The sequence below is a fragment of the Numenius arquata genome, chromosome 2 (assembly GCF_964106895.1).
Source record: "Numenius arquata chromosome 2, bNumArq3.hap1.1, whole genome shotgun sequence".
In the NCBI taxonomy this organism is placed as follows: domain Eukaryota; kingdom Metazoa; phylum Chordata; class Aves; order Charadriiformes; family Scolopacidae; genus Numenius; species Numenius arquata.
The window spans coordinates 45,467,624-45,539,712 of record NC_133577.1 but is presented as its reverse complement, the minus strand read 5'-3'; the positions used below and the strand labels follow the sequence as shown (position 1 = coordinate 45,539,712).

At 38.6% G+C, this 72,089-nt stretch overlaps 1 protein-coding gene across 2 annotated transcripts; it reads right to left on the bottom strand.

Annotated features, from left to right (window-relative positions):
- Positions 1-32,045: 32,045 nt before the first annotated feature.
- LYPLAL1 (lysophospholipase like 1) lies at positions 32,046-60,494 on the bottom strand. Of its 2 annotated transcripts, XM_074168476.1 has the most exons (6): positions 60,380-60,494; positions 58,591-58,648; positions 56,121-56,220; positions 45,330-45,499; positions 33,857-33,972; positions 32,111-33,240 (listed from the first exon to the last, which is right to left on the bottom strand). In XM_074168476.1, the coding sequence occupies exons 3-6, from the start codon at positions 56,165-56,167 to the stop codon at positions 33,001-33,003; spliced, it is 573 nt and encodes a 190-aa protein (XP_074024577.1). In that variant the 5' UTR covers positions 56,168-56,220; positions 58,591-58,648; positions 60,380-60,494; the 3' UTR covers positions 32,111-33,000. The 2 variants fall into 2 exon arrangements, with proteins under 2 accessions (XP_074024575.1, XP_074024577.1); XM_074168474.1 differs by lacking the exon at positions 58,591-58,648 and having other exon boundaries at positions 32,046-33,240.
- Positions 60,495-72,089: the final 11,595 nt, after the last annotated feature.

Sequence of the window (72,089 nt, the reverse complement as noted above, 5' to 3'; positions counted from 1 at the left end):
CCTGCCCAAACTGGAATCCTGATCCCTCTGTTTGGGAAGCCTCAGCCAGCTATAATGCAGCTGACAGGGTTGAAGTCACATGTGAGGACACAGAAATTATTTCCCCCAAAGTTCCCACATACTTGGATCTTGTTGCCTTTATAGCATCACAGCTCTCATCCCCTAGTCCTGCGGCAGGTCTGCTGACCCACCAGTAGCTGTAATTGCAAGCACTTTGTCAGGCAGTGTCACTGCTCCACTCCTCCATGGTATACTTCAAGTTAAAGATAGACATCCATTCTGGATGGCTCTGCTTGAGCACCTGCGTGTGAGTGGGCAGGTGCTTTTGCAGGACATCACTGACACTGGCACAGCTCCTTGAGCATGAGCTCGCACGTCTCTGGGGTCAGAGCATCTCATCACAGTGCGTGCATGCTCTGCAAGTAAAGAACCAGGGATTCTGGCCCTAAACATTCAAATGGCATGAAAATGATTGTAATATAAACTGATATCTTCCAATGTGTGCTTTTCACTTTTTCATGCATCTGCAGATCAAATAGATGTGCAGGAGAGGGGCTTTCTTGATCTGCTGGTGCAGATTTTTTTTTAAATTTATTTGCTTAGGAGAGGTGAAATCTGATTCAAAGATGCATTTGCCATTAGTAAGTGCTTGGCACTGGTATTTAAAACAGCTCTTTTCTATCTGTGGCAGCTTTTACCTTTGCTTAAGCCTCACAAACCCAAGATTTACAAGCTAATGAACGCTAACCGACAATATGTAGATGATAACCTGTGCACTGGCTGTTTGGTGTAGATAACTAAGGCTTGTGAGTTTACTCTCAAACTGACTGCCTAAGCCTGGATATCTGCTGAGATACTTTATCCTTTTATGAGGGTGAATCCAGAGTGCACTGAGTAATGCATAATAAAATTAGCTTGAGGAGGGAAAAAAAGAGAGCAAAAAGATAAGCACAGTAAAATAAGCTCAAATGACTTCACTGTTCAGTAATGACTCCTACCAAATAACTGCATTGTAGTTTTATCTTTCCAACCAAGATTGTGTTAATGCTCTAAAATTAAATCTCTTGTGAAAGTTATCTGGAATTTCTCAAACAAGTTTTAAAGGGGTTTATTTTTTCATTGGAGGTCATGCCTCAAGAATTTGTAGGAATTCCGCCTGGAAAGTAATAATCAGTGGAAACTGGCAGTCAAAGCTAATTTATATTACTCTTCCAGATAAAAATTCCTTCCATCTTAGACCTGCATTTCAAAAAAGATGATTATCACTCTTGAGAGAATACATCAGTGAAAAAAGAGAAGGAATGACTTAAGAGACGTCTCTCCTGCATCTGTAGATTTGGGGTTTTATGATGGATTTTTTATAATCCTTCCTTCTTAAACGTGTGAAGGACAGACAAAAGGGCAGGAAAGGGAGAAGGAGAGGAATGTACAAGGAGCAACCACAGCAAATTTAAGAAATCAGCTGCCAGGTAATTTCCCAGGGATTTCAGAATAAGTGACTTCAAAGCAGGATGACACTTCATCAAACAGATGCTAGAGCCTATTCCTTCTTTTTGTTCTGCTCGTGGTGTTATACTGTGTCTGTCACTGTATCTGGCTTTCTGTCAACATTTGGTTTAGTAGGTGACTGCTGCAACAGGAAAAATAAAGCCATCTCTCTTTAACTCAGCTTAAAGAAGTTTCCATCCCTGCCTGCTGGTGGGCCAGCTGTCACTCACTGGCTCTCAAACACCACCAGGCAGAGGCTGAAATGGCAAAGCTCCTAATGCGTTTACAGAAGGGACCCTGGATCCATCTGTCCCTGTGTGGGAAAGGGATTCAAAGGAGTATGCACTTGCAAGGTCAGAAAAGCAGAAGGTGGTACAAAATCAAGATGAGGGCATCTTTGGCAGTGACATCTTAGGTGGCTGTCATTTACCTTTTTCATGTGCTGGCAGATACTGCTTGCCTTCAAAGTCCCACGTACTAAACTGTCAAAAGCAGTATTAGTGAGACCTGGTGTTTGATTCTGTGGTGCTGGTCTTCTGCAGGGCAGCATGGAGTGATGGGCAGAGCAGTCTCTGCTTGGTTTGTCATCAGTCTTGTAACTGAAGCACTAATCAACCCCCAGCAGCACTGGTTCACATGATCTGCTTGTAGAAAACCATGTTAAACAACCGCATGTAAAGGCAGAGTGAGGTTGTTTGTTAATTGGATCTCAGTCTGAGACGCTGCCAAATGCTACACAGCCCATATACACATTACAAAACAATATGTTTTTGCTGTTCTCCTGCACAGTCATGCTAGATTAGATATTTTCCTGTTCAAGCACAAAGCAGAACATTTGCAAATATTGGAAGCCTTCTATTTATTACAAATTCAACCTCTTTGTTGTAATGTTTCAACAAGTTCTTTTAACTTAAATCTGTCAGTGTCACACACACGTGTATGTCTGTATTTATTTTTTCCACAGAATTCCAAATCATAATTTTGCTGTAAGCCCATCAATAACCCCATACACTTCAGAGAGTAGGTAATCCTTTAGGAGTGGAAACAGAAGACAGATTTGCTTCCAATGGTGAGCTCATTCCTAGGTCACCATTGAAAGCAGAGAGAGAAACATGCTCCAAAATAAACAACAGTTTGAACTTGAAAGCATATTTCTTTTAGGGTGCCCAGCTTTGCATGAAGGAATTCCTACAAATTCTCCTTAACTGTTCCAGGGGCTATTTTGGTTTCCCAGGTCATTAGTGTGCATTTCCAGAGAGCACTGTGACAATGTACTGACTCTGATACATTTTGAAGAGGAGGGTTTAAAAGAAATACATAACCAGATCCCTCACAGGCTCACTTGGAGGGGGGAACAGAGGGGTGGACACAAAACCAGTTATGAACAATGCAAATAAAGATCTTGACTTAGTGAGCAAGACAAACCTGAGTGAGTGCCAGGCAGTTTAACTCTTCCTAACCTAGAGTTTTGCAGCAACTATTGGCTAGCAGATGACTCTGTACATTTGCATCTGTAGGCTCTTGGAATCCTTCTCCAATTAAGCAAATATAATTCAGGTAGGCTGCATTAAAGTGATTAATGAAAACTTCAAATTGGTTACCCTTAAATAAAGCAAGAAAAAGCACTCACTTGTGAAGGTCACACATATGAGGAACATCATGTTTTGTAGTACCAGGTGAAGACCTTCTGGTGGGACTCCTTACCAGACTGAGGGCCTTCTGTAGCAAAGGAAATCTCAGACATAAAAAAAAAAAAAAAATAGGCTATTTTCCAATGACATGACTTTCATTCAAAGGGATATACCTGCCTTCTGGAAACCCAGGTCAGTGACATGGGTTGCCTCTGATGTTAAGGCAGATAGCTGATAATTGGAAACCATGGGAGAAAACCCCTCTGTCATGGGGTGAAGTGTGAAGTGTTTGGTTTATGCAGAAGCAGAACAAATAGTTGGATGAGCTTGGATGTACCCAGTGGAGGACTCTAATGCAGAAAACAGACAGACTCATCTGCAAGGAACAGTCAAACCTATCCTTGATAAGGGGAGTTAGGTAGGAATCAGGATTCATCCCTGGACAAGTACATAGACATTGACTGCAGTGGGGTGATAATCCTTTCTCTGAAGAGATAGAGGATGGGAAGGAATCGACAGACCTATTAACCGAGTGAAAGGATTTTCACTTGTGTATTTAGATGTTTGAAAGTTAGGGCCCTCTGATGTTGTTGGGAAACAGGCAGTCTTTAATTTTTCTTTAGAGGTGGATGCCAAATTTTGGGAGAGCTATTTTCAGAAAAAAGCTGAGGTTTAATATGATAGTGTTCCACTAATTTGTCATGGCTTTATGAAACTGGTCTTGCTGATTTTTTTTTTCCAAGTTGATATATTTCTTTTCTGCATTTTTGAATTAAAACATTTTAGTATTTGATAAGCAAAGTTGCTTTTCATTTAAAATACCACTTACATTTATTAAAATGAAAAAATGTGAATTTGAAACAATGGAAAAAGAAAAGGCCAACAAATAAGCAAAGTTATTCATGTATTTGTTTCAGAGACCTTAATCTTGTTACCACCCTGACTCATGCTCAGATTTGTCCTGCTTAGGCAAAAGTATGCTTATGGGGTTGAAAGCTGTGTCTACTGGGGGCCTCCTTCCTCTCTCCCTCCCAAATGGAGGCACAGGAAATGTCTTAAACGTATTTTGTCTCATCCATCCATATGCCTTAGAGATAAGGGGTGGCCTCCATCCAGCTCATCCAGTGATCTGCTCTCGAAGGTCTTTTAAAATATGCTGTCAAATAAACAGATTATTTAACTGCTGCTAATCAAATCAAATAACCAATAGCTATCTTAAAAAAGACAAGACTTCCTCACACAGTAATTTCTTCATTCCCAGCTCTCTAGCTATACCTACCATCAGTATCTAGGCCTTTGTAACAATCACCTCTTATTCTCTTTGTAAGGATAATTGCAGTGATAAAGATTATTTAACAGAGTAGTACAGCTATGGGGAAGAAGTAAACCCTAAACATCCATAGACATTGAACTTAATAGGTAAGCCAAAGCTGCTGGGAACAGAATTTGTTTGAGCAGAAGGCATCTCCTGCCTACCCCTAGACACAGTCATAATCTGAGAGGTATTAGAGGGGATCTGCTGAGACCATCCAGATGCATTTCCTGCAAAGGATGGCTTTGTAAGTAATTCCTTGGCTTGTTACTCTCCTGGTAGAGACACCCTGAACTGCTGGAAAGAGAATGGCTTGTCTTTGCACTCACTGCCAGGAAGGAGAGATGTGGCACTGGTAGTGTGGCAGTCTGCTCTTTCCTGAATGACTTGCCACCTTGTCCTTGCCCCTTTGCCTCAGGGTGTACTTTGCCACCGTGACTCCCCATTACCGTTGGTCTCAATATTTTTTTTATTTTTTATATTTATCCCTCAGTTTAAACTGCAGGCAGTCTCCTTTGAATCATTCTGATCAAGGGAGCAAAAACCTGTCATAATAGGACTGAACAAAGACACTTTGAATTTCCCAGTGTACGGTAATTTTGTGGGTTTAGTACCAGTTGCCATTCTAAGAGGTTAAATGAAGAGTCCATTCATGACTAGTGATCTTTGGAGGTTCTTTGTAGATCCTGTGACTGTGGGCTTGGGATCTGGGCTTCAACCTGAGCTCTCACTGCCCATGCTGCCTGTGTATGTCTGATGTGTAGGCTGGTAGGAGCGGACAGGCAAAGCAGCTCCTGAGGTAGGCAAATACAAATGCAGTTTTGGGACTTGTTTGAAACCGATTTTCACTACCACATGCTTTGAGTCATCATAAAGGGGATTTAAGAAGTTTGGTATGGCTAACAAACAACACAGACAGGATCTTGGTGAACATTCAAAAGCCCTTTTTAAGTCTGTTTCTGAGAAGACAGGATGCTTTTTTGCTTTTACATCCTCCTTTCTTCATTCTCTGCTCTGACTACTGCAAAAATACACTGAACTCCTAACTCTCCCTTCTTCTGCTGGCCTCCTGCCCTCCAGAGCAACTTTGACATTTGTACCTGCCTTTCAGCAGAAAGCTGGAGATTCAGCTGAACAACCTGTATTCTGTATTTATTTACTACCAAAGTGCTCTCAGCATGGTCTCCACTCAGGATGAGGGGAGAGATGTTCACCCTGGAACCTCTGGCCAAGGTTTTTATGGGTGATATAATCCAGTCGCAGATCCTGATTTATGGAAGAGAACCAGGCTGTGATGAGCAAATTACAGCTCCCACCAGATATTCCAACTTTTGCTTTCAGGCAGGAGCTTTTAGGGCTTGATTTGTACTTTCCTGAAAGTGGAAGTATTTCCTTCTTGGGGAATGGAGAGAAAGAGAGGTCTTTTCTTTTGTATTAAAATTTTTTGAAAGAGGATAGTAGGACAAAGAGAAGTCATTATAGTTCAGTTCTGTTTTTTTCTGTCCTTAATCATTTCCCACCAGCCTGTTCTTTCCATTCCTCGTTTCTGCCTGCTCCTGCCCTATTCCTGAACTGTTACTGGCTGAACCAGAAAGTGAATCAGGAACAACATCCCTCTGAATCAACTGGTGAAATTTTTTATAAAAAAACCTGAACACATCTGGGAAGTTATGGCACTGAAATATGATAATAAGGTGATGATTATGTTCCAATTTCATTCTGAATACTGGTGATGCTTAAGGGGAGGCAGATCCTGTTTTAACAATTTCTGAAACCTCAGATTGTTTTCATCATTGGTTTCTGTCTAGGTTCAGGACCAAAAATGCCATTACAGCATTTAAAAACTAACTTCAAGGTATTTTAGGCAAGGAAAGTTACCAAGTAATTATGATATATTATTTCCATCTCAATTACACATATAGGCTCAGTTGATTATATAAGTTCTCCAGTTCTCGGAGACCCCTTCCAGAAGGCACTTCTGGAAGACCTGACATAAAAGGAGTTTTAAAGGGATATCAGACTGCATGGCTTATAAAATGGACACTTCAAATTAGCAGGGATAAGAGATTAAAAATGAGAACATTTTTTAAGATTAAAAAATCTTGTAGGTTTACCTAGAAAAAAATTCCTGAGGACTGCTCCTCAGTAATTCTGGCATCTACAATATCTTAATGAATTAATATTTTCCTATATAAATGTAAAAATGTATTTAATTAAACAGTTTTTTTTTCTGAAAGACAGAATTGGTAATGTGCTATTAAAAACAAACAAACAAACCCAAAACAAAATAGCAGAACCCAAGAGCTTGCTATTTCCCAACTAGCAAGCTAATCTAACACTCTGTATTTCAAAGTTTCATCTTAGCTGTTGTGTCACAGGGAGGTCAATATCTGGATTTACTAATGGATAGTAAACATAGGTTCTTGAATGAAATATTGTTTCCGATAAGAAGTGATGGCATGTTTTTAAAATTTCTATGTAGGAAGAAGTAAAATGATTGCTGCACCACTTAAAAATAAGCGATATGGTATTTTGGAAAACGATCACTTGATTTGGGCAATTTATCAAATAACTATGGTGGTAGGCACTGCCTAATGTTAGTACATGGAGCTGTAATAAGGCTCCTGGTTTAAATTTCTAATTCTTCCAGTGACTCATGGACAAGTCACTTAGTGTTTTTATTCTCAGGAAACTTTGTAAAACCTCCCTTGATAATAGCAGCACTGGTAGCCAAGTTACTGGTATTTCCCAAGAGGAGATGCAGCATCTGTATCATATTTTCCTTGTCTGCAAATTATTGATAATACAGACTACCTCACGCAAATGTTGTGAAACTCAACAGATTAATAGTTGTATAAAAAAAAAGAGCAAACCGATTTTGAGCAAAGGTCAGATGAAAGCTACTGCACATGAGGTGGAAGGTCCTATTTACATTTTAACATTACTGCTTTATGATCAGTATTAAAGTTATATATATGTCTCCTCTCACAACTGAAGACTCTATAAGGAGTTCAAATTGATGAAGTCGTATTAAATACAGCTTAGCTATCCTCTTTAATCAAATGGAAAGGTCTGCAATGAATAGTTAAACCGAGACATACAGATTGCCTTGCAGACTAGACAAACGCTCAGGAAATGACTAGTCGGACATTCGTGGTCACAGAAACTGGCAACCGGGAGAGAAGTCAGCGGGCAAACCTTCTGGGTTACGGATGACTGGCTGCGGTTGCTTCAAGTTGTTTTCCCTTGCACTCACCACTTTCAAAATACCCTGTGGCAAGCAAGCAATAAATAAATAAATAAAATTTAGATTCAGAGCCTTTACAATAAATTCCAACCCTTAATCCAGTCCCACGACAGTAGGAATTCATTCACATAGTTGGGGGCTGAATATCTTAAAAGGTCACCCTGTGTTTCTGTAATATCTTGAGAAAGAACATGAAATTCCAGTTTCTGTATAAAGAATGCATTTTGTTGTTTTTCGTTAATCCTTCCTTTGTCAACATTGTACCTGTTCACAGTAAACTAAGTCCTTTCAGCCACTATCCTTAAAAAGCACAGCTGAGAAGATAGGGCAAACCAAAGTAAATGAACGCTTTTTTTAAACTCTTCTTTTCATTGTTAGATAATTCATGGTGCTGTATTACCCTGAGCAGTTTTCAGCCTTTACGTTTTGAGAGTACTCCATGAGGTTGATGTTTTACAGTATGTATCACCTAAGTGGATTTTTCTTTACCAGCAGTATTTTAGAATTAAAATCCTGCCAAGTCTGTCAGATTTGAATGAAAGTCATGTTCCTTTTTTTTTTTATCAGACTTTGTGACAGCTACAACGCTTGTTTGCAGCATTAAATACATGCTTGTAGCAAACATGTTTTGTGCCAAAGTGAGGTATGTCTTCTGAGGAAGGTGGCAAGTATCTGGCTTTCTGGTCACACAGGAAATTAATGCTACATTTTCATGGAAATATAGTGTCTGATGGGAACTAGATTTTGAATATATTAAATTTCAAAGGTCTTCAAATTGTTTTCTAAAGATGCAGACATGTCTGAGTAGTATTTTCAAAATTGTCTAACCATACATGAATTATTTCTCTAAAAGAAAGTTTAATTAGGATTCTACTATTTCTGTCTCTTTCAGTGATTAAACACAAAATTAAATCCACGAAATCTGGATAAACTGGCTCTCCACATAAAAGATCTCAAAATGTTTTGTAATAAGCAAAATACCCTGGATCTCTGCCTCAATCAAAACTTCCTGCCTTCTATGGACTCAGGGAGAAACTGAGCTGAAAACAATTTTCACCTTTACTTTATTTATTTGAAATTGACTGTGTTAAAATCCTTTTTTTTTTTTTTTAAAAAAAAGACAGTAACTCTTAGTTACTGTGTCTCAGTGTCTCAGAAATCTATTGTGATTTCAGTCCCTAGGGCCTAAGGGAATTCGAAAAGTGAGATGTGGTGCTTTATTATTTTTTTTTTATGTCAAGTCATTGAATTAAACACATGGGTGCCTGTCTTAAAACATTATGTTTTTTTTTTTTAAAGAGATTTAATCAGGGAAGAAGATTTATGGCAATAACCTAACTGGATATACTACATGCTTTATTGTCTCTCCTTTGTCATTGTCTCACTCCTCCTTAGAGCTTAAGGAACACTTTGTAGTGCTTTGTCAAAATCCCAGCTATTCAAAGGCAGCTATATACTATTCACCGAGGGACTCCGGATCTGTTATGTATGAAGCTACTAATGAGCTGATATATGCGCCCTGACATGGTCTTCAGCTGAGCAGCAATGGGGACTCAAGCCTGCTTTGTTCCCTTGACTGGAGGTTTTTTCAGAAAGGAGGCAGGCACATAATGGAGACACTAATCTACTGTACTTCTGATCTCCACTGAATGACTTTATTGCTATAGACAAAAAGCTGTGCCTATTAATCCTTGCCTGTGTCCAAATAACGCTTGGCTTCAGCTAAATTTGCTTTGAAGGGTGTTAATTAGCATTTTGCAGAGAACTGAATTTGTGATCCTGCCATTTATCCAATGAAGAAAGTGGATTAGGATTGCTAGACAGAATGCACCTGCAATACTAGATAGAAATTACCGTCATCCACAAGGCAAATTTAACTTTAGTTATCATAATCGGAGTAGAAAGTTTTAATGTCACAGTCTCAAAAAATTAGAATCTCTAACAAAGCTAGATCATGCAAATATCCTTGACTCCTTATTTTTCTTTTATTTCACCTTACTAAAAAACGAGAACACTTGGCCAACATCACAGGTTCTTGGTGAGATAACAAACATGCACAAGGAACACAAAAACTTAAGAGGAAAAAGAGACAGTTCTACCATATTTTTTTTTCTTCTTTCAACAAATAGTTTTGTTTCTTGTTCTCTTATTCAAATATTTTACAGTCAAAATCTTTGAAGTGCAGGGATTTTGTTAATTTTTGTTTAATCAAAGAAGAATAAAGGTACATACAAAAAGCAACGAGAACATTGAGCAAAGCGATAGCCACCGGCATCACTGTTAGGATGCTGCTATTGTTTTTGTGCTCCTTGTACCATGGGGCCACAGGCTGGGGAGGGACCTCCAGGGCTCTTTGGGCCCCTCAATAACTGCATTATACAAGCTCCTTTCGTAACTAAACACGCTCCAACTGAAAGTAGGTCAGTTTTTCATCTATTTCTCCTGACTACAAGACTGTTCCAGACCCTGTACTTAAGCCTCCTCTGAAAGCTTCACTTATTCACAAATTGTTCAAGCTCATTTGTTCATGGGCCAAAAGTATCCTTTAGTTTAACTAATTCTTTCCTTTCCCCCTAATTCCCATGACTGGCTCACATAGGTCAGTCACCTTTCTCATTTTTCTGTGCTGGACAACCAGGTGTTTACCCTCCCTTCACAGGAGACACATGCTTTAATTTAGTTAATCTTTCCAGAGCACAGATGACCAGAACTGTGTAGTGTAGTTTTGACGCTACGTCACCAGCACCCTTCACAATGGTGGTGTTCCTTCTCTTATCGAAATCTAGTAAAGCAAGAAAGGTTGAAAACTTCCCCAAAAAGTTAAAGGATATCAACCGGTTTCTTACATTCTAGGGAATTTTAGACCTGTGAATCCCTACTTTATTGAAAGATATTTGTGTAAGATGAAACTGGCATGGTCCTAATCAGACCTGTATTTAACTGGTTAACTACTTCTACCCTAAACAATTTAATACTTATTTTCAGTCTTACCCATTATCGAGCTGGGGCCAGGATTTGGAAGGCAAGTTTTGCTTACTGATTCTGCAATGCTCCAACAGCAGCATTGTTTGGAACAAGTTCAGGGATTCATCTGAACTAAAGCAGTTGCACAGTAATAGTGAAAAATCCATTCTGCATCCAGCTCTCTTCCTAGGTCAGCAGCTGAACTTCAGAAAAAAAAAAAAAAGGGTTAAAAGCCCAACAGATTCCAAGCAAGCATTAGTATCTTTCTATAATTCAAATAAAAAATAATATTCAAAAAAATAATCCAAGTTCAAATTGGATTCAAGTTCAAAATAATCCAAGTTCAATATTTTGTTTACGCAAAGAGCAAGGAGCATTGCTTCATACTTTGAAGTTTTTAAGACATGATTTTGCTGTAAGAGCTGAGGTGAATTTTTAACTGAACCTTGATAGTGAGTTAGTCATGAAAAGAGGCCAGCGATTTAAAACAGAATGTAAAAATAATCTGCACTTCAAAAAGTGCCAGAAAAACAAAGGAACATTTTCCTTTTTTCTGAAAGGAAATCCTGTATTAAAAAATTTTCATAGTGAAGTACTTGGATGTGTTCTAAATCATTTCTGACCTCTTTGGGATCAAAAGCATGTGCAAAAAATCCAGTTGGTCTCCTATAACGAGGGTAGGGCAAAGCAACCAAACTTCAAGGTAATGGAATTCTGCACCTGACTTCAGGCAAGCACTTCACTCCTGTTCCAAGATCTCTGCAGTTGGAGAAGTTTGCAAATGTGGTTACAAAGCACCTGAGACAGCTTCTTCTGCAGGCAGCCTGCGCAGCTGGGGTGTTACCCAGACAGCATGGGAAAAGCACTTATATTTTGATCAGTGAACTGACTGCTCAGGGTCTGGATATGGCTGTTCTTCAAAGACCATAAACGTTAATGAGCAAATTCTGTTCTGTGCCAAGAGACCTAGCACAGTTTCTCTCACGATTTGGTTAATTCTGGGTCTTGAAATAAACTATAAAAATATTTGGAGGGGTCTCATTAGAAACTAGCTAGAATATCATCTGGAAGACAATTTGTTCTGTTATTTCTTTCGGAAAAAATATACATATTGTCACTAATTTAAATATATACCCTTAAATGCTGCAATAAATGCTTTGTTAACACTTTTCTAATGGCTGTAGGATAAAAAAAGCTAACCCGTTAAAAAAAAAAAAATAATCCAAATTTTCTATTTGGCTCTCTGGTGCTCATGAACACAGGTTTTGTGAAAACTGCTTGGTCAGTATGTAAGTCAGGTTTCATTGGTGTCTGAATGAACAAATGGACTATGAACACTCTTTTACAAGTGTACAAATATAAAATAAACACAGGCATGACTTGTAATTGCAGTTATTACTATGCAAAAGAGGTTTTAAACATCTTTATTGGTCCTGGTTTATCTTCATCAGATAGTTGTCTCAGATGTCTAATGAAACTGTTTCAGAGGAAGCTTGAAAATAGATCGAATTATATTTCTTGATAATTTGTAACTTCTTTTTTCTTTTTAAAGCCTCTTGTGCGTTGTTCCCTTCTTCCCTAATTTACTGCATCAAAGCCTCAGGAGCCATGGATTTCTACTCTGCTGTTTAGACCTCTATTGTTTTCCTAGAGAGAGGCATTTCAACACAGGAAACTTTTCTTAAGTTTCAAAACTTCACATCTCCAACTAAGATACTGAAATAGCTGCTAAAGATTCCTTTGTGACTTCCACTTGCCCTTGAGGAAAGCAAAAAGCACAGACTTCCCATCATAAACTTTAACACAAAACAGACTATCACAAACCGAAATCCAAGAGAAATGAAAGTCAAAATCAAACATGACTAAGTCCATGTCTGAACCCTCGCTTTGATTAAATAAGGTGATAAAAGGACACATACCAAATTAAAGTAAGCCTTCTCTGGCTGTTTTTAAAATGCAGGCCCTAATTATCCCTGGAATGAGAGAAAACTAATGTGATGCTGTCCTGGGTTGAGTGACACAAGACTAACTTTTCTTGTAATGCTGGGGAAAACTGCACTTTTAGAAGACGCTAGTGTCTGAATTTGCAAAAATATTTACTTTATAGCCAGCCAGGCTATGTGGGCTTCATAGGTTTCAGTGGTTTTGAGCCTTGCCAGGTGTAGGGATGAGGAGGAGCAAGGCCTGGGCATTTTACCCAGGCTGGCCAACAGGATTATTTCATACCATGAACATCACATTCAATATAAATTAGAAAAGTTTGCTGTGTAGTTCTCTCTCCCTTGACTGTGGCCCTTGCCCAATCCTTGAACTCCTTGCCCCGGTGCCGGACTCCTGAGGACTTCCTTTCCCCTCGAATCCATTGCACTCACCGTGTCTGATGTCTGTTGTCCACTGCTGGGAGTGCACAGCTTCCTACTGATAGAATTGGCTGAGTATAATTCCTGTATATTGTATATTAGTATCAGGATTAATACTGGTTCTTTAGTATTATTGTTAATTATTTAGTCTTATTCTATTAGATTTATTTATATTTCAACCCTTGTTTTTCCTTGCTTTCCCCGATTTCCCTTTCCAGGTGGGCAGGGCTCATTGGGTGATATAATAATTGTCTAAAAGACAATAAATTGTTATCGGTTTTCTCAAACTGTAAAAGATGCACGTTCAGTAAGATGAAGATCCTGACCACCACCATATGGTCCACAGTGATGTTTCTATGATGTCAATGCTTTCTTTTAAATACATATGTTGCACCATAACTAAATGATAGAAGGGAGCATGACTAGCTAACCTAAAAGATCTTGCTCCACAGAATTTACTGCTTTTAAAGTTTATAAGTGGATGAGTGTGTTTTGGTTTAAAACTAGTAAAACTATTCAATAGTTGAAAATTAAAATTGGTTTTCATCAAGCAATGAAGAAAACGTCGAACTATGAGAGTTACCCCTCTAGTGCTAACTGCTGGTAAAAGATTTCAGTGCTGTAGATCTATTGGTAACATGGCTGTTGCATTTAATTAATTTTAAGTTCTGATTTTTTTCTTTGCTAGGGAAGTCCTACACTTAAACCATGCCTTTGGCTTACCAATGTAAGACCGATGTCAAAGGCTGATGACAAAAAGAACAAACAATTGCTTCATGCTGACCCAAAGCTATAAAAAAAATGAGATTCCAGCAGTAAGCAAATGATGCAACTAGAGAGAATGCACATAAATTTATAGTGCATTTATAGTGATTGTTTTGTGAATAAATTGAAGGACTTCCTTTCCTAAGGCAACACCCTCTCTAAATAACATTAATTTTAATGCTTTCTCTCATTACACATTTTACTTTGCAAAATAAGTTTCATTTTTTCTCCGTCCTAATATATAAATAAAATCCCAAAACTAATGAGTCCATTGCTATGTATAACCTCATTGCCCCATTTACTGATAGGCACCAGTGGCAGCACTTTCACACAACTGGGCTAGCAGCTAGTGTTTAGGGGCTGGCAGCAACTTTGAAGGCTTCACCCTTTATGTGACAACAGGTCGCTAACTATATGATTTTTTTTTTTTCTTCATTCTTGCAAACTAAGAAAGCTAGCTGTCTTCTGGAACGGTGTAGTATCCATAGATGTTGCACAGCTCGACCTCTAACTGAATGCAGAAAAAACCTTAATTGTTTCTTTGTTGATTCACCCCAGAGACCTCAAAGACTGCGTAGCTCCATTTTGGAAAACTGGGGCATTTATACTTTCTGTTTTTCTACAATTCTCCAAAAAATGTAATACATCTGTGGTATAGTTTTCTAACTCTCTTATTAGAAATATTTTTTAGTCAATTTATCCTTAAGATGCTGTTTGGTAACTTGCACCCCTTATGTGTAAATCTGTTTCAAAACCAGAGCCCTTAACAGTCACATAATTTTGTTTTTTGTATTGCCCTATTCTAATTTATAATAATGCTGATGGTGCCACTAAGTGTCAGAAGAAGCTGACTATAGTTTAACAGCTGCGAGCTTATTATGAACTCATTTCCTGAAGCAATGAGCTAGAAACTATGTTTTTTCTGCATCATACCAAATAGTTACAGAAGCATGCTAAGATACAATGGCAAATCAAATTATTGTTTTTGAGGGAACATGTGGGTTTGAAAGACAAATCTATGCAGGGCCTGGAAAGCAATGTGTGCAATCAGCTAGTTCCAAGGGCAACACAAGTTTATTTAGTCTATAGCAGATATTTCTGATATTTCTGAAAAACAAAATTAAGGTGATTTCTATTATGAGCACAGAGATCCATCCAGACTTGTTGAAATCCTGAGAGGTTTTTATTTCCTTGGTGAAACTAATTGAAGCTACACTAAGCACACAAATCAACAACTGTCTATTACACCCAGGCTTTTCAAGAAGAATTCAAATGACTTCAAAGCTTCCAAATATTAACATAAGAAATACTCAGAACTAATCAAAGAGAAAAAGGAGCTGATGGAGATGTCAGCATCCTCTGAAGTATCACAGGATATATAACATCAGAGGGGACCGGTTTATCAGGGACTTCTGCTGAGGATCCACTTCCGGCACTTGTTTTCTGTTTCTTCTCTCGCTTTTTGCTCTCTGTTGACAAGAATGACTACTCAAGCCATGGTTTCCCTTCACTGGCCTTTGTGGTAAGTCATCCTGGCTTTCTTATTTTTCCACACTGTCAAACCACCCCCAATTCTTTATTTTTTCTCAGCCTTCATACTGAGGGCTCCACTGTCCGCTCCATTATGCAGAATCGCAGCCTCTGAGACAGATTACTGCCCTTTTTCCCATGCAGCACACCCATCTTTATTGCAACAAATTTCAAAATGTGTTCCTTTCTTTTCATCTTTAAATCATAAACTTTGCCCTTCTCTTATCAAAATAGCATTTGGCTTTTTGCTACCCAAATTCATTCCTGTCTCAGTGTCTTGAATACTACTGTTTACTGGGAATAACCACAGTAGACATAATTAACTGACATCCCAGTCAGAATCTGGGTCATCAAACTCTCAGATGACAAAAAGATGAGTCTTGTCTGATGGAGCTCAAGTCTAAGAGTTTGGCAAATGACATAAGGTAGTAAAAACTGGAGAGTAAGTGGACACAAGCGATTAGATTGTGATGCTATATTAGGTAGTAGTAATCCAAGAATCAACATTTCTGACATGCAAAGACAAATCATGCAATTAAATCCTACCCAGAAATTGATGAATTAGGAAACTTTTATGGGAAATTCTACTGGAGAAGTTACTAGAGTGTCCCAGAGAAAGCTGGGCATATCAGCAGAGAAGCTGCAATCATCAGCAGGGCTGAAATGGGAAATTATGACCCTAAACCACATTAAATAAGGAAGCCTAGACACAGACCAAGATCATTGTTTGGTCCTGAATAAATACAACAATCACACACAAAAATAAAGGGGGTTGTTTCAAAGTATCTTGCTGCCACATGACTATGCCTACAGGTAGATTACTTTAAAGCCACAAGGTCATGCTTTGGAGAGCATAAAGGCAATAAAAGATAGAGAGAAAACACTGCCAGCCTGTTCCACTGGTGTCCTAAGCTGTCAACAAGTACGCTACAAACACACAAATCATATGGATACCACATTTTATATACTGCTTTTTGCTGTCTAAGGGAAAAGTGAAATCACAATGAGGCTCCCCACCATGAATGAAGGGTATTGAAGTAGCCTGAAAGTGACTTGGTAGTGCCACATGACATCATAGGATAGCTAGAGATGGATTTCATGTTGATGCAAACCACTGTTTAATTTCAGGAGTATAGGTATCAAACAGCTCTAAGACTTGCTCCGTGGACGTTAAAAGAAATGTTTACTTTTTCAAGCAATTACTTAACTTTCCCAATTATCCAGAAAAATTACCTCATTGTAGCACATAAATGTGCTTTAGAGGCCCTGTATGTAAGTTATAAAAAATCATAGCTTTTAAAAATAGATATGCAACAGGATTGAGATCCTTGAGCCCATGACACACGCAGTATGTATGCAGTGAGAGTAAAGGGATCTTTTCTACTGTTGTTACCACCCAAGCCCCACTGAACATTTGGAAAAATAAGAATATCTTCCAAAGTGATTATAATGGTATTTACCTTATTTGCAGGTAACCAGCCAATAAAGATTAAGCTTTCACACTGTGTGAAAAACAAGCCTTTACTTCCAACCTCCTCCTACAACCCTTAAATAGTTCTTTCTATCTACTTTGTGCTGCCACTTTGCTCTGTGTTACTTTACGATCAGATAGATAAGGTTGTGGGATGGGACTTTATTGGATGCAAAAAACCTGAGCTATTGCATTTCTTAGCCTCTAAACTGAACACAAACAAATAACCTGGAGCTTTTATTAATTTCATTTACCTTTAAAACTCTTTGCAGGAGGCGTTTAGTCATTCCTCACTGCAGGTTTAGTAGGAGGATGGCAGCTGTAATATTCTTTAGTAAAAACGTATTTTGGGGTCTCATACATGGTTTCAAAGGTTTGACAGAACTTCTGTATTTACCATCAGCACAAACACAATTTGGAAGTATCTTTCTTGGACAAGAGACTTGTGATAGAAACTATTATAAAGCTGAGTAAATGCCTTCCGAAAATGAAAGGAACCTATCTGTGTGAGCTGCTATAAGGTCAGGAATTGGCAGACATTTCCTAAGAATTATTTTTGTCTTTACTTGCAACCCTCCATCTCCCATTCAACTGTGTCTTTCCTTGTAAACCCTTCAGATTTAGTCTGTGCAAATTAGAAAAGAGCCGGCAAAGGCTGCAAGAAAACCAGTGATGCCAGCTACAAACTGCTTCTCATGCTCTTCAGCAGCCTAAAATAGCTACGTAGGCACATGAATGTGCAATACACATGCGTGAAAAAAATGAATTATGCGTCAGCTTGCTAAATATCTATAGGATTCAGATCAGTCCTGTAGGTATTCATTCTTCCATGAGACATTGCATATATTTTCCCAATTAAAATAATACAGTGGAGACTGAAGGGATAAACTCATGGGTGGCACTGAAAAGTATGATGCAAACACAAGCTTTCCCTACTGTCGCCTTCTAATGCTTCTCATAAAATATTAAAAGCAAAAATTATCATCAAAAGAAGTTTGCATCCAAGGTTTTGAGAGAGCTGGTTAATATGCACAGTTGTCTCAATAAATCGTTACATGTGTTTGCAGTGAATTCGTAAATCACTGTGTGAGGCATTGAAATAACTGGCACTACTGTTTTGGCTCAGTTACCAGTTTTACATCAGGGACTTATTTTCCAGTTTTTTCCTCTAAGTTGCTGTAATCATGTGCTACAGTTGAATCTAAATTGAATGGAATGCACAATAAATATGCTCCCTCACTGAGATCATGCAAGCACTATAAAATGTAAAAGAAAATAGTGGAAGGCATTGAAGTGCTTCACACTGTGAGCTTTTATAAACCAAGAAGAGCAAAAACAGCAGAAAAGCAAAATTTGTCAGATTTATCTGCTCCTTTTGGCTTAATAACAGAGACTATGTTTGCTTGTCTTGTGATGACATCTATGGCGCAGGAAAAAGCCTACCTGAGCAGAAAAGACATCCCAGCTCAGAGTCTTCTTTCATCCACTCACAGATGCAACCCAACTGTGTATTTTTTTTTCCAGAATCTTACATCTGAAATGATGACCCTTATGCAAAAGGAGTCACTGGAGCGAGCAGACACAGACTTGCAAAGTAAGCAACGTGTTTGGAGCCGAAAGACTCATTCTGTACCTCAATCCTGTCTGTCACAGCTTTGTTATTGCTTGATCTTATGCCATGTAAAACCCACAGATCTTCAGAAAGCAAAATAGCTACAAATGCCAGAAGGGACATTAGCATCTCTCAGTCTCTTCCAAATGTAAACAGCTACAAATCAAAAGCTGATCTTACAAAGTTCCCTTATCAGTGTTTAAAAACAATCAGGATCCTATAACTCAAGGCTGTCTGCTTTTGGTTGTGTTAACAACAAAAGCACTGAGCAGGACACAGAAGATTGAGCTGGACTAACCCAGAGTACACAAGACCTGGTTTCTGATCCCAAATCTGCCTCCTGGCTTCCTGGACAACAAAGGCTGCACAACAGATGCTCCACAATGAGCGCTGTGGAGCACCAGTTACCGTGTCTCTGGTTGTTATTTATCTGGTCAAGTTAAACTGTTTCACAGGGCAGATGATCTTTTTGGTAAGCTTTACAGTAAAGCTAATGCAAAGTGACAAGACTTTGATTGATATACAGGTGACATATTAGCAAAAGGCCAGTACTTCACATTTCTTGCCTTCCAGAACTATGCTTCAGCTGAAGAAAACAAAAAGAGTTAGTAGTAAGTGTAAATCACCTTAGCTTTTCATAATGCTACATAATTTTCTGAGGGCAGTTTTCCAAAACATCCTATGTGACAACTCCACGCTCACGATTTTTAAAATGCAAAATGCTGTACATTAAGTGACTGAAAATGTATAAATTTAAGTTTGTATATATTTAATATACACACACAAACACACTTGGAGTATGCGACTGATACTTCTCAATTCATATTAAGAAACATTACAGTTGTTCTCTGCTTTGCAATGGAAAAATACTCTTTTTTGATGTTTTGAAAAACAGGAGCTAAAATTCCCAAAAGTGATCAGGGGCTGGAACACCTCTCCTATGAGGACAGGCTGAGAGAATTGGGGTTGTTCAGCCTGGAGAAGAGAAGGCTCTGGGGAGACCTTATTGCAGCCTTTCAGTACTTAAATGGGGCTTCTAAGAAAGATGGGGACAAACTTTTTAGCAGGACTTGTCGCAATAGGACAGGGGGTAATGCCTTTAAACTAAAGGAGGGTAGATTTAGACCAGATATAAGGAAGAATTTTTTTTTACAATGAGGGTGATAAAACTCTGGAGCAGGTTGCCCAGATAGGTGGTAGATGCCTCATCCCTGGAAACATTCAAGGTCAGGTTGGTCAGGGCTCTGAGCAACCTGATCTAGTTGAAGATGTCCCTGCTCATAGCAGTGGGGTTGGACTAGATGACCTTTTAAGGCCTCATCCAACTCAAACTATTCTATGATTCTACCTTAAGGCTAATTTTCAGGCACCTGTCTCCTGTATCTTGTGTTAGAATCACTCCCAGTACAGCCCAAAGAAATTTACCTGCTGCCTACGGAGAACTCCAGAAACAGCAAGCATATCCACAAGCCAAAGTCTTTCAATGACCTTGACAGCCTGTGGAGCATGGGGGCCAAACGAGTGGAGTAGCAACTCTTGCCCTAAGGACTGAAGTAGCTAAACAGATCATTTACACTGAAGTAATTTAGAAAATGGCTATAAATAACCCACATGTTGATCTCTGGCTTCCTGCAGCCTGCACTAGTAAGAGAAATGACTCCAGGAATAATTCCAGAAAAAAGCCCTGTCCACTTGCTGACTTCCATTCTGCCTTTTGCTTTCACATCCACTTTCAGATAAAATTGCTCCTGTTGGAATACCCTAGCATATTGCAATGCTATGAAAAATCACATTGCTGCTCTATTTCTCCTGCCTTGAGAAAGGAGAACAATCTTGGTATTCTCTTCTTAGAGTGCCTTTGCCTCCATTTTGTCAATGGGTTTGGATGGTGTCTGGAAGAACACTTCTATTCTGCAGAACAACATTGTAGGAACCTTTATCATTTCACATGTTTTGCGAGTCCCGTAACACTCGTTCCAGCCCCATTTGATTTAATTTTTTTCCATAAATTTTCACTGTAACTTTCCTCAAGCCAGCATTACATTTCCTAGCACCCTCTGCCCCAGTAAGTAATGCTTTGTTCGAGTATCTCCATTGGTAAATCTACCGATTGAATGAAACGAACTGCCTAGTCAATAGGAAAAAGTCCAATGGCAACACAGGAAGTCAGGAAACACTGGGCAGATCCAGCAGAAATTACTGGGGGGAAAATCAAATGCCTGTATGGAAAGTGTTGTAATTTAGTTTTATTCCAGGTCTAAAAGTGGAAAAACTTAAAGCTTCGTACTACTTTACAGCGGCGCCGTTCAGGGTCTGCCAATGTTTCCATTATGAACTGCAATTTTCAGGGGTTTATAACTCAGCCATAAAAATTTGCTTTGGGATGAAACTAGAAATAAAAGCTCCCCACCCAAAAACTAGTTTTACCCCCCCCTCCCCTTTTTTTTTTTTTCTTTTTGAAGGAGAGAGTTAAATTGAATTTGCTTATTTTTAAGACGGGTCAGTTTAAAAAGGAAAAAGATATTTTTTGTCACTTTTTGTACTATTACAAAATATAGTTAATCTTAGAAGGGTCTGGGGTTATAGCGAATGACATACAAAACACATGTCAGTATCATTAAGCTGCAAGAGGGCAGAGGTTTTTTTTGGTTTGCATTAAAAATGTGAACACCATTCCTAAGAGACAGGCAGTCGTTATTCTGTGCAACTTTGCAATGGCAAGGTCTCATCCAGATTACTCTACCCAATTTGAGCATCACATGTTAAAAAGGAGTAAACCACAGAAAAACAATAAAAATTATAAAGACCTACAAAACATAACATAAGGAAAGACTGAAGAGCTTATATTTTACCTAGGAACAGAATATCAAAGGATAAGTGGCAACAGTTTCCCAATTCAAAAAAACCTCCAAAACTGTAAGGAGAATGGTGATCAGACGCTTTTCAGGTTCAATTCATAAAGCGTATGAAAAAAAGAAGTTTATCTGCAAGAATGAAGTTTTAAGTTACATGCCTGTAAATTCACGTCAGTGAAGTCATGCAGTGGAATCACCCTCATCTTGGTCTGGTCATATTACTTAGCAAATATTTCTCTTGAGTTCGGATGATTATTTTGAAGTCGGTGGTGAAACCCAGCACTCAAATACAGTTTACTCAAACATAGCGCTCAGATATATACCCTGAAGTTGTATGACCAGCTTAAAAAACCCCACATTATCTTTTTTACTCAAGAGAATTTGGAGGGTTTTTTCCCTTTGCTTTGTATTTCTAGAGTTTTAAGAGCATATTTTCAGTTTCCCTGCAACCTTCTAACCTTTACCTAAAGAGTTATTCCCTATATAACCAAAGTGCCAGTTTTGAACATAATTTGGGAATCAATTTTTTCAGTCTTTTGGGAAAGAATTAGGAGTTTATTCTGAGATTATTAGCAAGAAATATTTGCTCGTTTCTAGTCCTTTCTATGGTAGCTTATCACAACAGCTGGGAGTTTACAGTAATTTCAATACAGTGTAAAAACACTGATTTATAATTTAATAGATTATGAAGATTTTCAAAGCTTCTGCCTGTGTTTTACATTTGGCTGAGGGATCAGCTGACAAGGCATTTTATTTTATGCACATCACATAAATTTTAAATATGGCTGATTCTTTCCTAAAGAGAAGCTTATCTCCGAGTGGTGGCTGAGAAACCAATCATAACCTCCTGCCCCTCTCAAAGGCTTCTGACATTTTTTCTACCCCATCTTTGGCCCCTCTAAGTAGTATGTCTTCTCTGAACTTAGGTTATGAGCCCTAGGGTCTTTCCTCTGCAGGTTATTCACCATCTCTGCTGTTCTCCCTTGCCCTCTACAACCACATCTCATTGGATTGCATCTTGCTTGTACCTCTGATATCTGCTACCCAAGTACTGACTATCAACTAAAAACACCATCTTGGCTCAACATATTATATACTGCTTTTGATTAAAAAAAAAATATTAAAAAAAAATGTTGTGCATCTTCATTAATGATATGAAACAAAGGATATAACATCATTTTTCTTTCTAGAAGGTCAAATCCTCCAGGACCGTGTTTCTCATTCATGCCTACTGCTATGACGTCACCTCACTCAGTACACCTCAGTCTGCAACATCAGATCCAAACATACTCAAGACCTAGATGTTTTTCTCTCTGCATCTGGCTTTTGCAAGTTAAGCCCAGCTTACTGCTGACAACGGGTAAGATCATAACCTACTCGCAGCTAGCCAACCTAAGAGCATGGTTACTCATGGTTACTAAGAGCTCACATTACTCTGATGCTGCCCTGACACGATACCCTTTGTCATCCATATGGCAAACGTGCCCCCGTAGGCAGAAGAAATGTCTTGAGCGTTTGGCTCCTGCCCCTTCTACACGGAGTCCAAACCACTGCTCTCACCAAGCAGATATGGAGGGAACTGGGCTCCAATCTGAAAACACCTTAGGAAGGTACTAGATATCTCTTCTCAGATAAGACCAAACAGGGTGTGCGCCTCAAAACCATTTCAGGGCAAAGTCGACCAAATTGGCTTAAGTGATCTGTGACGGTGCAGACTACACTGACAGTTTGGTTTTGCTTTGAAAGGATTCAGGAGTCAATTGCCACTAGAGACAGCCTGAGGCATGAGCCACAGTTTTCTCGTAGAAACATGGGCCTAAATATAAGGTTGCAGACAGACTCACCTGGTAAAAAAAGAGGGAAAGCCTGCATGTCAGCAAACACGATGACTGAGCTTGGATTAACACAGTGAAGTCACACAGAAGGGCACAGATGATCCCCCCGTTCTTGGTCCTGCTCTGGATGGTGCCCCACAGTGCACACTGCTACCGTACACACACTGCTCCACATTGCACCGCAGGAGGACAACACACAAGACTCAATCCCCCCTAGACTGCTTCTTCTCCTCATTATCCCCTTCCCACCAAGATTTTAACAAAATAGACAGCAGATCGTATTAGCTGCACAGAACTCTCATTTTTCAGTCTGGCACCTGAGGTTCCCTAGACCACATCTCATCTTCAGCTAAGAAAATTTCAAGAGAAATAACAAAATTAAGCAATACTATTATAAGCAGTCCTTGGGTGGGTTACAAGTCAAGCTGCTGATGACTGAGTAAGTTTAATCACCTACAGAGCCCTGTAACCTCCCTGAAATAGCCCACAGTGTTATGAAATGGAATTTGTATGCAGAAAGCAAGAAAACAGACCTTTTAATTTACCAGACTTACAACTGTGATTATGACAATAATGGTGGGTCAGAATGTTCCCATTACACCAGCGGATCTATAATTAGCCCGTAACTTTGTTTTTGGGAGAGTAAGAACATCCTTCAGCTTGCCACTGGTTGCTGTATTAACTGCAACACAAGTGCCCTCTCCCATCATGCCACCATTTTATCTACATTTTCCCGACACTTAAAAAAAGAAAAAAAATCACACAGCTGAATTGCCCCTTCAACATCCTCCCCTACTTGAGGTGCTATCCAGGAGAAGCAGCTCCTCAGCTGGCACAGGGTCAAACCTCCAGTTAACTCCACTCATGTCAGGTCTTCAGCTGATGTATATTGGCACGGTTTAACTGGTCCCAAAGGAGCTACACCAATTTACAGAAGGAACTGGCACAGACAACTCCACTCTACTCTGTATAGTATTAACAGGTCCTCCTAATTATTTATTGAAAGAACATTTTATTTTCCTGCTGTATTCTAAAGCCAAGTCTCTACAGGGTGGTCTCAATCCAGTGCCTGGAGCTGGATGTTAAGCTATTTTTGAATGCCTGCAAGTTTTGTGTGCCACTGTCAGGTAACCTTACCAGGTTTGGCCAGCCAGCCAGAAGTTAAACGCATTCAAAGCTCTGAACATGATGCTGGGCACAAATCCGAGAGCACGATTTGTGCCATTTAATTGTCTCAGCAAGCCAAAACACAATTTTGACTAAAAGAGACATCAGCACACGCAGGTATTATACATTAAATCACTGTAACATACTCACTTGTGGTTATACCACTGGAGGCAATTTGACAAAATAAAATGAGGCCCATCCTTCTTAGCACTTCAGCATTTGATTAAGTACAAAGGGAAAGTTTTTGCAGTGAGTTAAATTTAAATGACTCGAAGTAATTACAGCACAGTAATTTTTCAAGCTCACCTTAACGCACTCACTGCTATGGAGGAACACTGTATTAAACTTTCTGACACTTGTATATGTGTTTCACTACAAGACGGGAATGACACTGACGTCAAATACTACTACACACAGCAATAAAACTAAGTACACACACAAGCATTTGGTAGACAAGGATCTACGGTAGTGTAATATATTGTGTTAGCCCATTAAAGTTCTGTGGTTAAAAAAGTGATGGCTGAAGTAGCTTTCCCAATACTGCTTCCTGTCAAAGAACACACACTGTCACAACTAAAAGAAAAAAAAAAAAGGCAGTGTTTTCTGAAAAATTAATTTTTCAGCAATATATATTCCTATAATAATAATTTTAATATTGTAAAAGGCAAGGAATAAAATATTCACCTGTATTTCCCTGTCTTCCATTTATAGCCCCTTTTCCCTTTTATGAATTTCCCCTGGTAAAAAGGAAAGAAGTAGAAGAGAAACTGAGACAAAAATCCTCAAAGCAACGAAGAGCCTTCATGGCTTCTAAAGATAAAACAAAACTCTTTTCCAGACTGAAAGGAAGGGGGAGTGAGCGAAAAAAAGCTTCAGTCAAGCAAATTTTTTTTTGAAAAATAACTAACAAAACAGAAATTGTTGCACTGCATTTTTGTCCCCCTCACCATTACTATCTGTTGTATTTCAAAACCTCATACAATAAGGGCAGCCAGCCTGCAAGTCTGGAAGGGAATTCAGCACATGTTATTGGCGGATGATTTCAACATAGCCACAAGGGGAATGCATTCAAAGATCCATATGTTTGGTTGGCACCAAACCAAGTTCCATTAAATAACACTGTATTCAGCTACACAACAAATTTACTTACCATACATTTCACATGAGAACTAATTTGTTTGATAGGAATATTGCTGATGTTTATATTGGTTTACTGTAATGAAAACAGTATTTTCCAAACTATGAACAAATACATACCAGTAGTTTTACAGTGGCTTAACCAAAGTACTGGTAGTGCTTCAAGAAGGGAATTTATATAATACGTATGTTTCTCAGTGCTGCTCATGCCAAACATAGTAAGAAGGTTCTGCTACAAAGACGGAACTTGCTTGTAACACTGGGAGAGCAGACCTAAGTCTCCTCACAGGCCATGGGAAGAGCTGTGGAGGCCAGCAGGACTACAGGCAATTCCAGGCTTGACAGCTTGCTGTGTCCAAAAACACCTTCAGGAAAACCAAACATGTATGTCCAGTCCTGGTGGAGTGGAGCATGACAGGACACTCTCCCTTCTCATGACACTCTACAGAAATTATGAAGGCACTCACTTACCTGCTCCTTTAGATGAACTTCAAACCCTTAAATTTTAGATGTAAAACCCTTATATAAAATGCAAAATTCACATACTATTGCCTATCTGGTCAACAAAGCTGCCAAATGTTTTCACATACAGAAAAACACTGGCAATTGAGTTGTGCTGTAAAAACAATAGAACATCTTGAGGATTTCACTTAATAATTCCATGCAGTCTGGCATTAATCAATTGGACATCTTCCGAAAAAATATATTTCCTTAGTGGGGAAAAAAAGTAGTTCTTCCAAGAAAGTCACCTTCAGTGTTTCACATGTTTATATTTTTGCTTAGAGAAGCATCCTTTTAGAAAAACAATTGAGAAGGAGCCAAGGATGATTTAATGACGCACTTAATAAAACCCCTGGAAACTGTCATTTTTGTCAGCTTTCGATACACAAAATCTGCCTTGGCACTCGTAATTGTAATATCCATTCTTTTCTTTTCACCAGGACAGATCTGACTTCTGGTTATGAGTCATGCTAAGTTATAAATACAAATGCAAGCATGGGCCACATTGTTTCCAAAAAAATATGTCAACATATTATTAAAAATACTGGTAGTACCATCCCTCATTTTTGATTCAATTTATTACTGAGGAAATTTTAAATTAGTGCATGGCACTCCACATCACCTTTTTATGTGCTGCAGGTGTCCATAGTACAAAAATCTCCTCCTGTAAAGAAAAAACTGCATGGTTCAAAGTATAAATCTGATGTGATGTGTCATGGGATCAAACATTTCTCCACAGGCTGATTGCCCAACAGGAGACAGAACCTACTTCTAAACAAGCTTCCTCTCCCTTCCCAAACTAGTGGGGAAGGAAAGGAGGCAGTCAGACGGGCTCCTGTAAATTCTACCTGGAAAATACTCTGACACATACTGAAGAAGGGGTTCATCCCATTTCCAAACCCTGAGCTCCTCACTGGGCATTTATTTAGCAGATTTAGACTGTAACTTGTTCAGTGGAATCTGAAAAACATTCATTTCTCTGAAAGGTGCAGGATCAAGGCTTAAGTCAAGATGGGTCTATGGATAAAACTGAGTTAAGATTATTGCATATTCAGAAAAATCCTACTGATGATAATGTAATAGTTCTTGCCCAGAAGGTCATCAATCAGCCATTACTATTTCTGCAGTGCAAAGAAAATGAAGGGAAGCTCCATTTTCTTTTAAGTATAAATGAAGTTTGCTGCCAGAACAGTGTATCACATTAACCTGCAAATTATTCTAACTTATACCTCATAAAAAAGTAAACCCAGAAGAGAGACTTTCCTTAGATATAAGCATACCTTAAATGGGCTAGTGATTAACAATTAAAAATCACAGCCATGGAAAGGAAGGATGGTTGAGCATTCATGGAAGTACTAAATCACAGCCTTTACATTTTTGGCATAATACTATGACTAAGGTTCATAATTATTTTGGCTGCCCCCCACAAGACCTTGGCTACATTTAGAACTTCACCCCAAACCCTCCAAACTCAAACAAAACATTCTACATAGATCCATCAGTGGGAACCATAGGCTCTAAGGCAGCAGAGATTGTTCACATGCTTGAATATCAGTATTTGCCTGAAATGCACTCCAGAAAGGATTTTTTTACACCAAGATCAACTATGACAGCAGGTAAACCCTGCAGTCTGATTTAGTTCTCCATATTTTAAAGGCCAAGAATCAGCAAAGTCATGTTTTTATAAATTATCTACTGTATACATGACAGTAACATCTCTTGATGGCTTTTAAAATTCAAACTACAGTTTGATGTGCTTGATGTCTACCAGTATACATTCTAACACCTTTAATTACAGCAAGAGAGCACAAGCAACCAACTAATTCTTCTGTGGTTTTATTATAAGCTTTAGAGTGTTAGACTATTACTCCTTCATGTTGCGTTTAATTTAAAGCAACAAGCACTTTCAAGAACTCTGAGCAACATATCCTCCAACGATAACCATCCCTGTGAACTAGTGGAAATGTTGTAAGTCTATTTTGACTGGTCTATTTTGACTGTCTTCACTATGTTTCAAGGCCTAGGCTACAAAGTCCCATTGGCTTTGTTTTCAGGAATCTAACTTCCTTGTCACTAGCAATTAAGGGTTTTCAACAATAATGTTTAACACTCATTACACAACTGGTTTTGAGAACTTAATAAGGAGCAACCAACTTTTGCTTGCGTTTTCAAAGGAGCATAGAGATTTACGCAATGAACCCAACAAAAGATTTCAGGTGCCTCCTCACCAAAGCAGTGCCTACAGCCCTCATATGCTTAAACAAAGCATGGAATTTCTGTACTTCAAACTTATCTCGGGAACGGCAGGTTAGCTAAGATGGTCAGGCTCACTGCTGTGCCCTGGGGAATAAGGGGCCTTACTAGATCCATGCCACTGGCTCTTTTAAAATTTTATTATTTTTTTTTTACTCTAACTGTTCAGGAAACACAGTGCTCACCCAAGACACAGTGAACAAGCTCATTTCTCACTGCTGCCTGAGAGGGCGCAGGTTGGTATCCCACACTCAAAGGCAATTATTCAAACCAGTGATCAGTAAACTGACACAAGATGCTCTGTCTTCTCTACTTCAACTGCAACAGTTGAACAATGGAGAACAGGCACAACTCTTTTGCAGGTACTCACCTAAACAAGGGAAAATCTGGAATACCTTCTCTGTTCTAATGAATACAGTCTATACTAAAAAGATATTAGATAAATTGACTACATAGCTAACATTTTAAGACCTGGCACACAGGTGAACATGCTCAGATGGGCAGAGGAATTAAATCTAGGTGTCTCAGATCTTTAGCTAACACTAGCCACAAAATGTGTACTAGTATGAAATGGGGGTAGGAAAACCACTGCCTGTTCCTCCTGCCTCTCATTTGTAAACACAAATACTCTCACTCACAGCTTTGTAGCGGAAAAGTACTTGTCTCCCACATGCTGGGCGAGTGCTACTGATCAGCTGGTAACTAAGACATGAACAGGATGCTGTTAAGTCCCATTGCAGTGTATAGAGAAACATTTGAGCAGACAATCTGGTATTGAAAATAGAAGTCCCTTCTGCTGTTTCTTCTAGGTAAGGATATCAAGTTCCCCCAATGGAAAGGGGTTTGGAAAACAAACAAACAAACAAAAGTAGGAAACTACATCAATTGGTAATTCTGTTATTTCCTTTCTCTACAGTGCCTTTAACCAGCTGCATCACAAATCAAGGTTGACTCAAGCTGGAAAACTCATGGAATAGGTTTTTCTTCTAAGACCTTGTAAACAACCTTCACGGCTGTACTAGAATATGTGTCAATTGGGAAGTAAACTCCTATTGCTTTCTTCCATCTATGTTTAACAAATTTCATTCTAACATCGTCCACTAGGTTCCCATTTCTGTATTTTGCCACCTGGATGTCATCTTTATAAATACAAGTTACATTCACCCACTTGGCTCACTTCATGTGTACAGACTTGTTAAATGGCTTTAAAGATGATTTACTAAAAAAGCTAAAGATATAACATGAGAAGAGATTAATTTAAGTACAGAACTTCTTACCTTAATGTCAAAGTTATGTTACCAATGACTTCTGGCTTCCCACATTGATCAGCTGATTTCTACCTTACTCTCATTTGTTCTCTGGCTCTATATGTCTGTACTAGCACATAAATTACTCAGAAGGCACCCAAGTTCACAGCAACAATTTAGTCACAAATTTCAAACACCTGAAATACAAATGTGTAATATCAGAAAATTAGAAAGAAAAAAAAAAAAAAAGAGTCCATAGTATTATGTTTCTGAAGCAGTATGGGCAGTATGGAACACGCTAACTGAGCCCAAGATAATTTTAATTTAAACTAGTTTTCTTTTGCTTACTGAATTGTGTTTTTCACCAAAACAGTACCAAGCTCCAAAGTAACATCAATCTGAACGGATTTACCCACTTAGTTATTTCAGTTACATTTTTAAATGATATTTCAAGTTTGTACTTAAATGCAAAACTCTTCTCAGTTTGAAAGAAAAAAAAACAAACGACGACTTTGAAAGAGTTACAGTAGGAATATAAACAGCATGCCAACTAATTGCTCCTGCCTCCTCTGGATCAGCACAGCACAAAGCTGCCTTCTTTCTAGCTCATATCTTCAGTTCTCAAGAGATACAGATCCATGCTTGGCACTGAAATTTTGCAATTTATTCCTCAATATGATGTACAGGACTGTTATCTTTAAATATGTTTTTTCTCCTTCAATGTGTAAGAGAGAAACAAAAGAAAGCCTATGTACAAGAAAAAACCCCAGAGCCCTGAGTTTGCTCCTCCTACGAGGATGTGGCATCTATCTCCTTAACATCTTCACATGATATGTAAACATCCCTAAAGGTATCAGGAGTGAAAGATTAGGGATGAATGAAAACAGTTGCTAAATCTAGACAGAACTCACAAGACATACCACCAGTTCAGGGCTCTGTATGCCCTGGCACCTGCTGCTGTAGCTCTGTCCCAACAACATGCGACTTGTTATTGAAAAGGGAACTCCTTCTGATCCTTAAAGATTCTACAAAGTCCTTCAAAATTCACCCAGCAATCAAAAGGTACATCCTGGAGCTGTACTGCCATAAGCATTGTTGAATTGCCCTTTCAGCAAATGAATCCCTTCCCCGTGCTCCAGTATCAATTTGAAAATGAGGGTTTTTTTAAGTGTAGTAAAAAGGAGTCAGTCAAAAATCTATCTGGGTAACTTCTGAAACATGCTGTCAAGCAGCTGGGCTAATTTTGACTATTAAAGTTTTTGTTTGACTAGAGATCTAACAGCAGGCCCACTGTCTTCAAGGACTAATATTGCCTCTGGCTGCTTCTCAATACCAACCAGCAGTCCAACTTTTTCTGGGCTAAACTTCAATCTCTTTGTCCAACTTGAGCTAGGCACCAGCTGGGACGCAGAGCCACACCATCCTCAGCAAGTGGGCTAGGCGAGTCACACTGTCATCACTGTAGCTACCTGCAGACTGAAGAAAAACTCAAATTGAGATGTTCTCTAACATCCCCAAAGTGACCCAAAACTCTAGAGATTTTGGACCCCTTTACAGCATGTATCTAACAGATTTTCAATCTTATGTCACAATTAGTTGGCATCTCACTCACAAGCTGAGGAAGACAGAAGAAAACAGATGCGAACTGGGGGCTTCAATGTTTTCTGAGAGTGTCATAAAATGCAGACCTTTGTAATTGCTTCTCAGCCTATATCAAGGGAACAAAACCAAACTCTCTATCTACTGTATTTGCAATTATTGAGACTGCAAAAACAATCAAAAGAACTGGGTTTGGCTTGGTAATAATTTCTATTCCCTCCATGATCTTATTTCTACTGTTTTGTGCTATTCTCTGACCTTGTTAAAAGCCACCTTGCCAGGAGCCCACCACTTTCCCATCTGAATGCCCTTGTCACCAAAATTAATTTCTACCTTGCATTAGTGGTTCAAATAGCCTGATAGGAACTGCAGGAAGAGCAAAAAATGGTGCAAAACTCAAAATCATATACTATTGATAAAATGCTATAACTTCACTTGTCAAGGATTGTAATTAGAGTTGGGCCAAGGCAATGTTAGCTCAGCTGCCTCTGAACACACCTGTTTCAATTTAATTTTCAGTAATTAGGAAGCCTAGGGCACCAGGAAAAAAATGCTTTTCAGTTACCGTTTCAAATAGCTGAGTTTTCAAGTGCCATTTAAAATCCTGTTTTTCAGAACAGACTGCTGACTTGTTAATGCTAGCAAAATGAAATAAAGCAAAATATTTTTAGCAGCAGGAAGTTGTTACTTGCTACTGCCAATTACATGCCTTGTACTTGAACAGTGAAATTTTTTCCCCTTTGCTTATTCTTCAAGATAGGTAAAAGCTGGCTTAGGTCTCGGTGCATGAGGATTCGAGCAGAACTTAGTCCCCTGGAGTTGGCAGACACTTCTGGAGTCATAGCCAATACTGGCTGCAATCTGCTGTGACAGAGCAAACAACAGTGTCCTAGATCCACTCTTCAGAAAAGGGGGAAGGAGAAGATTAAGCAAGAGACTTGGATCTATTGACTTTGGCAAAAGACTGAATACCTTGTCATGCTAATAAAATTACTGGATTTGGGGAGGAGAATATGGGGCAGAGGGGGGAAAACAAAAAAACCCATTAAAATTACATAAGAAGAGATATTTATACTCTGAGTTAATTTATCAAACTGACACAGAGATGAATCATCCACCATTAAAATAATGGGATACAAGTTTTCTTTATATCACAATCATTATTTACAACTCTCAAAAATTCACTGAGGAGTCAAGTATCCTCATCTTTTAATTTAAAATGTGATCTTGCAGGCCAAAGAAAACTGTTAGCAAAAATAAGTTTCTACAGGAAAAATGCCCAAGAAATGATTTCTTCAAAAACAGGATAGATCTTAACAATCATGATGGCACTCTTCCTTTTTTTTTTTTTTTAAACCTACACTATAAACCATAGAGGGCTCAAGCAACTCACATAAAGCTAGATCTCTGAGTAACAAAAAGTAAGAATGGGTAATAACAAGAGCCTGTGGCATAGCTAGACACAGTTGCTTATGACTTTTAAAAATATAACACAAACCTCAGTTAATTCTGAGGTGACGTACAACTCTGCTTTGATGCAGGTTCATTCCCACATGCTGAGAATCCAATCGAAGCTAATACAGCTCCTCTCTGTGAACTAACTTGATGCATGTATTTCTAAAAGCTCATTGTTTTAATGATTGGCCTTTTTCTGCTGTAATACCATTAGAAAGACAACCTTACCACTGAATATTTTTCCATCTCAGAACACACACCAAAAAAAAAAGCTTCCTGAATACTGTTTTCATTATTTACGAATGGTTTTAATATTTATCAGTCATTATTTTCTATAGATCGAAGTGGGTGTGCATTTAAAAACTGGACAAGAAAACAGAAAAAGAAATCCATATGATAAAATGAGTGTTAATCATCAGCACCATCATTTTACCACTTAACTGAACTTTATGGAATATAAGAGTGTCTGCCTGAAGCTTGCTTATATAATGTATATGGGACACCCATGTGCATGCCACGCAGGATCTTAAAACCACAAAAATCAGAAAATATATGAAAGCTGCATCTTCTTTTATTCATTTGTCTTTGCTACTTCAACAGGCAATTTCTTTATAATCCAAGTTTTTAGCTTTTCTATTTCAGTTCTGCTTAACTCATGACTAAGGTTTGGAAAAGTATGAAGTGATGTTGATACTCCCAGTGACTTTAACATCTTGTTGGTCTCTTCACCCCATGAGTAGAGAACTAGTTCATCAGCAGTTCCATGACACTGAAATAATTCTGGAAGAACACTTTCATTTCTTGTCAAAGCCTAGATGGAGAAGAAACATTGTCAGACACATGCACTAAAAATTTTAAAGCAATAGTTACAATTACATGGTGAGAATTTACATAGCATTTCATTTTTTAACCTGCATTTTCGTGGTCATATTGTACTATCTCTACAAAAGCAAACAAGGAAATATTGGAAAAAAACCCTGCACTTCAAATTCCGGTGTGCAAACTCTTGACAAATGATAGTGTTTACTTTAAGGTCTATATCTCTCTCTAAATAAGAGAAATAGAAAAAATTCATGACAGTAGATGGAGCCCATGAGTATTATAATTCATCACAAACTTTCAAAGAATAGTTACACTTATGTTGACTCTCTAACAATTAAAGACAATTTGCAAAGTATTTCATTCGTTAATCTGCCTTCTACACTGACTTTCTTTCAATAATTGTACTGTCTGTGCAAAAAAGCAACCAAACATCATGTAAGGACAGTTTTAAAGCCTCCCTTCCCTACTACTCTGCTTAACTATTTCTAGGAAATGTCATAAGTTTAGAATATTAATCAACTGCCTCAGATGAATAAAAATGCTATACTCAATCATGTTTTTCTTTTATCTAAGCAGTTCTTCTGTAAAGTCTACCACACACTCACCTGGTAAACAGCAGAGTCTTTATTGAGAAAACTAGACAAAGCAAAAACTCCTGGCAGATCTTGATGAAACCTATATGCTAAATGCATTGCCATTCCACCTCCCATCGAAAAGCCTCCTTGAATGCAAAAACAAAAAAAGAAACCAAGACTAAATTTTGCTATGTAACTTTGTAACCCAGAGCCCAATTTATTTTTATCTTCAGACTTATTTCTTTTATATACAATGCAATCAAAAAACATCTTGAGGAACATAAAGGTTACAATGGTCTTAAATCAAAGCATCATTCAATTAAGAAGTTGCATAACTAAAGTATTGCTGATGATCAGAGAGAGGAAAAAAAAAAAATCAACCAAAATGCCATTAATTTAGAAGCCATTTGTGTATGGTCCCTACCAGGTAGTTGAACACTGTGACCAGATATTCTGTGATGTTCACAAAGTAAAACTCTATGAAGAGATAATTCTCACTGCTTTTTTATTCAACTTATTTTTCCCCCTAAGCAACCAGCATTTACATGTAAAATATCTGTAGCACTATTCTACACAATCAGTGAACACTCACCACATTAGACTAGTACACAGATGTTGAATGGTTTTTTGTTGTTATACCTTAGGATATGTAATAAATAGGGAAAAATTGCAGTGTACCCCACCTGAGCTCTAACAGATCTCTTCTGTGTTCAATATGGCTCTTCAGCTGCACTAATTCCTTACACGAGATAATTCCTCAGGGATGACTTTCACCTGACAAATGCTTATTCATTAGGAAAGAAATCCAGGCTACCATATTACTTCACAAGGACACAGCACATAGATTATTATATTGACTGTATGCAGATAATGACTAGGGTGAAGAATGACTGGCTGCTGAAATCTCTTCTAGCACAGAGATGGCAACTAGAAGAAAGGTTACAATTGCAGCTCTACTTAGAGCAGCATTCGCATCCAGAGTACTGGTGATAGAACTGGTTTGTGCCAGGTAGTTAACTGGTGTTAATTAGCTGCAAAATTCTGAGCCCAGACCTTTTCACACATGAGACATGACATTAGGGACTGAAGAAGAAATGCAAAAATAGTAGACAAAATACCAAACCATTTCAGATTGTTATCATTTTAAAGTAATTAAAATGAGATTCCAGAATGGGAACAGTTCTTTTTCAAGGGCTCCTATGTAAGCCCTCTAGGGCTGACTTTTATGCTACACCGAAGTTCAACATGGGTGCTAAACAAAACCCAGCCAGGAAGCAGTGCCCCTGCAGCATTGAAACCGAGCCCAGTGACATCCTGCAACTTTGGTACTTCACTGGATCCTGGAACCACACAGGAAATCTCTGGCATGCACAAGCTCAGAGGCAGAAAATGATGCACTTCATAAATATCAGCTGGGTCATGGTGAGACTGTTCCTAATGGAGAACCCTCTTCCAGCATGTTTATCTGCAAGTCCCAGCAGGTCAGAGGCCCTTCTAGCTCACACTCCATCCCATGTTATGACTGGAAGATTTGGCCGGATCTGTGTAGGAAATTTACCTGAAAATACTAGATGAACCCAGACATGAAGTGTTTTCTTTCTTTCTCCTCCACAACAGTATTACTTACAGAACTTGGATCTTAGGGAGAAAGAGCAAGAAGACACAAGGTGGAAGACTGGAGTCTTGCTTTCCCATTGAATTGTGCTTGATTGAATTAGGGGAGCTGTATCCTCAAACTAGGAGATACACCTGGGATCCCCCTCGCTTTGCATCCAGGGGGCTGATAATACCCTGATATTTATCTTTGGTAAACAAAGCCAGGACCTGCAATTTACCCTATGAATTAATCTTTAACCAGTTCAAAGTGAAAGGCAGTACGTCAAAGTGCCCAGTGGCAGTTCAGAACCAAAGGTAGTTGAGGAAAAGCAGGAATGAATGTGGGCAAACAAGTTCAGAGCACACCTTAAAAACTCACACCACCCACATCACCTGAAATTTTGAATAAACTTGCCTTCACAAAAAATAAAAACATTGAAAATAGTAATGCAAGTCTTTCATCTGCATCACTATTTCCTACCAGATATGTTCTTGTCACATGTAAGAGAATTCTACAGTGAAAAAAAAAACAAACCAACATATCACACAGGTGTCATAGAAATCACAAAAATTCAACACCATTGACCCCACATTCATGGAAAGACAAAGATACAGCCTTCTGAGAAAGTATATAAAATACAACAGCTACACAAACTCACTATGTGAACAACAACATCTTGTGCTAAAGTTTCCTTTATTCTCTTCTGTGGAATCTGATCATTTACTTCGTTTCCTTTTGATCATTCTGAACAATGCTGTCATCCCCAAATCCAAAAGTAACACTTATATTCAAAGAGACCATTTTGCATTTGTTCACAAATAAATACAGATACAGTTTGTCCACATATAAGGTGAAGTCCATTTTAAGGATTTTAGAATACAGGAAAAAAGCTGCATTGAAAACTCATTACTAGTTTGTAAATGATTTAATCTAAAATTTTGTACCCAGTTAGTCACAATCTGGCAACACTATCTGCAATTACTCACCAGCAGTCTTTGACAATGCAGTCACCTTCTGTTTAAAAGAATATTAGGTAATGGTTCTTTTATGTGGCTCATACTACTATGAGAAAATGTAATACAAAGGACTAGTTCTTTGAATTTGGTACCACAACAATATCTAAGTAAATGCCGTACAGTAAATGCTTCAGAAACAACATTTTGAATAAGCATTTGTAGTTGCACACAAATTTTGTCAATTACAAGAAATATTTCACTATAAGCATAAATTTGACATAACACATAAAAGACATGCTCAGTCAAGACCTTTTATAAGAATTCAAGTTTTGGATTAAGGAAAAATTAGAGGCAGGTACAGATATTACACAAGACAAATGTATGAAGCAACAGCCAGAATGTAAGCAAAACATGAATGAAAAGTACAAGTATGCTTATGTACACCAATGATCTCAGCATAAAGAATACGTAAACCCACAGCATCGCTAAGCAGATTGTGTCATGAGTGTTAATCAAGATCAAAAATGACACGGCAACATTTCAACCTTAGATGGGCTGAACAAAGCAAGCCCTTTCCTTGAGACCAATCTACCTTCAACAAGTACAAAGGGTGTGCATAGAAGTTCAGAATTTTCCAATAGGTTTCACAGAAAAAGTACCTTCATTTTCCATTTTCCACTTCATTTCTATTTTTAAAGAGATCTATGAATAATGCTTCAGAACAGTTAAAGTGTGTTGGCGCTACAATGCTCAGGTTAGAGTTCAGGAAAGCACCTATTTGCATTAACTTTCCTGCCTTACAAAGGAGGTTTATGCAGAGGCTAAAAGGTAAGCACATATAAACCAAACTCAATTAAGTAAAGCACTTTTCTTTCAGTTAGAAAGAAACTTCACTCAAGTACGCATTTACGACCTCAAATCTGCTTCTGTGTAGTGCTGGTTTCTAGGCAATACCCCTTTTGCAGAGAGAAGAATGCTGCTTGTAACTTTGCCAGTTGAGAAAGTTCGGCTGAAATCACAGGATCATCACACTTCCAAATTAAAGAATCTGAATCAGAAGGAAACTCCCATGCAATACTTACTAAAACCAAAACATTCTTTGCTGGAGTATCATCCGTAACTATGTTAAGGTAATCCCAGCCATACGGTGATGTAACACAGAGTGAACAGAGACTGAATTTCTCATATGTAATCTAATTCTTGAATAAAATAGAAACCCTCATCACAGCTGCCATTTTTCAGTGATAAAACCTTCTTTCCAGACTTTTTAAATGGCCTTAGGAGCCTTTTAAACATCAAAGCGTTCATATAAAACCTTGAGCTCACTTCTGCTAAAGATCTTGATTTATATTAATTTGCTCCTCATTTGTATCTGTCTGAAATGATAATCTGGTCCTTGATGACACTTTAACATTATATCGAATTCAGGAAACCAAGTATTTACCTACTGTCAAACTTCAGCTTTATTCATTTCTTCGTATTTGGTCTAACAACATTTGGGTTTGTATCTCAGAAAATGACTGACTTTATTATCTAGCACAAAGGTCTCTTTATTTAGTCTCTCTCTTGTGTCCTGTATACATGAGAGAATGCTAAAAACTCTGCCTTCTCCCCCATGCTCCACTTCAGTGCCTGCAATGATCTGAGTTCAGAACACTCTTTAGGTTTTCATTCTTTACAGAAAAAACACGTCTCCAACAAACACAGGTTTGACATTGCTGATTGCTTCCTTAGTCATATAGATCTGACTGCAAAATGCCTTAGTCAATTTGTTATAGATAATGATTATGTACTTAGGAAACAACAATCCAGATCACTTTTTCAGTCTTTCCAGTATAATTTTAATACATGACCAAAGCTGTTTTCCACACTAGAAATCACAGCCATAGGAAACAAATTTTAGTTATTAATCATGTTTAGTGCATGAATTCTGTGATCTGCATGCAGTACAGATCTTCTACTCCTTGCAGAGACAGACCTTGAGCTGTTCTTGCATGAATTTGAGTGGCAGAGGTGGAAACTGCTTTGTTACAGCACAGAACGAAAATCGGAAGAGGAGAAGCTAAGCCCCAGACTTTGATAAGGATTCGGATTTGAGTTTAGGGCGGGTTTTGGGGTGTTTATTTTAACCAGCATTTCTTCACTAGTGTCTCTCTAGTAGTTGTTCTTCATTTTCCCTGTATTTCTTCAGATTTGTCAGTACAGCTTTGGTAACAAAGTGGCTAGAGATGAATGCTACAGTGTACAGTGCCTGTGCCAGAACAGTGCAAGGAGAGACAAGTACTCTAATATTGTATAAGGCTACACCAGCACAGTTAGAAATTGTCTGCCCATTCTGTTATCATCACTATACATCACGTACCCTTGCCTCATTCTCCTTCCATTCTCCCAGCATTTTTCCTTCTCAATTTCTCCTTTCTTTAGATATTTCAACTTAGAGTTACTTTAATTAGTTTGTTATCAGGAATTTTTAACTGAAGTTACGTTTCAGTTTACTTTCCCCTCTCTCTAGGGACTTTCTGTGATTTACCTTCTATTAATGGTAACAGGAAAACCCTGTTCTACACATCATCTGCAAAGAAGCTGACTTTCTGTTTTGACCTTCCTTTTTCATCCATGAATGGAAGCATTATATACATTTAACAGTGTTCATATATGAATATCAGTGAAGAGCACAAATGCCAGTGGAACAGCAAATTCCCTTCTCCACAGAACTCCCTGAACACTGCTCCTGTGTAAGTGCTCAAACATGTACTTTGTCTCAAGTGAATTTTCTCACAGCAGTGATTTTCTCTTTTTACTCTATTCATGAAACTTCACTAAGCACTAACCTTACACACTAGCAGAACTGCAATGAACGGTTTCCACCTTTGATAGCCTTTTTATTCTGTTTGTTACTCAGTAATCGAGAGCCTTTACAAGAACAAAGGCAACTTCCCTTGACTGGTTCAGCCACTTCCTCCTGTTCGGAAAATGAACCAATTTGCTATCCAACTTTCTCAGTAGCCAAAACACATTTTGAAATGAATATTTAAGTGGTACAACTTTTACCGCTTTCTTGTAAAAACAAGTATACAATAGTTTCTAATGTATCAACCCACAGTAAAACCAGAACCAGTTACGGTTTTATTTTCAACTGATGTGGGTAGTAGAGAAGAACCCAGCATGCATACCTAAGGAATCATAATTTTTAGTTAGCACTTGAAGGAAAATAAAATCCATGAGAAGTCTCAAATCAATTTTTAATAAGATGGTACTCTATCAAATATATTGCTTGCTTTCTTTACCTACTGTGTTTTCTTGGTTGTTTCTGAGGATGACAACACAGTTGCTACAACACTTACCTCTCATTTTTACAGCCAGCACAACTGCATGGAAAAAGGAAGAGAATAACCTACTCTTTATGCTAATGGTATTAGCAATTTTGAACTGAATCACAGAAAAGAAACCCAAAAACAGGCGCTCTAAAGCAAAGAACAGTGAAGCACAGGAACAGGTTGCCTTGGAAAGCTGTGAAGCTTCCATTAATTGAGATATTTTAAAACAAGTCAGAAAAGCAATGGTAAGGGTTTGCCTAAATAGAGCTGAACCTGCACTGACACATGAAGATGGATTAGTGAATGCCGTTAAGCCTAACTCTTCTGTGATCTTGTGGGCATGACTGTGAAGAAAGTACAGGTTAATGTGCACGCTGCAGCATGTCTGCATGTGACTCTCAAGCATTCTAGAAGTCCATCCATCTGTTTAATTTTGCACAGAATTCAGGCAATTATTAAAGATGAATAAGCACATGTTTTCAACAGAGTTTCTACCAAGGCTGAAAAGATGAGAATTCCAATCACTTCATAATTCTTTTCTTCCCAAAGCCATTATCTGATGATAATATATGATGACAATATCATGATTAAATTATTTTTGGTTTTATTGCTGTGAGCATTATGTACTCCTAATCCTCACTATCATTTGCTAAACCTGTCATTCACCATGCAGATTGAAACTGAGAATGTGCCACCTTTCAAAAACTCTTGTTTCTAGATACATTAATACGGACATTGTCAAGAGCCAGGAAACAAAGTGAAAAGTGGTGGATCCTACTCTCTGATTAAAATTATTAGCATTTGTACCTCCTACTGAAAGATTTATGAAGGAAACGGAAACATTCATTTGTTAATGTCTCTTGCTCGTGCAACAGGAAATAAAAAGTGTCACAGAAATCCAAAAGAAAAATAAATGGCCAGTTCAGGTGCAAACAAGAGTTTTCTCTGAAGTACAAATGCAATGCAAATTTACACTGATACACTGAAAATTAATAAAATGTTTGTTGGTATTATGGGGGAGATGAACTAACAGCACTGCTTTGAGCCCAGTTATCTCATAGGCATAATTTAGATAAACCACAAAGCCACGTAATGGGTGGTACAGAAAGAGAAATCTCATTTGAATTGCAGTGACAAATGGCAATATAAAACCATTAATTTACTCTGTGAGAGCAAGGTAGTAAGTGCCTCTAAATGAAAGACAACGATTTCCTAATAAAGACAGAAGATACAAGATAATATGAGTGACAGCAAAAGGCTTAGAAGCCAAAGACATAAAATACCAAGACTGTAGGTGAAGTAGTTTGCCCAATGATTTATTGTTGATTTTTTTTATCTTCTCATATTTATAGAATCGTCTTTCTCTGCAATGTCAAAGCCAAGATATTTCCTCTCCATCCCATTCTCACATACACTGAGAGATGCAAATGCTAATATTTACAAGAAGCACACAGCTTTCATGTTACTTCCACCATGGTTCAGTAGCTATGTAAGTCCAGCAATAAACAAAAAGTGGTTGTGTGTCTTGTGTTATTGTTACAATACAAGGGGTCAGGAATCATGTATGTATTTCTTGGCATACAGTCAAATCTACAGGACTGTTATGGAAAGTTTATTTTTGCTGGCTGCTTACACAAGTGACTACAGGTGGCAGAGACCAACATGCTTGGATTAGCATTTCTGCACTACACAAAAAGCGACCTGTAAAAGTAGGAAAGTAGCACTAAATTAAGAGGAAAAAAAAAAAAGAAAACAAAAGGACTGTCTTTCACTGAAGTGTTGTTGACTAAATTGAGCATTATCGAAATGCTCCAAAGCCACTTCTTTCTCCAAAGTGGCCACTTCTTTCAAGAGCTTCTAACATATTCTTGAATAAGATTGTTAAAATCTTTGACAATTTCCACCTAAGCGGAGTTATTTTATAGTGCACAATCACTATGGAAGCAGTTAAAAAAAATAAATCACAAAACCAAACACAAGAAAACAAAAAAAAGCAAACCCACCACCACCTGAAAAACCAACTCAGCTTTAAATGGAAAAAGAAACAATTGTCCCACATTTCAAACTGTGGTTATTTGCTTGTTTAGCTAATTTAGTAATGAATTCAGGCATTTATACAGAAGGAATGCATCCAGTTTTTAGGAAGGGCTGCTGTCAAACTCTAAGTGTCAGAATATGACTAATTTTATCATCCTCTTTTATCTCCAAAGTCAATATAAACCTACTTGCAGGATTATTTGCAAGAATTGCTTTAGCCACAAAGGCCAGTACGAGTAACTCAACAAGAATGTTTGGCTAAAAAGGGAATTATCAAATTCTGGGGATAATTATTTTTGAATAATTATACATTGCAGTCAGTCTCCTTTCCTTCCTCTTCCAAGGTCAGGGGAAATAAACCTTAATAAACCAGAAGTCTACTTCCTTCCAAAGACTTCTGTATTATTAGGAAAGCAACTCACGAAACTGTCAGGAAATGGGAATGGATAGATGAGCTGGGTACTGCTGTGTGCTGGTTGTTACATTGAATGGATATGGAGGTTTTAATAATAATTTACTGGAGGTAAATAAAGTCTTAAGTAATTTAATTCTTTAGCAGTAGATACATAGAGCAGCTGTTAAAAACAAGGCTGCACCAATATTTTTCTTGATAAAGAGGAGTGGCATTGCATAACCAGGACTCCATTCCCAGCTTTAGAGTTCTGCCCTACAAGCACCCACTTGTGGATTTCAGAACTAACTGTGCTACTGAAACAAACAGCGAAGGCTATAATTTCTTTCAGAACAAATGATCTTACTGTACCCACAATATTGAGCCTTGTGGAAAGTCTGAATGGCTCCAGAAGGAGAATCATCCCCCAGAACACCAGGTGTTTGGCTTCTCATTTTCCACTGCTTGAGAGCCTGCTCCTGCTTCCCCTCTCTTCCCACTTGCTCTCCTTTGCACAGTGCTCCCTCAGATCTTGCCTTCTTATCCCACACCTCTGAGCTGTCAGCAGCTACCCACCTTCCTGCTTGCCTAACACCTCTCTCGCCCTCATCTAACAATATCTGACACTCATCCTCAGCCTGTAATTTCTAGTCTGCTATTCCATATAAAACCATAACCTTCAATCTTGTTGCCCTCCTCATACTAATTTTGTTTTCTTTCCACTCATTACAACTCCCACTCATTACAAAATAGACAGTCCCACAACCCAGTTCTCCTTAACCCTTTAACAACTATCTCATTTCGTCTAACTCCCTCTTCATGCAACTGCTCTGCTCTCTTGGCTTCTGTGACCTACCTGAAAAGGCCCCCGCTGCCCTTTACAGACTTCCAAGTCCTTCAGTCTCTTCTCTCAACTATTTTGTCTCTATTTTCCATAATAACATACATACCAGTATTCCCATTATGGATCTGCAACAAAACTCAACATCTCTGAATGCACTGGGGAAATATTCAAAGCAACGTTTCATGGTGATTTCCTCTGCTCTAATAGTCTTATTTTACCCTTCACCTCAAAAAGGCTGCCTCCTCAACTCTATCACACCAGCACTCACAAATGTGCTGTCTGCTCCCTATCCATTACCTCAAACCTTCTCTTCTTGTACCAGATGGATATTCTTGACTTTTTCCAAAAGAAATCTAAAAACATCTTACCGGACTTAGTTCTTAAGACACTCTAAGCAAGTGACCATATCTTCCATTATCTCCTGCATATCAATCTTTCCCAAACTCAGAAAAATTTCAGGCCACCCATTTCTTCTTTTCCAGTGGACATTACAGTTTGGTGCAGACATACTGACTATACCTTGATAACCAAACCTTGGCTTCATATTGTCTTTCAATCAAAAATGTTATAAAGCTGCCAGGTACCTTTAGAGAATTTCTGATTTCCTGTAAGAAACAATGCCAGAAGATGGGCAATTATTTGCACAAAGCTGCATGTAAAACAACTAAGAATGTCACATTATGCTGACTCGGACTGACACTACACCCAACCTTTATGCACAAAAACCTTACAGGACTGCTAACCTTCATTCTCTGATGCATCACACACTGGTTAATCATCAAAACCAGTGCAGAGAAGGCACAAAGTTCTCATGGAAGTACACTTCATTACAAAAATGAATATTTCAAATATTCGAATGCTTTGAATATTTCCCCAGTGCATTCAGAGATGTTGAGTTAAGACACAATTAATTTTCCACTACTGAATTTCTTATGCATCCACATGGTTCCCCTTTTGCACTTTGGTTGCAGCTAATTCAGGGCTGCCTTAGTTTGCTTGTTGCACAGAATTTAGATACAACCGTAAGGATGTACGCACATAGTCTCTGCCACAGAGGCAAGGAAACAGTGCCTTACACTAGAAGCCTGAAATCAAAGCTTTCAAGAGTGAGAAAATAAGTATAATTACCTCTAATTTACAGATGAGGAATGCAAATACACCGAGACGGGGACTTCCAAAGAATCTATGGGCTGATACAATTGGTGCATACCAACTGCCTTATTCTGCTTAGGGCTTGTAAAACAACTTTCATACTCCACAGTCTCACTAGATCTAATTTTGAAGGCTACAGAAAAAGGAGAAAAGCCTAGTAGCAAGTTAGATCTGTACGCAGAATATCTCCCAGGTCACCCTACAGAAAAGCACCTGCGCTTCTTCAGCTGTTTCCAAGCCAGCAGGTATAACACAGGAAAGACAGATGAAAGAGACTGTGCTGACAGCCATCCAAAACAATGCATTCTGCAGCCAGGGCAATGAGCCAGAAAGGGAAAGCAAACAGAGGCCTTCAAAGAGCAACATGGGGCTGGACCAAGAAAACACGTAGGCTGCATGGTAGTGGCTCCACCATACGGGATTTTGTTGGCTTGACTCAGCTGGCCATAAATGTATAAGTTTACACATTAAGAGTTTTTTTCCCCCCCCAACCTGAAACAGTTTGTGGTCTAGGGATAAGAGAGGGAGCCAAAGACACATGAATTCTCATTCCTTCTCTGACACAGGCTACTGCACTCCCTCAACTCCTATGCCTCAAAATCCCACTACCTGTTTCACAGAAGTACTGGTAAAGTCACTGGAAATTTGTGGAAATTAAGAGGGACGGGAAGATAGACACATAAGAATTATGGCAGCTAATACTTCATTTGCTACCAAGTGCTAAGCTTTAGTGATGTGTAACGTGAATTTTTTCCCCATGAATTAACTTAATCCAAAATGATTAGAACAGTAAGGAAAAGCTCATGATTATTCATATGTTACATCTCCACTCTCTGAAATACAAGTCATTTTGAAAAAGTATGTTTTTCCATCCTCAAAAGGGGCTAAAAGGAAATCGGAAAACTATATACCTTTTAAAGTAAGTAATTGCCCACTCTGTATTTTGAATGACGATCACAAATTACTATTTACAATAAAAACAGTTTTAAGGTACATTTTTGAGGACACTGCTTGCAGTTAGCCACATTTCCCACCTGATACAGGTTTAAACAGTGATTCAATATTCTTGAAGACTGGCTACTGAAGGGGATGTTCAGCAGTTATGCAAGGCATGCCCCTGAGCTTTTAGGATGGAGTAAATTCAAAGTAGATAATCTCTTAAGAATTAAAAAAAATAAAATAGGCACACTAAAAATAAGTCTCTCTTACCTATTAGTATCCTATTTTTTGCAATGCCATTTTTAATCTCATCGTTGATCAAGTCTGTAAGTCTCCGGCACATAGAATCAATACTTTCAATGTGTTCTGGACAGTCGTTAGAGATCTTATACCTGTCAAACCACACAGTGGAAAAGGCTCCCTTCATAGGTGTATATGGCCTGAAGTGGTGGAAGGAAAGAAAAAAATTATTAACCAGGCATAAGAGCAAAAGCCTACAGCATATCTGATAAATAAAAATAATTCAGTTTCTCTCCAGTGAAGGAGAGAAGGAACCTCTTTTGGGTCTAACTCAATTCACATCCAGTCACATTGCATTTTCTTGCATTCACAACAGTCCTTCAAGAATGAAAACAACTTTTGGAAGCTGTATAAAATACAAGTTTCAGTCAGTTCAATGTCAAGGTTGATCAATTGTCAAGTTGATCTAAACATTTTAAATCCTAACCCTGTCAAGAGGTTCTTAATCAAAGTTAAGGTTGAAATCCACCTTGGAATAGGACAAACTGAAGTAACTGCTAAACAAGACAGCTTTGCAGGAGGTAACATATTTATGGGATTCACTTGTCTTATTCTTGTTGAAATTGACACTAGCTGGATTTCATGAACCTATAGGTATTTACAAAAATATCTTCCCTCTGTCAACTTTTCTTTTTCTTAAATACAGCCATCCTCACCTTAATGGGGCAGATCTCATAAAAATAATTGAAAGAAATGCCATGTTGCTTATTGGATTGGTGCACAGACACAATCAGAGACATAATGATACTTTCCCCCCATAACACCATGTTGTCAGATTAGTATTTTAAGTGCTTAAGCATGCTGCCCAATCCTCACATAATCAGAGAAGCTGCAATTCAAAGCAGCCTTTTCTGTGTTTTTGAATAGAGAAGACAAATAAGAGTCTTGAAATCCCAAGAAAGGTGATCTAATTGCCTTGCAATGGCTCTACAATTTAATACCATACACACTGCTTTGAGACCAATGCCTCATCTCCAAACCAAGCCCCCTGAAATCCTTAATTGCAATGTTTAATCAGGGGGCGCATTTTTCATTTTTACGTAAGCTCAGATCAGATTACAATCATTGCCTATAAACAGACAGCCTTGATAAATTTGTCTGGATGGGAACCCACTGAAAATGCTAACATTGACTTCTGTGCTCTCTCTGGATTTTTTTTCAGTACTAGGATTAAACAAAACCACAACTAACTTAAAATGAGAAAGCCACTATTTCAATTATTCTTAATGAAGAAACAAATTCTGCCTTTATTAATACCAGAGAGGTTTCACAAATGTAAATGGCTATTTCTAAACCAGGAATACTGCCACTAGTACAAGCGTCCAAGAGGCAGTACACTATTTGCATTACTCAGTCACACAAGTCAAAAATGGAAGAACACAGATTTTCTTCTGCCCGGTGCCATGAACATGAAATAAATGAAGTCGATGACTTAGAAGCTGGTAAGTCAAATATAAAGAAAGAGGCAATAAACACCAACGGACAGGTACAGACAGACTACACTGTTTCATCTTTTTGAGCACAGCTTCAGGAACAAGTACCTAAAATTGAACATTATTCAAAATGGCATAAAAGTATGTGGTCAAGCTTAGTACAGTGTGTGCCTTAAGCAGCCCCTTATTTCCTTAATTCAAATTAAACCATACACTTAAGCACCAGAATTAACAATTTATTTTTTTTTCACTTGGATGATATGACATACAGCAGACTAAGCGCTTGGGCAAATAGCATTTAATTCACAGTTTTAGTTTCTCTCTCAAACACTGGTTAAAATGCTTAACAGCCAGAGTGTTTCATTTTCTATGACAACCAGAGTACCTTATACTTGTGTGAGAAAAGATGTGTAAGGTTTTAGTATTATTACAGCAGGTTGACCCAGGACTTCCATGGAATAGAGATATGCATTTGTATTACATTACAGAAATTTACATTTACATTACAGAAATATTAAAACAGGTTTCCTCAAATCTGAAAGACAGAATCATAGAATTTATAAACAGCACAAAATCCACTGAGATTATAACACTTGATCAGACAATGAAACTCAGGACTTTTTACCTGCTGTCTTTGCAAATTCTTCAATAAGACAGATGAAAGACTAATGTGTCTTAACCCTACAGGAAAAGACTCACAAGCAAATGGACAAGATGCTTTCAGCTGTCTCAAAAACATCCTTGCAACCACTCTTGATTTCTCAGAAATACATTAAAAATAACCTTTACATAAAGCTGAGAAATAAGATTCGTTTAATGGTTCACTCAACTGGCACATCTGTTTAAGTCATTTACCTTGTTCCTTAAATAAATCCCTTTATTAGCTGGCACACTACAACTCAGACATTACCACGGTAAACAAATATGTTTGGCATGGAACCATCTGTACAGCTCCAAGAATACAGCACAAAAATTTTTCATACAATTAAACCACAAAAGAAAAAAATAAGAAGAATCCCTATGTCGCAGTGACACTGGAGGTTGAACTGAAATACACAAGAGCAAAGAAATACAGAGTGGAGTGAAAACTCCATCCGGTAAAATCAGCACGGTCAGTTAAGGACAGTGCTAGACCAAATGGTCAGCTTTAAGTTTAGGGTTTTTTTGTTTTCTTAAGTTTAATAAAAACTTGTAACATTAGTCCTGATGATTTATTCCTGTGTGCCTCACTTTCATTACTCTCTTTTTCAAACGATTCTAAAAATAAAGCTCCATGTCTCTAAAAGGTGTGCTGTTGAAACTCGGAATGAAAATATATAGCCCCCCCAAGTTCTGTGTTTGTTCTGTCTTTTTTGTTGTTGTTGTTTGTTTACTTTTAAAGGGGCTATGTGTTTTTGTTTTGCTTGTTCTGAAGCACACAAAAAATTTAAATCCACATAAGAAAACAAGAATCAAGAACCCTCTCTCCCAGAATCTCTCAAAAGAACGCTCTCTCAAAAATTGCACTCGTATTTAAGAAACATTTGAAACACAATTTCCTATTAATTGAACTAACTCTTAGCATTTAAAAATAAAAGAGAAAAGATGATGTAAGGGAGACATTGTTAATATCAATCAGCATTTAAGAGTTTTTCAGCACCCTGAGGAAAAGAATTTTTAAAATGCTTCCCAACATCCTCAAATCTCGACCATGTTTTCTGATTACTTTATAGGTCTGATTTTTTAAGGGTGTGCATTGATCTACAATTGTTTTCTCACGAATACATTTCTTGTGTGAGACAGCAGTTTCAAGAAGATCCTACACACCCAATATTGGAATGTCTTAAGAGGAAAATATATCCTGTAATATCTTAGTAAGTATTTAGTATCCTTTCAATCTTTTAAACTTGTATTCAAATAGAAGTAATTTTCACTGTTTATTTCACTGTAAAGTTTCAAAGCAATACAGATCATTCAAGTTTTCAAAAACTGGAAGATAGGTTAGGTTCTGCCAATGTGAGTTACATACTAACCATGAAAACATAACCAAAGCAGGAAGCAGTAACACCATCTTTTCCCACCTTCCTGGAGCATGGATTATATACTCTAGACCTTCTTAATCACATTTAGAAGTGTGCTAGTTTGACATTATCTTAAGTTAACAGAAGTGGAGAGCAACTGAATGATGCTACACAAGGTTCAAATTCAGCTTAAAACACATGCCATATCCTACCTCCAAAATGATGCTATTAGCATAGCAATTCACATAAAACTACAAGTATGTTTTTTCTTTATCCAATAAATCACTGTCCCTGTCATTTTAAGTTAAAAGACAAGCCAGTACTGCTAGCTGCTGTAAATAAGAAACATAAGAGTAGCAGACAACATGTTGACAAATATTCTTCCTCCAACCCTTTCTCCTGATGCACAACTGTATCGCTACCTTCACACTCAGTGCTATGATCACCATGCTAATGCAGTCACATAAAACTTAGACCACTGGTGCTGGCTTACAGCTTGCTTGAAGTTCCAGACAGAACTAGCAATTTATAGTGAAGTTAGGCTTCAAGAGTCAAATAAAAAAGAGAAAGATCAAAATTTTTTAAATCCTCACTTTTGCTTCCTTCCCAAATCCATCTTCTCTCAGTTCGGAGGCACAGAGTTGCATGAGACATTGTAATGTTGTCTTTTGGAAGACTGTGCATCCCTTCAAGAAAATCCACAAAGCACGCTGCCAGACTGCTTAAGTTCTACCTTACTCTGCTCTGGTGAAACCCCCACCTGGAGAACTGCGTCCAGCTCTGGAGTCATCAACACAGGAAAGACATGGACCTGTTGGAGCAGGTCTAAAGGAGGCCCACAAAAATGATCAGAGGGCTGGAGCACCTCTCCTATAAGGACAAGCTCTATGAGAGAGTTGGGGTTCAGCCTGGAGAAAAGAAGGCTCCAGGGAGACCTTATTGCAGCCTTTAAGTACTTAAAGGGGGCCCAATAAGAAAGACAGGGACAAACTTTTTAGTAGGGTCTGTTGTGATAGGACAAGGGGCAATGACCTTAAACTAAAGGAGGGTATTTTTAGACTAGATATAAGTCTGACAGTGATGAAACTCTGGAGCAGATTGCCGAGAGAGGTGGTAGATGCCTCATCCCTGGAAACATTCAAGGTCAGATTAGATGGGGCTCTGAGCAACCTGATTTAGTTGAAGATGTCCCTGCTCATTGCAGGGAGGCTGGACTAGATGGATTTTAAAGGTCCCTTTTAACCCAAACTAAGCAAGTCTTGACTCTCCTAAAGCCGATAGCAGGTTTTTCCAATGAAAGCAAAGCTACTTCCCAGTCCCAAATTCTCTCCTAGCATAATGTCACTGCTGATACTAGTACACTGCAATAGAAAATCTGGTTCATAATTCTGCTTTTTAATTCCCACCGTCTCCTTGAAGTGGAAAGTGAATTTTAAAAGAAAAGGGAGGGGAACGCAAAGAATCCACCTATTCAAATCAGAAATATAATTCAAAGCTCTAGTCCAAAGTATATCTTGGGTTAAACTGAGGTTCAACATATCTTACTACTGAAGCTTTGTGGTACGGTAGCAGAGCACAAGACATGTCAGAAATTTAAGCACCTTAATTGGAAGTATACTTTAAAAAGTTTTAAAAAGGAAGGCAAGAGTCATCTCCATGAGGAGTAATTTCAGCTGTTCCTCAGAAAAGGCTTTGCCTGTTCACTCAACCACATGCAAACGCTTTTGATAGAATTGTTCTGGATATATATTGCCTAAAACGAAAACTAACTGAGCCAGTAAAGAACGGTTACTTGAAGAAATACTATGTTGACAGCTTTTGTTACTTGGGACAGTATCTTAGTCATTCAAGACAAAGGAACCTGCAATAGAAGCTGCAATAAAACTCAGCAGGGCAAATTCCAAGTTTGCTTCTGTTTCTTTGTTTCTGTTGGGTTAGGTTTTCAAAGGGGCAGGGTGTATAAATTATGGGGATTTCTACTAATCAGAGCAACAGCAATAATGTTATGGTTGAGAAAAGATCATAAACTACCTTTTCTACACACTACCAGTTTCTTAGCAACCAGGTAGTAGTAGCTGTTTTATGAATTCACTACAGGAAAGTGACAAGAGGCAAACCAAAGTTCAATCTGAATCAGCTGTCCATTATGGGGTTTGAAAGACTCTGGGATTCAAAGCGGTATCTTTCACAAGCCAGTGAGTGGATGAATGACACGAGCTAACCACTGAAATCCCTGAAAAGGCTGTAAAGCAAGAGCACAGAGTGACACATATAACTTCAAACCCCACAACTGCTTGCTGTAGGGGCCACATAAAAACCACTGTTTTCAATTCTTCTGTATTGGAAAATATAAAGAGACAAAAAAAAACAAGAGGAAGGATGTCTAAGAGCATGATGTAGTTAAAGGGATTAGAAATCCAAGATTATTGTCACCATGTTCTACTTTGTTTTCCCCAAGCATGACTAAGTGCTTATTGCATTCCACATGGTATTTAGTGTATGACGAAAGCATTACATGTATGTATATCCATGTTTTCCTCATTTAATGCAATAGGAGAAATAAAAGGAAAATATGAAGTTTATCCAACCATGCTTCCATCATGATTATGCAGAATATGTTAAATTTCTTCTTAAAGAAGGAGATGAAAGAACCACCCCATGATACCAACCAAAACCCTTTCCATTTGTACCTCAAACGTCCACCTCTAAAAAGACTTCTTTGTGTTAAATTTATGAATGAGGTTGGGACTTACAGAAGTGAAGGCTTAATAACATTTTCTTGAGCCAAAAATAGTATGATAGGCACCATGCACGCTCCCCTACACAGCTCCGCCAATCCATCTCAAGTCTGACCTGCAGTACCCCTGCTGCTTTTCCAATCCTAGGCCTCTCACAAGTAGAGGCTGCCAATATAGCTGAGCGGTGCCAAATTGTTTGGTGGTTTTGTGATATAGCCAAGTGGGGACTACGATCAGATGAAACTTATTTCCACCCATAAGCTGAGCAAAGATGCGAACTTCAGGGAAAGGCTGGAGTACCAGGCCATATAATACTGAGCAGTCCTTACCAGCCACATACTTAGAGACAAGGGAAATAAGATTAAATTAGGGAAAAAACCCAAACAAAAAACCAGACAACAAACTCTGCATAGAGACTTATTGGCCACAGAAAGGTATGTTGAATGAATGTCAAAAAGATCCACAAAATAGCTGAAGAAGTATTTCTTTCAGAAGTTTACTTTCTAACTTGCGAAAAGAGAAGAACTGTCAGAATGGCATGCTAGACAACGCAAAAAATCTTTGACCTAGATTTTTAAGGGAATTATAGAAGGTAAGGTATACTTATTAAAACAAGTGGAGTCTAAATGGTTTTAACTTTACCACATTAGCTCCTGCAATGCCAATTTAAACTATCACTTTCTATTAAAAAAAAAGAAGGTTAAATTGGGTGCTACTCAGTTCTGATTTAGGAACTCAATAGAAACCTAACGTTTAAGTCACAGTTGTAGCAGCTGAAACAGTATTTAAAGCTGTAGCCAAATCCTGACCCAAATAAAAAAGGAAAAAGGAAACCCTTTCCTTTAAAACTATTCCTGTAGACATGGCTTTATGGATTGCATCAGCTGCTAGGGCTACAATTTGAGCTTCTCTTTTTTAATTAAAGATATACATTAGCATTACAAGGGAGAGGAAACAGAATTCTGTTATGTTTAACAAGTTTAATCTATGTACAGAAGCACTGATCTTGAAAGAAAGCCAGATAAAGTTAAAAGAACCTATAAAAACAAATTCTCTACTCATTTTTAAGTATCCCAGTTGCCTACATTACAGAGAAAAACCAAAACCTAAGCAATGTCTAAAAATTTTCATTTGTAAAGCAAAAATTTGCACGTCCCAGCTACCTGTATTTAACTTCCAAACATATTCCAAATTCAGGTGCCACTACCCTTACTACATCACAGAGACTTCAACTCCACATATTTTTCCCTTTTTTATTTAAGCCTGCTTTTTACCACAAGCATTTTACTTAGAAATTCTGCAAGTTTTTCTTTTCTAATAGTAAATTGCACTATCTACATTCTGCTATTTTTGCTCAGGAAGCAAACAAATATGAGACTCATAGGACTTTCCAAAGTGATGGGGGATGAGTGTGACAAAATGCTGCAAACACTTTACCTGTCCAGGGGACGTGGTCATTCTCTACACAGACCCTGCACGTTATAAAAATGATTAAAGAAATCTTTTCCTAAAAAGCAGAACTTTGTAAAAAGAGACCTGTAGAGAATAGTAAAAAACAGTCCTATAAAATGTAGTTCAGTAACATTCTATTGCTTTCAACCGTAAAATGGAAGTATCCTCTCTAGCGTTTGCTGAAATCAATGCTAATGAAGCCAGAGAACATGTTTTAGAATTCTTCTAGATTATATGCTGGATGGTTTTCCAAAATAATTTTCAAACATACTAACTCTTGAATGAAAACATGTCTGAACCTCTGATGTTTTAATAAGTGAAACATATGTATGTTTCAGTGCCTGGGATAAAAACTAAACAAAGTGTAAACATAAATCCCATCCACCATGCACAAAGAAAACTTCCAATGCTTTGTTGAAAAATGTGAATTCCACTGCTTTTCAGAACTGTATTTAATAGAGATGAAGAATGTATAAGGTCAAATCTATAGAGCTATCTATCAGCAGAATTATATCCACCAAAAACATGAAGAGGTATTCCTGACCTGCAGTTTATTCTGCCAAAGCCTCTAAGCATTGCAGTAATATCATCAAACCTGCTTTTACTGGCATAACTACTTTGACAGAGAGTGTTCAATGTGTATGTGGTAAGTTACGCTGGAAAAGACAGGAGTTTATAGAGTATGAACTACATCCACATTAGCAGTATTTTGCCAGAAGAGCGTATTAGCCAAGCAATCCTCGTATGGTCTTGCCTGACTTCAAGCTTTTGTTTGATTTCATCATCAGTGTAAAAACCTGCTGGCAAGCTTTGCACTCTGCTCCTATAATTGACAATACAGTGGCAGGTTGTGCCACCCACAGAGACTCTCACTCACACCGGTGTAGCCTTCCCTGTCTCTACATGACCAAAGAACCTTCTTCAGCATATCTACACACTTATAACAGCCTACCTATAGGTCTCATTATCAAGGATGATGAATTCCCTCATTGGTTCCAGATGTATTTGAAATTCTTATCAAAACACATATACATACACATGCAAAAACAGGCTATATATTTCAGTTCCAAATGGAGATATAGTTATTTTAATATCTGCCATTCGAGTTTGGATGTTCTAGGCCTTGTTTTTACTTTCTGTGGAAGAAAGGAGAGCAACCATTACAAGTGCTTCAAAGAGCATAGCGTGTTTTGGACTTGAACACCAAACAACATTCTGTAAAGGCTTCTGTTATTTTGGTTTCAACCACTAACATGCATCTTTACAAATTTCACTTCAGCGTTGCTGCAAACAGTGGCAAACATTATTGTACTTAAGGGCATCTGTTTTATTTCACTATGTCAGCTAATGGTGCTTATCAGCAACAGAGGGCTGTACAATATTCCCAAGCGTACTTCATATTGACAATCGAAGACAAACAGGGTGGGTATTTTTTATTCATTGAATATACAACTTTTCACAGTTTTGCTAAAAACCACTTCTGAATCAACTAATGCATGACCTCTAACTGCTCTAGGGAAGAACAAGAGTAACCTTGACTTAAAAAGTAAAGGGAGTGAAATTAACTGTTTATTCACATCTTTTAATTACAACAGTATCTGTCTTCCCATCTGTTTACTAAAATACTGAAATCTAAAGTCTGAAAATACAAATAAATTCCCCATAAATAGCACTCATTTGAGTCAGGAGATCTTGCTGGTTAATCATTTATACATAGTTTACGTCTGTAGTTATCCAAAGAAACCAAAACAAATGAGAAAATGACTGGACGCCAGAAGTGCAGTGGGATGGAAAAATGAAGCACTGACCTAACAGATGCAGTCTGAGGTGCTCTGGCTGCATATAACATGTGAAAAATATTGTTGCATAGGAAAGCAAAACCTCCTGCATTTGTCTAGTACCTGCTGTGTTGACAGGGAAGAAATGGAGCCTGTCAGTATGTGTGATGTGCCACTGATAACTCTAGCCATCACGTTAGCCTGCCATCAATAGAGTCATGAGCATGTTATTTACTGAAAATCACATTCACTACCTACTAACCCAAAACACACTTCTTCAAAGACTTCCACTCATGGGCTTGATTTTCTGTAACACAGTGAGTACATTCACACTGCAATCTCTCAATTGCTTTTCCTGCCTAAGTAGATCATAAAAATACACAGTCAAGGAAAGTTTTTTTCCATATATTAGTGAACGCCAGACAAAATCTGCTATTATACTTGTTTATACTCTCCAAGAAATTTTTTTCTGATTTTCAAACCCCTGTACCTCAAAAGTCCATGTAGAATGCCACAATTTCCTTTTCTTTTCAGCATTCATCCATGCTTACGCACAAATTCAGAGAGAAACTTAAGCCCCATTACCTTTCAAGGAAACATTTTCCTAACCTAGTCACAGACACCTTAGAAATGAATTTATATTATGCAAAAATTAAACATCTCTGAAATATAAGGTCATGTCTCTAGACAGCTAAATAAGGTGCCCAACTTTTAGCCTTTAGGTTTGACCTCATTAACTTTCAAAAACCTACGGGTAAATATATTTATCTATATTTCCGGCCTACCACTGAACCCAGAGCATCATTTAATAACAAGATTTGTGGCTACAGCAAATGTTGGACTCAGTTCTCTTTGAAACAGTTTGGGGCAGGATTTGAACTAGAAGAAATGTGCAATTCTAAATTCCCAGTCCTTTCTCCAGCAGCTGAAGATCTATCACATCTTACTTGCCGAAAAGACCGACCACCTTCAGAACTGAAACCTGGCGTTAAATACAACATAGTATTTTAGTGGTTAATTTAGGGGAATATATTGAACATGGCTCTATAATGCCATTACAACACAAACTGGAGTATTGTCTTTATTTATATCAAGAAGATGGAAAAATGCCATGAGGACAATGCCTGAATTTGAATTAGAGAATACAACTTCTGTGAAGTCTTAACCATTTAGAGTCTTAACCACTTAAAAATCACAGTCCCTGGGCAGCAATGCACCATCGAGCTCCAGTTTTGCCAAAAAACATATACGTGAGAAAGGAAGAAGCGTTAATGACAGTGTGTACCAATATTTACAAGTGTATTTTACAGTACTGGAATAGAGTAATTTAATCCTATGGTTATAATGTATTAAACAATACCTGAGAGGAGCCGTTGGGTAAATTACTTTTATATGTTGGAACGCCATGTCTTGATTCAAAATTTGTTTTATCCATGCTCTTGCTCCTTGGCCCGTATCACCTGTATCACACAGAAGAGTACAACAAGAATTATTCTGTGCATTTAGAAAAAAACCTACATAACACCAAATATACCAGATAGACCTGATTTCTAAACCACAAAGTTAATCCTCCAAAAACTTTCTAAAATAACCTCAATCCTCTTTTCAATGAAAATGGACTCAAAACTTCTTAGAAACAGACTACTTAATAGGTCCCACAGTGTAAGTTTAATAAATATTTTAGTATATCCAATGGCTTAAGTACCTCTTAATCAGGTACAAGGCCTTACCTCTTACGTGCAGCTAACCTTATTTGCTGGTAACAGTGATAAACAAAAAATACTGACGAACAGTTTAAAAAGCGAGATAAAATATCTGCTGCTCCCCTGAGAAAAGATAGTTACTTTTACTACAGAATTTTATGTTAATCCACCTCAAAACCCCATCAAGAGCGTAAAAAGGATCTTCAGATTTTATTATGATAACATTACACGTAGGCTTTAGAGGAAGTATCAGTCAAACACTCCCAATGTTTTGTAACAGTGCTTAAGACATGAGTTTGGGTTTAAGTTATCTGGTGGACTCCTCAAAAACCTTAATCCCAGAGTCCTGTTTGAAAGCTAGTTGAGATCTGACTCTCAAAGTATTTTTTCCAAGTCATATCAACTCAGCCTATAGACAAAACCCCTGTAGACTGAAGTGCTATGAACAGATATACAGGATGAAGTCTTATGCAGACAACATGTCTGCCTTTCAAACAAATACACCAGACAGTTTCTAGAGCTTGTCTTTGCATCACTGGTACCTTCAACCATAACTTCACTGCCACCTCTCTGCACAGCACGTGCACATAAGTGTCCAATAAGAGTTAAACAATGCTTCAAGCTTGAGGAAGGTGGCCCATCAAGGAATATGGTTTAAAGTAGGCAGTAATACAACAAGTTCAACATAAAAAAATTGGTGGGGATTCAGCAAAACTGGCCGCCACTCATACCACAGGACTTCAGTCTTGTTTGAAGTAAAGGCTCCCACATATTATCAAGTCAAACTGCTAATCTGAGTTAACAGTATTCTCTATTATTTTATCTCAAGTTGGTCAGTTTGACTTTAGAACTCACTTTATTTTTTTCAATAAAACAGCCAAACCACAAGAAAAAATATCACTGCCCTACGCCAGGCTTGCTGCCATGTTACATGGGTTCATCTGAACAATGTCACACAAATATCTTGATTTATTGTCACAATGATTACAATTCCCCAATGGAGAAGATTTGTTCTTGCTTTATTTAGCACTCAAATAAAATTCAGTGATCTTTACTTACACACACAATTAATGCACCTTCAGAATTAAAACAGAAGGCAAGAAGGATCCAAACCCAGCATTTTTTTCTTTTGAGCACAAATGGCATAACCATGAAGTTCTCTTTTTGACCTAAATACTCTAGGTGACAAATAAACAATAGGGTCGCAGAACTGACACAAATCTCATTCTGTGCTACATTAAACAGTAAAATCAAAGTTACATCTTTAACTGGATGCTTCAGAACACATTCCCACAATCACTTTGCTTATGCGAGCAGTATGGTCTAAAGTCCAAACACACCTATGGTTCTTGGTAGACACTCCTGACATGCAAGGGTTTCCCCATGGTTGCTGTCACCTAATTTATGAACAATGTATCTTAAGGAGCCTTAAATAAACATGTTTTTCCCATATACTTCTTTCAGTTAGAATGCAAAAGTCTAGGCTTTGCAAATACACAGTACCAACCCTCCAGTAGGGTCAACCTAAGCAATCACCTGAATGCTTATAGAATTGGGACTTACTTAGGTCTTTACAAACTCCTTAATGGTGCAGGACACATCTTTTATTGTTTATTCACATTTCTTTAGTTTTGCCAAGATCAGCAGAAACATTTACAGCTAACGAAGCTAGTCTATGAAAAGTTAATAGAAAACTCATTAAGTACAAGAAAATTGAACTATGACCATCTGTGTGTCAGGAGTCCCCTGGTCCAAACGCTCTGCAACTGCTGCAGAGTGCTTGCATTTTGATTTGGTAAGAATAGGATCTGGAGGGGAAGGAGACAGAGGGGAAACTATGACACCAAATAAAACCCAAAAACCTTCCAAAAGGTTTGTCTTTCAGGCTGTTCTTAGATTTTAGCATTATATGTTCTTTTGGATACTACTAAAAAGAAACAATGCACAGAAAATTCTGCTTTAAGTCTGTTTACAAACCTGAAATAGACTAATGGCAGCAATCTTACCTTTTCCCCCGCCTCAAGTAAAATAATTTTCTTTTCAAATACAGCTCGAATTTCCAGAGTGCAAAGTTTAAACTTAACAACATGTTATATGTAGACTGCATATTAGGAAAAATTTCCTCACCAAAAGGGTTGTCAAGCTCTGAAACAGGCTGCCCAGGGAAGTGGTTGAGTCATCATCCCTGGAGGTATTTAAAAGACACACAGACATGGTGCTTAGGGACACGGTTTAGTGGTGGACTCGGCAGTGTTCAGTTAATGATTGGACTCGATGATCTTTAAGGTCCATTTCCAACCTAAGTGATACTATGACTCTATGCATGTTACAACATAAAAAGTTGTAAACCTAAAGTCTAAAAAATTATTATACATTTGTTACACCCCATTTGCCTCCTCTACTGAGCTACCAAATGGATCCTCTACCTAAATTTGATGTACAAGTACCAGGAATTTTCTAATATTTTTCTATACCATTTTGCATTCACATTCTCCACTTGTTATAATTTGTCTGGAGCAAGTATTATGAAAAAAATGGATTCATGCCATTTGACTGCCAGTTTCCATCACAAGCACTGTGCAGAAGGTTTACAATTCAGGTTTACAGGCCAGCCCACAGCAGCAGCACTGCGGCTACTTCTGTTTTAAATTCTATTCTGCCGAACTGCTAAACAAAACCAAATAAAAGCACCCTTGTACTTCCCCATTGCAAACATTACGACTGAAATCATATCAAACATGAAAAATTGTAGAGTACTTTAACCACATGTGGAATCAACCTCTAACCATAATCTTCCCTTACTCCTCCAACATGAGAGAAAATTATGTCCTCAAGCATTAAAGCATTAGCATTGACAAGAGGGCTGAACACATCTTATGAACTCCTTTCACTTTCATTCTTGAAGTCACAGAATTTCAGAAAAGCGAAATTTAACTAGATTATAAAAATGAAACTAATTAAATAACCACATACATCTCCGCAAAACTAAACAGAAGCATCAGCTAAAAGCTGAGAGAGACACTGAAAGAGTTGAGAACATTGCCGTATCCAGCTGAGCAGCTCAACAGAATTGATTCCCAAGCCCTTGATCTAATACAGACCTTCGATTACTGTTTTGTGTCTGTTGTGGTTTTTTTTTTGTTTTGTTTTGGGGTTGGTTTTTTTTGTTTGTTTGGGTTTTTTGTGTTTTGTTTAAAGTCAAGTGGCCTTTGTTGTTGTTATTTAGCATATTAGAAATAACCTTTAAGAAGGAACACCAACAAAGCATACGCTCCCCTCCCGCCCTCGGACTGGTCACTGATGCAGGTGGCTACCTTCTGCAGATGGCGGCCATGAAGCCAGTTTGGACACAGCCAGGACCCTTCCGGACAGAGAGCTGTCAGTCTGTTAACACTGGCTTTTAACAGGTGACAACAATACTTTCAGCCTGATCCTTGAAAACGCCAAAAGCCATCTTAATTACGTAAATCGCATGTGACTGCCCTTAGAGTGGAGGAATTATGGGAGTATCTTCTGGAAACGAAGTTCCCATGGCAAAGAACACCGAGCCAGTGTGTACCAGCACCGTCCCTAACCCACACCCCACCCACCTCAGCCCCGGGACGGCCCCTTCTTTTACCCCCAGAGGCTCCTCCGGGCCGGCCAGCGCCGCCGGGAAGGCGGAACCTCACACCCCTTCTCCTCGCTTTCCAGCCGCGCCCAGCCCGCCGGCTGCTGCGGCGGCCCCGTCCCGCTGAACCCCTCACGACTGAGGGGGCCGACCCGCCGCGCTCCCGGCAGGGCCCCTCGGCAGCAGGAGGCGGCGGTGCTAGCCACACCGGCCCCGCGGCTGGAGGCCGGCCTCCCCCAGCCCCGCCGAGCCCCCCCGCCCTGGCCCCGCCGCAGGGGAGAGAAGGGGTTGGGGGGAAGCAGCCACCTGAGCCGTGCAGGAAGATGAGGGAGGCGGTGTGCCTGCCCGCGGGGGACACCACGCTCCTCTGCAGAGCTGCGGGCGCCGCCATGCCCAGCGCTCCTCCTCCTCCTCCACCTCCTCCTCCCGAGCCAGCCCTGCCGGAAGCACGGCCTTACCGCGCCGGCGCACAGGCGGCCCCAGGACCGCCGCCGGGCGGGGAGGGAGTCTCGGGCCTCCTTCAGCGCCTCGGAGCGCAGAGCCTTGTCTCCCGCCCCCAGTTCTACTCAGGCGCTGCCGCCCGCAGCTCTCCCGGCCCCACACCCGAAAAGTTCCCACTTCTGACGCCGTGCTGTTACCAAAATCTACTTATAGAAAATGCTCTGTCCGTCCATGGTCGGCGAACTGGGGGTCAAACAGTGAAGGGGGTCACCCCGCTCATGTAGTAGTATGTGTTTGGAAAGGCCGTGAGGCCTCAGCCGTGCCAGGTGCTCGCTGTCACGAGCGAAGGCCCCACTGTCAGGGAGCTGAGGGGTGGCAGGGGAGCTCCAAAGGCTCCTCCAGGGCGCTTCAGGGAGCGATGGGCCTGCACGGACCAACGCTGTGAAGGTCCAAGAGACATTTGAAAGCTTGTCTGGCCTTAATCTGTGTCTGAGCACAGCCACTCTGGTGCTTGTGATAGTTTCTACCAAACTGCTGTAAGGGGATGAGGAGTAGGAGCTTTCTTTTGCACTTTTAGGTAACTTTAATGCTTTCTAGGTCATAAGACTTTCTTTTTTATTTTTTTTTATTTTTGTGTTCTAGTGATGGGTTGATTAACCACCTGCCTTGGTGCTTTGAGGTCTGTGGCAGTGGAATAAGGGTGCCCAGGCATAAACTCTGCTATTGCCATTTCACTAGCCAGGTGCAGTGCGAGCCAGGGGGCGAGCAGCAAGTTTACAGATTAGTTTTGCAGTTCATCATGGAGTATTTTGGCAATCCATAGGGGCACACCTGTTAGTCCTTAAAAATGTAATGAAACCTTAGCCTCTTGAGGTAGCATGTTATTACCTTCAGAATGGCCTGTGGGTTGAGTAGATGAGACATCAGTGTGTGTATAATATGAAGAGCACGCTGTGATTGTATTTCTGTTCAAATTACTGTCCTGACTACTATTTTCCTATATATTTAGGCCATGAAATCATAGGGCACCAGTTAAATGTAGATTGACAAACGGCATGTTATGATGCCCCTTCAGAATGTACGCAGCTGTCTTTTTAATGTATCTAGGAACATTCTACAGCGGGTCTAAGAAGTAAATAGAAGGAAAAAAATCTGATAGTTGGGAAAATGACAAAATTGCGTGGTGGGGAGAGATGAAAGATATATCTAAAAATTTCTACAGTGTCAGTTGCCCAATTCAAGAATACAAAATCTCAGCAAAGTAGTGCCACCATGAAAAAGCTGGTGCCTGATAGCTAAAGACACACCTCACTTTTCATTTGACTTGCAGTATACAAAAATAATTGTGGTATTTGAGACATCAAGGCTCTTTTTTTTTTTTTTAAATTAACTTAGCAGGACAGTTTAATCGTGATCATAGGACATATTCACCCGTGTAATTATACTTATTTATTATATTTTATCTTGCCATCTTTAATGAGAATTTTTGAGGGCTATTATACGTGAAGGGTGACTGAACAAAGGTACAACAGTGACGTGAGGCTTTGGACAAACTCTTCTGCACAGTTAGGGCAACAAATCATTATCAAGCCTTTTTAAAGCTTATAGTTTGTCATTCCCTGCCTCTGAGTTACAAGCTTGGAGGTAAAAGATTTCTTTGTGCCAACAAATAAAGCTTGATGCCAGGAACAAAACAAAGGCTAAAATATCAGATCATGCAAAAATAGTACTGTAGGTTTGGAGGTTTTTTTGTGGGTTTTTTGTGGGTTTTTTTGTTTTTGTTTTTGTTTTAAAGAGAAACAGTCAACACACAAGATTTATTTTTTCTTTTCTGTTAAAAAACAAGCAAAGGGCCATCTTTATCTTTCTCTGAGTGGAGAGGGCTTCAGGGCTTGAGGGGAAAGACTAATATTTAAAAAAAAATTAAAGACAAATAGACAACTGCATGGGGACTTGTTTGCTCAGAGCTCCTATTTCACAAATGGGAACGAGCTGAGTTACAATTCTGTTGATAACAAATTTACTGTAATAACTTGTTATTTATAACAGAGGAAAATATTGTCTTGGAGTGTGTTTAAGTATATAAGTTATATTGAATATTAATGATATTAAAAATGTAATTTAATGACATTTAAAAAAAAAAAATCAAACCACAGCAAAAGAACCTTCTAACTGTGATAAGTCTGAATCAAGTGCTCAGAAATAGCCAGGAGATTATTCTGTTGTTTCTAGGAGTTTTCTGTTGTTAGAGGGATGATAGTCCACTTCCCTGCCAGTTTTGCCTTCTACCTGAAGGAGGCAACATGCCTGGAGTAAGAACTAGAAAAGGGTTATAACTATTTCCCTGGGCCAAATCTTTGAAGCATATGAAGCAGACAGATGTAACCCATGAACACCATGAAAATCATGGCTGCTGCTAAAACCTGGCCTTACTAACTGAAAGGACTATCCTGAATGAATTAACAGTATGTTAATAACTGTAGAAAATTACAGGCAATATGAAAATAGCTTGCAAATTTTGTTAAACTAACATATGCTTAAGTTCTGATGCTTACAGTTTTTTACAAGTCTTTCACTGCTGACATGTAACATCTCCACAAGGAATTAATTACATTTCACAGCAGCAATAAAATGTCCTCCCACACCCTTAAAAACATACTCTGTTGCAATTGCTTCGCTTTTTAATTTTTTTTTTTCTGGGCTGAATGAAATAAACGGATTAAATTTTGACTTAAATGCTAAACAAATATTGAAATGTAAATATGTGGCCATATTTAAGTTTTCTAAAGAAAGTAAATGTTAAGTGTGAGCTGCGTTTTGTTCCTTAGGATAGGCTCTTGCTCACAGTCCTCTCTGTTCTGACTCTGTTCTCTCACACTGACCCTATTCAGAAGAAACCAGAAGAGTTTGATTTGCTTGCAACCATTTTGATATTTTTCTCATTTAAAATGCCTTTTCACTTTAAAATTAACTTTAGCTGAAAACAGTATGTTGCAGAGTAATTTTTATGTCTAGCATGTGCGCATATATAACACCCAGAAACACTGTTATAACTGTATATGCAGAACCAAGGCTCTTGCAACCCACATTGAAAAATAGTTTGTAGGTATTGTATGGTTGCTTTTGGGTTTTTTTAGTAGATGAGCTAATCCACAGATGCTTCTTTGATGATTACAAAGAAGTATATCTGATTTATAGTTGATTATATTTACATTTAGGTGATTTTGACAGAAGCTGGGATTTTTGTATGGAAATACAAATAACAAGTATTTTGATCTTTCCACTCACCTCCTTGATTTCATTCTCAGTATCATGACGTTATCATCACCGTTTCAGAAGATCATATCATTAATATCTAGTCTTTATTGCTTGATTGATAGGTATCCTATACTTGCTTTCTTCATTATTAAGGCATTAAAATTAAAGGCTGAATTTATTTTACTCTTCTGTACATTCCTTCCCTCTCTTATCCTTCTCCCAGTTTTTTACAGGCTGATGGGTCTATCCAGTATTTTTAAGAGTATCATAACTGGTTATTGTGATCTGATAAATATAAGCAACTATCCTCAAATTTGCTGGTAGTTTCATTCATTGGAAAGCAATGGCAGTGCTTTGACATAGAATTTATATGGCCTGGGTTTTTTGTAGGTCTCTTCTTTCAGTGTACATCTTGGCATAGTTTATTCTAAAAAGTTCTTGTAAACAGTTCTCTGCACAACTGCCGCAGTAGAGGTAGGAAGGGCCATAGGGGTTGCTATTCAGGCACACAACCTAGTGGTCCATTTATCATGCTAAACTATCCATACCCTTACCAATCCAGATAAAAATGTGTTTCCGTTTGTATTTTTTCATTAGGAAACTGAGTTTTTAGCAAATGATCAATGTTCAAAATATGTAGATTTTGAAAAGTTGTTTTCCTGTCCAGTGACAAGTATATTTTGATGCTGAGTTCCCCTGTTCCTTACTAGAAAAAAAAGCTCCCTGGTTAGGCTACATCCCTAAAACTGTGCATCACAGATACGAGTTAAGGTGGAGTTGGGAGGGGGAAATAAGTCCACAAAGAGAAAAGCAGGATACGTTCTGCATCTGAATGCTGTCTGGCACAATGAGATTTTGACCCAATGTTTCTAGTTACCACAGCAAGGTAAACAAGTAATAAATAAACAAATCATGTTCTTTTTGGCCCGAGAGCTAATTGGTATTTAGGGTCTTGTGAGATAATTTTGCTAGCAGAAGCCAGATATTTACTGCATGCCATCCAATTTGTTTAAAAATAAGGGCACAGACCCAGGGACAACAGGAGGCAGTTCCCTTCTTCAGAAATTCTGAGCCTGCAGCTAGCCAACAGCCTGCCAAAACAAATCCAGGCTTGGCTACATTACTGGTGCCTGCGTGTTTCTTCTGCTTGTTCTTTGCAGTGGGTTTGCTGCTTCTGAGTCATTTGGATGTCCACTCAGCTGGTGCATCTGCAGGCATCTCACAGGCAAGCTCCTTGGCCCATCTTGTTCAGCTTATAGCCTGCTGAAGCCTGGAGGGATGTTCCTCAACTGGAATTCCCCAAGGAATCTCGCAGACATGCTCGGAGCTTACCAAAAACACATTAACAGCATTCTTAGCAAATAGCAAAGCTGCTTTCTATTAATATGTGGACTAGTGGTGTCTCCCTTTTATTTAATTCGTTGGTGATTATAGATATGGCTCCTAACTGGTATGACTGGTTTTACATTGACTTGACAGGTTCTGGCAAAGCAACTTTACATGGCAGAGAGCATTTCAAAGATTCTTACCCTGAGTAGTAAGCTCATCTTGGTCATGGGAAATGCAAGTTCAGGACTTTTAGGGGAAGCTTGAAGGGTTGTGGGAGGGTTTGGCTCTGTTGGAGCTTCGCCTGTGGGAAGATGTTGGTACTAGGACTACAATATCACAGTCTTCGGTAAAATTTCTAGACTCGGAATGAAGGATAAATAAGATGAATAAAGGCATCTGGGGTGCAGGTAATCTTCTGTTCTCCCAGTTAAAAGCGAGGACTCTGAAAGAAACAGACCTGTACAGTCTGTGAATGCATGGCTCCATGGCTGCTGTCACTGCCACAATTTTGGGTTTTTTGACAATGGGATGGCCTCCATGGCACCAGGCTTGCTGGTGTCAGATGGGGTTCATATTTCTCAAAGGGGGAAGAGGGTGTTTGCTCATGAGCTAGTGGGGCTCATTGACCAAGCTTTAAACTAACCTTGTTGGGGGAGGGGGGTATTATCCGGCTAACTCTCGACATCATCTCAACATCTCGATGATGCTCCAAGATCTGAGGGATGGGTCACTAGCGAAGGCCCTCAGCCTGTTGCTCTGAGATATGCTGGGTATGCTGCAGCACACTCGAAGTCTTATGGGGATGAGTCAGGGGCCCCTGAGGCAATAGGAACTGGGGAGTCACAGAAAAACACCTCAAAGGAAGACCACCTAAAGAGCAGCACAAACAAAGTGCAGCCACTCCAGCTGATAAGTCAGCTCCATCGGCAGCCCAGCTGAAGTGCCTTTATACAAGTGCACGTAGCATGGGGAACAAGTAAGAGTACTTAGAGACATGGGCACGCCTCCAGGGCTATGATCTGATTGGCATCACAGAGAGGTGGTGGGATGGCTTTTATGATTGGAGTGTTGGAATGGGGGGATACAGGCTCTTCAAGAAGGATAGGCTGGGGAGACAAGGAGGGGGTGTTGCAAAATGGGAGTGCTTGTGGATGAGAAGCTCAACATGAGCCAGCAATGTGTGCTGGCAGGCAACTGCATCCTGAGCTGCATCAAAAGAAGCATGGCCAGCAGGTTGAGGGAGGTGATTCTGCCCCTCTACTCTGCTGTCGTGAGACCCCACCTGGAGTACTGTGTCCAGCTTTGGAGTCCTCAACACAGGAAGGACATGGACCTGTTGGAATGGGTCCAGCAGAGGGCCACGAAAATGATCAGAGGGCTGGAGCACCTCTGCTATGAAGACAGGCTGAGAGAGTTGGGGTTGTTCAGCCTGGAGAAGAGAAGGCTCTGGGGAGACCTTATTGCAGCCTTCCGGTACCTAAAGGGGGCCTGCAGGAGAGATGGGGAGGGATTCTTTATCAGGCAGTGTAGTGGTAGGACAAGGGGTAATGGTTTTAAACTGAAGGAGGGGAGATTTACATTAGATATTAGGAAAAAATTCTTTACTGTGAGGGTGGTGAGACACTGGATCAGGTTGCCCAGGGAAGTTGTGTATGCCCCATCCCTGGAAGACCAGGCTGGATGGGGCTTTGAGTGACCTGGTCTAGTGGGAGGCGTCCCTGCCCATGGCAGGGGGGTTGGAACTTGATGATCTTTAAGGTCCCTTCCAACTCTAACCATTCTATGATTCTATGATTCTTCGTCGATTTTAACTGTACATCTGGCAAGTTTGTTATGCCTTGCAGTTTTCTCGTGTGTTTTGGTATTTTTTTTGAGGACCAGTGCTCTTGCGTATATGTTGCTGAATACAAATCTCAGCCTCTTGCTATTTTAAAAGAACGTAAGTGCTTTTGAATTGAGGAAAAAGCTGTGACAACACAGACCTTAAAATCCAGACATACAGGAGAAAAACCCCCAAGATTCCTATTTTAAAATTCTCACAATTTTGACATATTTTCTTTAAGTTCTTATTTATGAATTAGGAATTCTTGAAATTAACAGCAGCGCTCTAGTGACATTACTGCACTGGAGTTCATAAATGAATGTGCCCAGATCTGTGCTGCCCCATTCTGCGTTCATGTGTATGTGCATCGGAAGCGTTAAACATACCACGCTCTCAAATAACATAGCTGTGCTAGCAAGCTCTCTCTTTTTCTCCATGGATATGCAATCTATCCAACCAAAGTATCTCGTGTCTATGTGGAGCACTTTTGCCAGTATAAATTGAAAGTCTGAAAGAGCACTTTGCTCATATAAATATATTGGCAAGACTTTATACAGTCACAGCAAAATCTAAATTTTCTTTCTTAGTGCTAAAATCTGGTTTTGGTTACATTACTGTCAGTCTGGAGTAACTCCCTCTGGTTGACCCAAAGATAAGTTGAACCCAACAGAAGCACAACCCTGTAATGACATTAGAACATGGAAATGGCAGAAATTGCTTTTTTAATCTGCAAGTAGAAATGTTCACATTGGTTTTGGTTAATATAGCCCTTCTGAGCCTGAGCAGGTAAAATGTAGAAATTTATATCAACACTGGAAACATATAATACAGAACTCTCCAACAGACCTATTTGTTGCTTTCCTTTTGCTTTCGTACCAGTGGGACTTTGTTTGTATGGCTACCACATTTTGGCATTTATTTGTCAAAACTGGGGCGTAGGTGCAAGCATTTATTTTGGTGCCAATTTACGTGATGCCATAAAGCAGCATTTTTCATTTTTCAACACTTATTAGCTCAGCTCCTCAGCTGTGCAGCACCACGCCCTGACGTTAAACTTACAGAGGGATAATTCTGACAGGTTTATATTGGTCTAAATATATAACATTTCATTTGGGGAAAATGAGTATCTTATTCACATTTCCAGTACAATTTTGTTACTCTTTGACAAGATCAACCCCCCAGACCTTTCGAATACTGGAAATCAAGGGGCGTCCTAAAGATGTAGTTCTACTTTCAGACAGTGGATTAATGGAAACCCCATTTCTTTAAATTGAGTGTGTTATATTTGAAATTATTTTAGTGTCAGTGCACCAAATTCTTCCAAAAGAGAAGAATACAATCACTTCATGTGATTTTTCCAAAAGAGACTCTCCAACGTGTATATACATACACATACATATGATATTACTATTGAGATAAGCTGAATGATGCAATAATGTACTTCAGTCTTTTAAGATAACACGTGTGATGCCTTAAGATAAAACACTGTTGTGTATCTTTTTCATCATAGACCAGATATGGTGTAAGGATATACGATACATCAATACATTTTTCCTGCATGAACATTTATGATTGACTATAAAACCACTATGTGGAGCGACTATCTTATATACACTTGTTATGTTTTATTTATTTTCCTTAAAGGGAGTATGTCCCAAAAGAGTAGTTCTGGATGTGATATTTTTCCTATATGGTAAGGAAAAAATCTGTGGTTGGTCCTAATTAGTTTGTTTAATTGGACTTTAAGGGCATGGATGTCTTTTTCTGGGTTGGTAACACTGGCCTTTTCCTGTAGTCAACAAAGGCAATGGGTCTTCTCTATGGTCTATCGTAAAGGGTGCCTATAGTGATGAGCTCAGCTATATCCATCTGAAGTCTGGACATCTTAAGTTAGGTGAGATTAAGCACATCCTAAACTTCTACTTTGGTTTTGTGTTGTTGTATTCAAGGTCATGGCTGTACCATTATTAGAAAGCCACTGAAAATGCTGTCTCTCAGAAATCAATTAGGTCTGAGTTTGGATCTCGTAACTCATTGGAGTGTGATGGCTGTGCGACAGCAAATTAATTATGACCCAGTTCTGTCATATCCAAAATGTACCTACATTTTTAAAATTGGGAGCATCAAGCGAGCAATAACTAAGATTTGTTTTGTTTCCTGCAAGAGAGAAACTATGGAATTAGAGTCTGAAAAATATAAACAGGTCATTGTAGAAAGGTTACCCAGGGGGGTATTGGATCTGCTCTTAAGCCTGGGTGTAGAGCAGTTTTTCCATTACGTATCTGAATGAATTCTCACACATGTGACAACTGCAAAACTGGATAACTGGATGACTCCATTCTGAGTCAATTAGCACACAGAGAATTATGTAGAAAATCAAATAATTAGATTTTCAGTGTAACATATACATTACATTAATGTAACATAATGAGTGTTTTCAGAAGCAATTGCAAGAAGTCCTAAGCTTGCGTTATGTGAACAAATCCAGCATGAAGCATTATGTATTATATAGTTGCAAATTGCTCACTGTTTTCTTGAAATGTGACCTTTATTAGATACCTGTGAATTACAATAAAATTTGATACATTAACGGCATTAGAACCATATTGCTTTAAAAGAACTGACAGCAAAATACTTAAGCGCTTGAAGTAAGAAGATGCCTGTCTGGATTTTTGTACTTTCCATTATGCAAAATTTGGCCAATATTTTCAAATGAATTGTATATTCTTTCAGATTCAAAGGGATTATTCAGCTGAATAAACCCTGCTGTAAGTTGGCCCTGTCCAAATGAAAGACAGCGTTACGTGAGAGCAATTACCTTTCACGGTCCTTAGCATAAACTACGTGATGTTGGGAAGTTCTGAATGTTTAAAAATGCTAATTATTCATCCCTTTGCTCTGTGGTATATGCTGGTTTGCTATATAAGTTGGCTCAGGAATCTGCATGTTTTTGTGATGTGCTAGTTGCCATCTGCTTTGGAGATATTCCCATGCACTTTTGTTGACACAACAGCTATAGTGTTTTCAAATGTTGATACTATGAAAATGTAATGTGATTGGACTTGGACAGGTGCCTTAAACAGACCACCCATCCTATTTATTTTGCTGCCAGTCAGAACAAGCAAACTCGTGGGTAAAATGTTGAAGTGCTCTGAATTTTCCAGATAGATAGTGAATAATTTGCAATTAATTTTTAAGGAGATTTTGACAGTCCTGAAAACAGTCCTGCTTAACTAAAAACCACCATTATGATCCTAATATTCAAAGGTTACTATTTAATTTGATTTTATTTTTTTGTTTTGTAATTATTTTCACAAAGCAATTTAGTTCAAATGCCTTATTTTTGGTAGTAGAGAAAAAAATTTGTTACAGAGTAAGCTGAAGCAGTATAACTGTTAATATTATTACTCTAAGTCAAATGTGGAGCAAGCACTTATATTTGCTTACATTTATAAAATGACTGGATATGGTGCGCAAGGTACATCAAAGATTCCTTTATATATCTATGTAAACAAGAATGTTTAATGTGAACACAGATGCTTAGATATGGTGTGGACACTGAAGCTTAGATATGCTTATGTCATGAACATACTTGGAAATCACTGGTTTTAAATCCAGTAGGAACATTTTATCGTTGCCAGTTCTAGAAAAATAGCAAAGTCAGGGTTCAAACCACTAATACAAAGTATATGCACAATAATATACACTTATGCACGTGCTGTTAACTCAGTGGTGCCTGGTGACAGGACAAGGGGCAACGCACACAAGCTGGAACACGGGAAGTTCCGTCTGAATACATGATAAAACTTCTTTACTGTGAGGGTGCCAGAGCACTGGAAGAGGCTGCCCAGAGAGGTTGTGGAGCCTTCTTCTCTGGAGACATTCAAAACCCTCCTGGATGCATTCCTGTCCAACCTGCTCTAGGTGACCTTGCTTTGGCAGGGGGTGTGGACTAGATGATCTCCGAAGGTCCCTTCCAACCCCTGCAATTCTGTGATTCTGTGATATTTAGTGTCTTGGTTTTACCTTAATGGTAAGCAGAGGCAAAAACTTTGACTTGAAGTCTTAACCTTTTCAAACGTTACAGACCAGAGATGACTGATACAAAATTCCTTTGTAGAAAACTGGTGGTTAAAATAGATTGGAATATAAGTAATCACAGTGAAACAGAGTGCTCTCATTGCAGATCCCAAAAATTATCTAATAATGGATCAAAAAAATGTATTTCAGAAGAGGAATGCTTCTTGTGCTAACTGATATCACAGTTACCAGAGACAGAATAGCACAGAGGGAAAAAAAAGTATCGAGTGAAAAATAAGAAAGTAGACAGTCAGGATCATGTTCTCTGAAAGGCTAGGTACAATTAAGAGTAATTAATTTAAATTATGGCATTGGAAGATTTTCATAAGGAGCAAATGAATCTTCAAGGATCTTCGGAACCATTGCCACATTTTGGACTAAATATTAGCTGGTGGTGTGCCAGAGAGGAAGAGAAGATTTAGATGTGGTCTAAAAAGACCTGAATCTGAAAAAGAGATAGTGTTGGCAGTTATTAATAAGAAAAATGAAGTCTCGAGAGAGGATGGCCTAATGGCAGAGCTATTAGCTACATCCAAAAAGATGGTCTCACATCCTTGCTGAAATGTTCAAATTACATGAGAACACAGTGTGTTTTCCCAGATGGGTGAAAGAGAAACATAATAATTTCTGCCTTTAAAAATGATGACAGAAATAGCTGAGAAAATTATACCTCAATTATCTTGATTGATCTTGTAATAAACTCTGCACACGATCTATCTGTCTTTGCTAGGAAAGAGGTCAGAAAGAAAAAATAGGCCTTTTCTTTAAGAAGAGGACCAAGAGAAACTTGGGGTGAAGATTTTTCAAATAAGTGTATTTATTTATTAGAGATACTGTGCAAGCAAAAGTGGCTGCTATCAAAGTTTTGTTTTAAGTTAAGCAAAAGTTCAGTACAGGATCAGGTAAAAGATTTCTGTCATGGTCTTTTTTTATAGTGAACAAAATAAGTTATTTTGTACTGAAGAGTCTCATCCAAAATATTGCAGTAAGATCTTGAACAAGAAACCACTAATTTGCGGGGGCTCAAACAGCAGTTTGAATGTGTAAGGATTTGAGCTTAGCCTTGGCTGCTAATCATGATATGGC

Coding starts and splice junctions, on each gene's coding strand:
- LYPLAL1 (XM_074168474.1), bottom strand. CDS start 60,464: ATGGCGGCGCCCGCAGCTCTGCAGAGGAGCGTGGTGTCCCCCGCGGGC. Junction 56,221..60,379: donor CATCTTCCTGCACGGCTCAG/GTGGCTGCTTCC, acceptor TGTGTGATACAG/GTGATACGGGCCAAGGAGCA. Junction 45,500..56,120: donor TACCCAACGGCTCCTCTCAG/GTATTGTTTAAT, acceptor CCACCACTTCAG/GCCATATACACCTATGAAGG.